Here is a 72,089-nt window from a genome sequence, read left to right as displayed (position 1 = left end):
TAACATCTTGTTAATCTCTTGGGTAATGACCTCGCGCCTCGCTTCGGTGACCCGGCAGGGCTTAATCTTTACCTTAACACTGGGTTCTGTGACAATATCGTGTTTTAATCAATGAGTGAGGCCTGGGAGTTCTGAGAAGAAATTATTATTTCTCATAACAAATTCCTGTTTTTGATGGGGAAACAAGAACTCAGCAATTCTAACCTCATGTATGGTGTAGCTTTGTGGTACCGAGTTTACCACCAGAGCTTCCCTATCTTTCCAGGGCTTTATCAAGTTAATATGATAGTTCAGCCAGGGAAGAGAGAACCTGAACAGATGACCTAGATAGTTCACCTCGCTTATCTTTTTAATAATTGTGAAGGGCCCTTGCCATTTTGCAAAGAATTTGCTCTCTACTGTCGGTATTAATACAAGCGCCCGGTCCCCTGGACTAAAATGACGCAGTCTCGCACCCCGGTTATATATTCTACTTTGGGCCTGTTGCATATGTTCTCGAACCAAGGGCATGACTGCCTTGATCCGGTCCTGCATCTGTGACACATACTCAATTATACTGCGGTACGGGGAAGATTCTTGCTCCCACGTTTCTTTAGCTACGTCGATTAGCCCTTGATGCTGCCTGCCATACAAAAGTTCAAAGGGTGAAAGCCACGTAGACGATTGCGGTACTTCTCGTATGGCAAACAGTAAATAGGGAAGTAGGCAATCCCATTTCCTACCATCCTTGGCAATCACCTTTATCAACATGTTTTTCAGGGTTTTATTGAATCTTTCCACCAATCCATCCGTTTGAGGATGGTAGACTGAGGTTCAGATATGCTTCACCCTGAATAGCCAACATAATTCTTTGGTCATCCTGGACATAAATGGGGTGCCCTGATCCGTTAAGATCTCTTTAGGGATCCCAACCCTACTGAACACCAGGACCAACTCCTTGGCTATGGTCTTTGCCGTCATATTTCTTAATGGAATAGCTTCTGGATATCTGCTGGTGTAGTCTAGGATCACCAGTATGTACTGATGTCTGCGAGCTGATATCGCCATAGGGCCTACCAGATCCCTAGCTATTCGTTCGAATGGCACTTCCACAATGGGTAAGGATACCAATAAGTTAGGGGACGGAGCTGTATATTGGCACTCAGGACAAGATGCACAGTAATTTCGTACCTCTGCTACTAGCCCTGGACAAAAAATGCATTCAAATTTGTTCTTTTGTCTTTTCCATCCCAAGATGTCCCCCCAACAAATGACCATGTGCTAGATCCAAGACCATCTTCCTAAATGGCTTGGAAACTATCAGTTGTTCTACGATGTCTTCACCTTACTTGTCTACCTGATACAGTAAGTTATTTTGCATCGTGATATGGGGATAAGCAAGCAAGACACCTGGGTAAACCAGTACTCCATTTATTATTTTTACATTTTCCCAGGCCAGAACCAAAGTAGGATCATTCAGCTGCGCTGTGGCAAAATTGTCGTGTGAAACCTTTATATCCGCTAAGACATTGTCAACCCTCTCCTCTGGCTCCCCACTTACATCAGTGGTTTCAGTGTCCCCTAACATTACATCAAAAGGAAAAACGGCCCTATCAGGAGATGACAGAACCTCATGAAGAAGCTCAGGTTCTGTGACTCCTGTTGCCCTTTCTCTAGAGATCGTAACCACTGTTGGATCTTTACCCCTTTTTTTCCACAATTTCCAGAAAAAAGGAAAATCCCTCCCCAGTATTACGTCATACATGAGAATGGGTATTATCGCTACCTGACAGGTTACCTGTTTGAGCACAGTTCCTATGTATTATACTCACGAGTTTCCCCATGAATACATGTGACCCCTACTGACTGGGTCTGTAAACTATCAGAGTTTACCAAACTGGCTTTGATCATACTGCCAGTATCCAGGAGAGCCTGCACCTCTCTCCCCTCTACTGACACAGATGTTTATCGACCTTTTCAGGGGTCCCAATAGAACAAACCTCTTGGGCAAACATAGACTTCATATTTGGCATAGCACTCATATCACACTGCATGGGTTCTGAGTTTAACAGACAGTTAGCAGCAATATGTCCTGGTCCCTGACACCGGAAGCATTTGATAGGTTCTGGTCTCAGAAAGTCAGACTTGGACCTTTCGGAGCATTCCGGACAGAGTTTAGCTTTGGACCTTGTGTCCCTTTTAGGGGCCCTACCCCTCGTAGGAGCACCCCCTGCCGGGCACTTTCCTGGGTTAGGCAGGGCTTTTGTAACAGGACCTCTGCCGCAGCACATCTTTCCACCAGAGAGACCAACTCATCTGCACTGTTAGGGTCACCCACTTGCGTATTTCAGGTGGAAGGGCTCTGTTACGGCATACAAGGTAATGCTCCAAACTCCAAACGGAACCTCAAGAATAGCTGCTAGCAGACGAATAGGAAACACACCCAAGTGGCTTACACTCCTAGCAATCAGTCTTTAACAGCATACAGTGAAACCCCCCCCCAAGAACGAGACGAGGCTCTGTGTTGAGGGTCAAGCAGTGGTCAGCCAGAGCTGTGTGTTTATTGATCTTATATAACATTGTTACACATAAGTACCACCCACAGCGTTTTGTAAGACAACCAGTAACCACGTACAATACAGCAAAACACTCCCACACAAAATCCTCCCCTCTGCCTGTGATACAATTACCTTACACAATGGGTTGATGTAATTATCACAGGCAGGAGAATACACAATGTCTTCTGTCCTGGAGACAGAGGAGTAATTCAATTATCTCTCAGGACAAAGGGAAATCGCCAATACACACATGGAGACAATAGGACAGACATCACTACTCAAATATACAATGTCCCAACCATTACAGTAAACATAGACATTTAACATATCCCCAGATGGCTTGGATCTGAGCGCTCAATATATCCAAACAGCACTCAGATGCCACAAACAGTCAAATTGCCAAGGGGTTTAAGTTTAGTAAGGGCCCATAATCCTGGGGCAAGAGCCTGGCAACCAGGCTTCTCCAGCACCCAGTGGCGAGGTTGGTTTCACCACAGGCTCTAAGATATCTGTCCACTACCACACGTTGGACAACCTCTGGAGCCGATAGAACATCTGGCTCTAACCACTTCTTGGTTAAGTGTACCAGGTCGTTTGGGAGCAAGCTGGTTTGTCTGCCTGAAAAACCCAATGGTGCACTCTTTGGGCTCGAACCGACAAAGTAACTCCCAAATGGGCCAAAATTTCAGCTTACAGTAATCCTGAGCATCGGCAGGATCCAAATCATAATAAGACTTTTGAGCCTCTCCACTCAGAAAGGGGGCTATCAACCCCGCCCACTGATCTGGTGGCCACCTTACACACTCAGCGGTGCACTCAAAGGTCATCAAATAAGCCTCCACATTATCTGTGGCAGCCATCTTTTGTAGGTAGTTCCCAGCACATTATGTCCTTTTTACCCATGGGACCACTTTCAGTCGACCCAGGGGTCTGGTCTGCAAAGCAACACGATCTTTCTTTTGCATCTCGGTTAGAGCTGCAAGTTGCATTGCCATAGATCCTCTGTCTGCTGATTAGCTTCTTGCTGCACTTTGTTTGCATATTGCTGGGCTGCTGTGGCTTGCAGCAAAGCTTTTAACATGTCCTCCATGTCAGGAGTCTCTCTCTCTGCCGCAACGTAGCAGGTTTTACCCAGGACATAAACCTGTTACCAAGTCCAGAAACAATTCATATGCAGCTGTTACCCTTAACAACCAGCTGCTCAAGGACCAGAAAAATTTCCAGCAGCAAGCCCCTTTTAACTCCACAGTTTTTTGTTTTTTTTGCAGTATTCAGCAGCACCTGTTCCACTGAGCAAACAGGCTTCTGGCCCTTTAAGTTCCCACACAGGACTGCAGCATTCAGCTTTTCTGAGGTGTCGTTGCCCGCACTCTCCACCAGTTGCAATAGTCTGTTATTTAGCTCACCTTTCCAAAGGTGAAAAGGTAGTGGGATTAGTCAGATTATTTTGCGCAAGGAGACCTCAGGAGACAGAAGTGCATTTCAACTGGCGTCCTGCCAGCTTTATTTCACAGGTTGCATTAAAACACAAAACATAAACCGAACACTTAGCCTTGTCCAGGCTCTAACTAAACAATAGGTCCCTCTCTAGGACGTGGATGAGCTATCCCCAGTTCACCCAAAATAAGCACGCTGTCTGAACAGCAACCTGTGATACTTGCAGTTTCCAGGTTCTGGACCTTCAGGGTCTCTCAGTGAGATGTGGCTTCTCTCACTCCCAGGAAGTTCTGAGCAAGTGTGTTGTCAGCCCAGTTATCTAGCAACTCCTCAGGTGCAGCTCATCAGGACCCAGGCTTAGTTTTTTTTTTAACCCTTTCCTAAATAACTTTCTTCAGCATATGCTAAGAACCTGGGAGACACATATATACCCTCAATTACTTCACCCTGTGAGACACCACAATATGTATACATCAGCACATCTGCATATCTGTATATATGTATACATCTATATATTTGTCCATAGTGCATCTGTATATTTGCTCTCTATATAGCAATATAAACACCTGTATACTTAATTTATCTGTACATAATCTATGCATAACTATTCCTACTTTCTACGCTATCCTTATCAGTATATAACTTGTTTTTTATTGCACTTGATGCTTTTTGCACTTCTGATTGGATGCAATCTGTATTTCGTTACCCTGTACTTTACATGTGTAATGACAATAAAGTTGAATCAAATCAAATCCCAAAAGCCATAACTTAGCATTGCTGTTTCTGACGCCTATTACATATTTTTTTATATTTTATATAGGTAAACTGAGTTAGCTGCCCATGGCAACCAGATTTCACCTTTCATTTTTCAAAGGCTCTGAAAATTGAAAGGTGGAATCTAATTGGTTGCTATGGGCAAATAAGCCAGTTTTCCTTTACACCAGTATTGATAAATCTGCTGTGTAGATTGCCTATCCACATGACGTTCATTGATCTATTGCAGGCATCCTCAAACTGCGGCCCTCCAGCTGTTGCAAAACTACAACTCCCAGCATGCCTGAACAGCCTACAGGTATCAGCCTACAGCAGGGCATTGTGGGAGTTGTAGTTTTACAACAGCTGGAGGGCCGCAGTTTGAGGATGTCTGATCTATTGCTTCTCAGCATAATTAAGAAACCTGTACACAAGCCATTTTGATCAAACATATCCAAAGTGCCCTGTGTACAGATTTACAAATCATACTGAGAAGCAGATAGATCAAAGCATGACAAGTGGATGTGAGATTCAGGCCTTGTTCTCTTTACAGATTGGAAAAAAATTAACAGATAGCAGATTCGCCCTTTTTTGGGGTCACTGTGACCTCCCAAAAAACTGAACAAAAAAGTCATCAAAAAGCTGTATGTACAAAATGGTATTAATAAAAGCTACAGCTTCTCCCAATAAGGAAGAACCCTTACACAGCTCTGTAGATGGAAATATCTAAAACGTAATGGGTGTCAGAATATAGCAATGCTAAGTTACGGCTTTTGGAAGGCAGAGAGTAAAAAACATGTAACTATGAAAACAGAAAATGGCTGCATTAGGAAAGGGCTAAGAGTACTTTCACAGTAGTGTTTTTGTTTTCTGGTATTGAGGTCCGTCACAGGAACTCAATACCGGAAAAAAAAATGAGTTTTATCCTAATGCATTCTGAATGGAGAGAATTCTGTTCAGTATGCACCAGGATGCATTAGTTCAGTCCCTCTTACGTTTTTTAGATGGGGAAAATACCGCAGCATGCTGCAGTTTTCTCTCCGGCCAAAAATACTGATCATTTGTCGGAATGCTGGATTCAGCATTAATTTACATTAAAGTGTATTAGTACTGGATCCAGCATTAAGTGTTCCGGCAAAACGGATCCGGCTTTCCGGTCTGCGCATGCACAGACCTTTAAAAATGAAAAGAAAATTATTAATACTGGATCCGTTTTTCCGGATGACACCGGAGAGATGGATCCGGTATTTCAATGCATTTGTCAGACGGATCCATCTGACAAATGCCATCAGTTTGCGTCCAGATTGCCAGATCCGGCAGGCAGTTTCGGCGACGAAACTGCCTGCCTGAATCCTCTGCCACAAGTGTGAAAGTACCCTAAGGGTTCCTGTACACAACTATAATACAGCCACTTGCATGGGTCTTCAAGGGGTTGTCTCATCATAGACAATGGGGGCATATCGCTTGTAGTCTTATATAGAGAACCGAGTCCCAAATGTGAAGGAGGGTGCACTATGCATGCGCAGTCTTCCTCCATTCATTTTCTACGGGGCCGGCGAATATAGCACAGTGCTGGCTCAGCTATTTCCGTTGAGCCCATAAAAGTGAATTGGAGCGGTGGCCGGTCATGCGGGGTGCACTCCCATTCACTTCTATGGGGAGACGGCTTGGTGGTGGCCGGACGAGAGTCCTCCAGCCACCACCTTGCGGGGCTCCGTTCATATGCCTGTAAGACAATGAGGGCATATCCTAGTGATATGCCCCCATTGTCTATGATGAGACAACCCCTTTAAAAGGTATTATAAACCAAGTGCCAAGCATTGTCATATAACTATCAGTAAAGGCTTCTCTTCGGCTGTGTAGGAGTGACTCTACGAAAGTGTGAATCCTAAGGCCCCTTTCACACGGGCGACTTTTCCGTGCGGGTGCGATCCGTGCGGCGAACGTATGGCACCCGCACTGAATCCTGACCCATTCATTTCTATGGGGCTGTGCACATGAGCGATGTTTTTAACGCATCACTTGTACGTTCAGTGCAAATCGCAGCATGCTCTATAATGTCCGATTTTGACGTGACGCAGGCCCCATAGAAGTGAATGGGGTGTGTGAAAATCGGATGGCATCCGCAAGCAAGTACGGATGCCATGCGATTTGCACGCACGGTTGCTAGGAGACCATCGGGATGGAGACCCGATCATTATTATTTTCCCTTATAACATGGTTATAAGGGAAAATAATAGCATTCTGAATACAGAATGCATAGTAAACCAGCGCTAGAGGGGTTAAAATAAAATAAAAAATAATTTAACTCACCTTAGTCCACTTGTTCGCGAAGCTGGCATCTCCTTGTGTCTCCGCTGCTGATGAACAGGACCTGGGATGAGCTGCTCCATTAAATAGAGCTTAAGGACCTTCGATGACGTCACTCCGGTCATCACATGATCTTTTACCATGGTGAATCACCATGGTAAAAGATCATGTGACGTACCATGTGATGACCGGAGTGACGTCATCGAAGGTCCTTAACCGGTATTTAATGGAGCAGCTCATCCCAGGTCCTGTTCATCAGCAGCGGAGACACAAGGAGATGCCGGCTTCGCGAGCAAGTGGACTAAGGTGAGTTAAATTATTTTTTATTTTATTTTAACCCCTCTAGCGCTGGTTTACTATGCATTCTGTATTCAGAATGCTATTATTTTCCCTTATAACCATGTTATAAGGGAAAATAATACAATCTTCAGAACATCAATCCCAAGCCCGAACTTCTATGAAGAAGTTCGGGTTTGGGTATCAAACATGCGCGATTTTTCTCACGCGAGTGCAACGCATGACAATGTTTTGCACTTGCGCAGAAAAAATCGCGCATTTTCCCGCAACGCACCCGGCTCTTAGCCGGGCCAAAAAAATGACGCCCGTGTGAAAGAGGCCTAACACCTTTTGCAGCTCAACATGTAGATCGCATGAAAATAAGGAGATGGCTAGGCTTCTAATCAGAGGAGCTTACCAAAATACAAGGGGGGAAATTACATCTAAAAGCTCATTAGCAGATGATTGCTTGCTGGTAAGGGACCTGGTCCCAGGCAATAAAATGGCGGGGGATGTGACCACCCCCATGCAATATGGGTATTCTGATATGTGACGAACTTATATTCGCTACATAGGAACATAATGGATACACTGTAAATTATTATTTTATCCCAGTAGATAATTAGTAATGTTCTATATGGTCTGTAGTAACTGGAGAGTAATTTGCAGTGTACCCTACATCACTTTTTTCAACATAATGGTAATGGTAATTTGGGTTTACAAAATTCTAAGCCATTTGTTTGTTCACACATTGAAAGTTTTCAAGAGGAAGATGACACTACATTGCGTTATCTATGACATTTTATATCTAGATTCTCATCCACTTTGTGTTCCCTCACTAATAAACAAGTAGAACATTAAAAGATGTAGCAAAGTTAAACCAGAATACTTCAAAACAGTGCTAACAAACTTACTATCACCCACTTCAGAGACACCACATTGGCTTTGAAGATGAGGCAACAGGAACTTCACACAGGAAACTGTTTTAACTAGTAAACTGTGGTGATATTTACCCAATAAGGATTTTATAAGCAAATTTGGCAGATAACATCTTCTAATATCTTGTAAAATTCATGATTTATTTGCATGGGCCAACTGAACAGGCAATCATCTCCTCAGTGTGGGGGGACCTATAAAGAATCATTGTTTCTGGGATGCATAGACAATGGACGATTTGCTGCCCAGAAACAATGATTTTGGTGTCAGTGTTAACAATGCTTTCACCTGATGAATGAGTGTTTGCTTGTTCATTGGGTGTTCGGTGGCACCTTTACAGGTTCCGATACTTGGCCTGATAATCATCTTGTGTAGAAACCTCTACAATTTTTGTAAAATTAAAAAAAAAAACACATCAACAATCATTATTACTAGAGATGAGCGAATTTAAAAAAATTCGATTAGCCAAAATTTTGGGAAAAAAATCTGCTTAATCCGAATATATTTATGGCGAATTTTGTTAAAAAAAAAAGGCTATTATACAAGTATAACCCCCCGACAGAGTGGATAGGGTGTCAGCAGTAAGTCTGATCCGTAAGAACAATAACCCACAAAAACGGATCCTATCTGTGGAGCATCCGCCTTCACTCTGTCAGCATTTGGTTATTAATCCATCAGTATTTATAATGCCAAAAAAACAGGAGTGGATCCAAAACAGAGATGACACGTGAACGGAATATTTGAATGTCTTCTGTGTTTTGTACCCACTCCTGCTTTTGGTTACCAAATCATAAGCCAATTCTGATGGGATTCTGATGATCCGTTGTGTGTCTCAATTTTTCTTTATTCTGACAGATCAGAAGAAGGAGCAAATAAATGATGATGTCAGCCAAGCCAAAAAGTATATATAGTGGCCCAGTTATGAAGTGGTTAGGGTGGGAACAGCATGAGAAGTCCACAGAGTGGCCTTATAACATAGTGGTGAGGTGGAAGCAGCATGAGGAGACCACAGAGTGGCACAATGACAGAGTGTGGAGGTTGGTGAAGCATCAGGAGGCCACAGAGTGGCAAGGTGACATAGCGTGGAGATAGTGGCAGCATCTCCTGTCCGCTTGGATCATCAAGAAATCGTTGATAGCCTTTCTCTGTTTGTATAGTCGGTCCAACATATGTTGGGTGGGATTCCAACAGGTGGAAATGTCGCATGTCAGCCTATGTAGGGGGATGCCGTTCTGCTGCTGCAGCTCAAGAAGGGTGTGCTTTGCGGTGTAAAAGTGGCTGAAGTGCATGCAAAGTTTCCTGGCCATTTTTAGGATGTCTTGCAGATGGGTGGAAGAAGCAATTCCTGCCCTGTGTGACTCAGTTTGCCCATGCAAACCAGGTGCAGAACAGTATGAGAGTGATGAGAGGGGTCTCACATGACTTGCATACACTACATGCCTCCAACATAATTCTTGGATCTCTACATGAAAATAATGTATTGACTTCACAAGAGATACAGAGCAGCAGAGTACAGCCAACCTCTATTTGCTTCCTGTTGTTTACTGCTCCAGAATTAAAATTGGGGCAACCAGCTTCAGCTTCCTCTGATGTGTATGCCTACAAAGTCTTTTTGTTATGGCTTTGCACAGGGAGCAAGAATGTTATGCACAATTCAGCAAAAGGAGGTCTACAATCACCCATCAATTTTCCCCAAAATTTTTTACCATTACATACTGTAATTCGGTCCATACTGCAAAAAGGTGCAACGCTGAACGGCGAATATATTTTTCTTTTGCCACTAATACAGGGCAAAAAAGGCTTTAGAATATATACACTACGTGCAGAATTATTAGGCAAATGAGTATTTTGACCACATCATCCTCTTTATGCATGTTGTCTTACTCCAAGCTGTATAGGCTCGAAAGCCTACTACCAATTAAGCATATTAGGTGATGTGCATCTCTGTAATGATAAGGGGTGTGGTCTAATGACATCAACACCCTATATCAGGTGTGCATAATTATTAGGCAACTTCCTTTCCTTTGGCAAAATGGGTCAAAAGAAGGACTTGACAGGCTCAGAAAAGTCAAAAATTGTGAGATATCTTGCAGAGGGATGCAGCACTCTTAAAATTGCAAAGCTTCTGAAGCGTGATCATCGAACAATCAAGCGTTTCATTCAAAATAGTCAACAGGGTCGCAAGAAGCGTGTGGAAAAACCAAGGCGCAAAATAACTGCCCATGAACTGAGAAAAGTCAAGCGTGCAGCTGCCAAGATGCCACTTGCCACCAGTTTGGCCATATTTCAGAGCTGCAACATCACTGGAGTGCCCAAAAGCACAAGGTGTGCAATACTCAGAGACATGGCCAAGGTAAGAAAGGCTGAAAGACGACCACCACTGAACAAGACACACAAGCTAAAAAGTCAATACTGGGCCAAGAAATATCTCAAGACTGATTTTTCTAAGGTTTTATGGACTGATGAAATGAGAGTGAGTCTTGATGGGCCAGATGGCTGGATTGGTAAAGGGCAGAGAGCTCCAGTCCGACTCAGACGCCAGCAAGGTGGAGGTGGAGTACTGGTTTGGGCTGGTATCATCAAAGATGAGCTTGTGGGGCCTTTTTGGGTTGAGGATGGAGTCAAGCTCAACTCCCAGTCCTACTGCCAGCTTCTGGAAGACACCTTCTTCAAGCAGTGGTACAGGAAGAAGTCTGCAAGGTAAGAAAAACATGATTTTCATGCAGGACAATGCTCCATCACACGCGTCCAAGTACTCCACAACGTGGCTGGCAAGAAAGGGTATAAAAGAAGAAAATCTAATGACATGGCCTCCTTGTTCACCTGATCTGAACCCCATTGAGAACCTGTGGTCCATCATCAAATGTGAGATTTACAAGGAGGGAAAACAGTACACCTCTCTGAACAGTGTCTGGGAGGCTGTGGTTGCTGCTGCACGCAATGTTGATGGTGAACAGATCAAAACACTGACAGAATCCATGGATGGCAGGCTTTTGAGTGTCCTTGCAAAGAAAGGTGGCTATATTGGTCACTGATTTGTTTTTGTTTTGTTTTTGAATGTCAGAAATGTATATTTGTGAATGTTGAGATGTTATATTGGTTTCACTGGTAAAAATAAATAATTGAAATGGGTATATATTTGTTTTTTGTTAAGTTGCCTAATAATTATGTACAGTAATAGTCACCTGCACACACAGATATCCCCCTAAAATAGCTAAAACTAAAAACAAACTAAAAACTACTTCCAAAAATATTCAGCTTTGATATTAATGAGTTTTTTGGGTTCATTGAGAACATGGTTGTTGTTCAATAATAAAATTAATCCTCAAAAATACAACTTGCCTAATAATTCTGCACTCCCTGTAACTGCACCGCTGAACAGCAATTAGGCCCTAATTTTTTTCCACTTTTCCACTGCACAAAATGCTTTTAAACATATAAGTGCAATGCTGAATGGCAAATATATTTTTCTTTTGTCACTAATACACAGCAAACAGGGCTTTAGAATATATAACTGCACTGCTGAACGGAATTAAGCCCTATTTTTTTTCTACTTTTACACTACACAAAAGGTTTTTCAACAGATAACTGCACTGCTGAACGGCAAATATATATTTTCTTTTTCCACTAATACATGCCACAAAAGGCTTTAGAACAGATAACTTGCACTGCTGATCGGCAAATATATTTTACTTTTGCCACTAATACATGACAAAAAGAGCTGCAATTTTAGCACTTTTACGACACAACAGCTAATAAGACCTAAGAAAATGCTTTAGAACGTATAACTGCACCACACAAAGATGTAGAAATATTTCCTTGTAATAAACCCTGTTAATGCCTGTAACAGCACTTGCACCCTAATAAGAACAGTTTCCTTGAATTACAGGGCTGTATAATGGCAATTTGGATCCCCAGTCAGTGCAGCAAGGTGTAATCGGATTGTTCCTATTACCCAGGCTGTAATCTCCCCTACTGAACCCTGTTCAACATAAATGCTATGGAATGATTCCTCCCTATCCTTTCCCTACACCTTGAATAATCTTTCCCTGCACTGGTAAATAGTTTTTTTTAGCACAATGAAGTTTTTTCTAACACTGTCCCTAGCACCTGCTGACGTCTCTCCATGCACTAAGTACACTGGTAAATGGCAGAATCTAAGATTGCTGACGCTATTTATAGGGCTGTGACATCACAGAGCTGGCTGATAATTGGCTGCATGCATGGCATTATGGGTGATCCAGCCTTCCCAGAGTTCCATGTTCTCACACGTGCAGCAGCCATTTTAGGAAAAAATGTGATTCGTTACTACGAAGCGTGAGGAAATTCGTCTTCGGTGCGAATCAACTTTTTTCTGAAATTCGGATCGAATTCCACTTCGTCAGCTTTGGTTCGCTCATCTCTAATTGTTACCAATAATCGAGACTACCAAAACATACACAATTGATCAAATCCTTCACTTTTTATGCCGCTTATTATTAAATGTTGATCATTTCATGTACAGTGAGGAACAGAAGTATTTGAACACCCTGCGATTTTGCAAGTTCTCCCACTTAGAAAACATGGAGGGGTCTGAAATTCACATTGTAGGTACATTCCCACTCTGAGAGACAGATCCTCTGGATCATCCAGATGGTCATTGGCAAACTTCAGACGGGCCTGGACATGTGATGACTGGAGCAGGGGAACCTTCCGTGCAATGCATGATTTGAAATCATGATGGCGTAGTGTTCTACAGACAGTGACCTTTGAAACTGTGGTCCCAGCTCTCTTCATGTCATTGACCAGCTCCTCCCTTGTAGTTCTGGGCTGATTCCTGACCTTTCTTATCATCAATGATACCCCATGAGGTGAGATCTTGCATGGATCCCCAGTCCGAGGGAGACTGACAGTCATCTTTAGCCTCTTCCGTTTTCTAACAAATGCTCCAACAGTTGATCTATTTTCACCAAGCTGCTTGGCAATTGCCCCATAGCCCTTTCCAGCATATGCTGTGAAGATACGAGATGTGCAGCACCTGAAACTACGGATACTGGAAGCCTGCGCTAGCATTTCTCCTGCAGTGTTGCTATCAGTGTGTGAAGAGTGGGAGAAGAGGGTTGCATTGACAATCCAACACAATGGGCAGCACATTGAACACATTTTATAAGTGGTCAGAAACTTGTAAATACCTCATGAAAGAATAAAGTTACGTTAAAACCAAGCACACCATTGTTTTTCTTGTGAAATTCCCAATAAGTTTGATGTGTCACATGACCCTCTTCCTATTGAAAAAACAAAAGTTGGATTCAAAATGGCTGACTTCAAAATGGCCACCATGGTCACCACCCATCTTGAAAAGTTTCTCCCCTCACATATACTAATGTGCCACAGACAGGAAGTTAATATATCCAACCATTCCCATTTTATTAAGGTGTATCCATATAAATGGCCCACCCTGTATATCTGAGCTGGGAACACAGACATCTAAGGCCTAATAGAGAGTAGGTGGAAGTGGGCCGCCCCTTAACTACTAGCATCGGAGAAACTACACAGGTTGCATCTACGTATGATATTTCCACATTTGCCTAATGGAATTTGCAGGGGCTTCTTACATGTACAGTAAGTCTATTCTATGTTTTCACAATTTTCACCCTATTTTGGATCAGTCAGACCTGTGCACCAGTATACCCCCTTCAGTTCTCCAGTGTAAGATCATTAGGCTATTTCACCTGTAGTGCTCCAGCAATACTTTCTCCTTAGGAATTTTACCATTTTGAAATCAAACTTACACATTGTGACTTCTAGTCTTTGGGTGGCCATGCACATTAAAGTTGATCAAAATAGGTGAACTATAACAAAAAAAACTGTTATTCCATTATACCCTGGAAATAATTTGTCCATGTTTAAAGGGGTTTTCCATTTTCATTTTATTATTTGTCAAAACTGCCTGGGGCCTATAGGTCCCCATACACTGCTGCAGCCAAACATTGGTCTCAGTGGTCATATGCAGTACAGAAATGTGGCCAATTATTGGCTGCAGTGGTGTACAGGACATCACCACTGCAGCCACAACAATATGTCACTGCCTGGAACTCGAGGGAGTGGACTGAGTAGTGGCATTGGATTGGAGGGGAAGAGGGGTCTGGAACAGTGATTGTAAGTGTTTTTATTAATTCATCAGACCTCAGGCAGTTTTAATTGAAAAAGTAATATGGACAACCTATTTTTGTCTAGTATTTACTAGACCACAAACCATCTTTCCGTGATAGAACATTCCCAACAAAAAGAACATGTTTTTAATAACTGTAAAGGCCAGGGTTGACTAACTAGCTGTGTTGGTGTAGACCAGGCATCCTCAAACTGCGGCCCTCCAGCTGTTGCAAAACTACAACTCCCAGGATGCTCGAACAGCCTACAGGTATCAGCCTACAGCAGGGAATTGTGGGAGTTGTAGTTTTACAACAGCTGGAGGGCCGTAGTTTGAGGGTGCCTGGTGTAGACAGTTCTTAAATGGTTGTCCTACCATAAACTTGTCTAAGGGCTCGTTCACACGATCGTATGTCTTTTTCAGTGTTTTGCGGCCCGTTTTTTTTCAGTAGTCTTTCCGTTCCGTTTTTCCGTATGGCATATACAGTATACAGTAATTACATAGAAAAAAAGGGCAAACACGGAACAGATACGGAAGACATACGGAGTACATTCCGTATGTGTTCCATTTTTTTTTGAGGACTCATTGACTTAAATGGAGCAACAGAACGTGATTTGCGGGCAATAATAGGACATGTTCTATCTTTCAACGGAATGGAAAAACGAAATGGAATGCATATGGAGTACATTCATTTTTTTTTTGCAGAACCATTGAAATGAATGGTTCCGTATACAGACCGTATATGGAACGCAAAAAAACATTTGTGTGAATGAGCCCTAATGTGGATGTTCACTTTGTGACCTTGATTAGGCCTGTGTCTAAGTCTACTCCATTGGGGTTGATCGGAAAATCTCAACTGCAGCAAAGTTGACACCTGCACCTTAAACTAGCAGAAGGTTAGGGACAAGATTTCCAAAATGTTTCTACATTATAAATGCAATGATTGATAATGGCAGTGGATTATCTCCTGTGAGAACAAATTATTGGACATGTTTAAATCACACATGCCTAATAATTTTTTCCACTGACTTATGAGGTAAGGTTCACATCAGCGTTCAAGCTTTCCGTTCTCCTGCTCCGTTATAGGAGCAGGAGAAGGGAAAGGATGGATTTGACACATAACTGACCCAAATGGAGCTCATCGGCCCTATAGACTATAATGGGATCCGTTATTTTTCCGTTTGGAGGAATATTTTTAAAGCTGAGACAAAAGTCGTGCATGCAGGACTTTTGTCTTCGCTTCTAAAATCTTCCTCTGAGTGGAAACCTAACGAACGCCATTACAGTCTATGGGGCATGTGAGCTCCGTTCGTCTCAGTTATGTGCCGAATTCGTCCTTTCCATTCTCCTGCTCCTATAACTTATCAGAAGAACGGAAAGGCTGAATGCTGATGTGGACTCAGCCTAAGGTGTTAGGGACAAAGCCATGCACATTAAAAGAGATGGCTTTGGTCAATGCTAGTGTTGATCGAGCACAAAAGTGCTCAGGTGCTCAAATAGAACATCTCGGGATGTTCGTGTGCTCTACCGAGCACACGAGCACAATCGCAGTCAATGGGAGAGCCCGAGCATTAAACCAGGCACCCTCTGCTCTGAAGAGGGGAGGGTGTCTGGTTCACAGGAAAAGGTCAGAAATTGATGGAAACACCACTGAAATGGTTCAGCATGGGGAGGATGTCTGGATGCATCTTGGATTCCCAGGTCGCTGCTGAGAACGATGTTGTAGTAGTACGCCAATTTTACAGACTGACAATAATACGCACAAAACGAAAGATAAAATCGATTTTAGATAAAAAAAATTGTTAGAAAACATTCTTTCCTGTATATTTACACCACTCCAATACACCCTTTATTACACATAAAGAAGGGCATCATACACACCCTTGAAAAAGGGCCAGCTGCTGATCTGACCATCTTAAACATTATGGGTGAGGGCCTGCTGCCGAGCTGACCATCTAAAACATTATGGGCGAGGGCTTGCTGCTGATCTGACCATGGAAAAAATTATGGGCGAAGGCCTGCTGCTGAGCTGACCATCTAAAACATTATGGGCAAGGGCCTGCTGCCGAGCTGACTCTCTAAAACATTATGGGCGAGGGCCTGCTGCTGAGCTGACCATCTAAAAAATTATGGTTGAGGGTCTGCTGCTGAGCTGACTCTCTAAAACATTAGGGGCTAGTGCCTGCTGCTGACATGACCATGGAAAAAATTATGGGCGAGGGCCTGCTGCTGAGCTGACCCTCTAAAACATCAGGAGCAGCCTAATAAGCATGTTGATATGATTGAGGAGGAGACGAGAAAAGGAAGATTGAACCATATACCCTTTTTTGTGGTGGAAGGGGTGCATGGGAATACAGTGTATTCAATATACCATAAAAGCCACATTTAAAGTGCCTGTATGTTCAGCTGCTTTACTCGGGTCAGGGGCAATCCAGGCCTTTTTTATTTTGATAAAAGTCAACCGGTCAGCATTTTCAGTTGACAGACGGATGCGCTTATCAGTTATTATGCCCCCAGCAGCACTAAATACCCATTCTGATAAAACGCTGACGACAGGGCAGGCCAGCACCCCCAAGGCGTAGAGCACCAGTTCATGCCACGTGTCCAGCTTGGACACCCAATAGTTGTAAGGCACTGAGGGATCATTGAGGATGCAGACACGGTGTGCTACGTACTCCTTCACCATCTTCCAAAAATTTTCCCCCCTTGTGACAGTAGGCCACGCATCAGGGTGAGGATGCTGGCGGGGTGTCATGAAACTGTCCCAGGCCTTGGAGAGTGTTGTCCTGCCTCTGTTAGAACTGCTGTGTGTTCCCCTTGTCTCCCCTCCTCAGTTGCAAAAGGAACTACGTACTCTGCCGCCAGCATTGTCAGCTGGAAATTTTAGAGCAATTTTTCCACAAGGACCTTCTGGTATTGCACCATTTTGCTAGTCCTCTCCACCACAGTAATGAGAGATGAGAAGTTCTCTTTGTAGTGGGGGTCGAGAAGGGTGAACAACCAGTAATTAGTGTTGGCCAAAATGCGTATAACGCGAGGGTCGCGGGAAAGGCAGCATAACATGTGTGCCAGAGTCCCAACAGACAAGACTTTGCTGTCCTCATCAGGAGGATGACTCTCAATCTCCTCATCCTCTTCCTCCTTTTTGGCCCATCCACGCTGAACAGATGGAATAACCCGGCTATGGGTACTAACCTCTGTAGCAGAGGCAACCGTCTCCTGCTCCTCCTCATCAACATCCAATTTGCACTGAGAAGACGAACTGAGGGTGGTCTGGCTAGCACCCTGTGTACTGTCTTCCCCCATATCCACATCTTCCATGTGCAAAGAGACCGCCGTCATTGTGAGCAGCGAGCGTTTCAGTAGACACAGAAGTGGGATGGTTATGCTGATAATAGCGGCATCGCCGCTCACCATCTGTGTTGCTTCCTCAAAGTTGCATAAAACCTCACAGAGGTCAGACATCCCTGCCCACTCGTTGCTTGTGAAGAGCGGAAGCTGACTGGAAAGCCAAGGACGATGTCACAGCTGGTATTCCACTAATGCCCTCTGCTGCTCACAAAGCCTGGCCAACATGTGGAACGTGGAGTTCCAGCGCGTGTTCACGTCGCACTACAGTCGGTGAGCTGGCAATTGCAAGCACTGCTGCAGCACTGCCAGACCGGCGGCAGCTGTAGATGACTTTCAAAGGGGCACACACGCGGCGCACCTTTACCAGTAGCTCAGGCAAATTGGTGGTAGGTTTTGAGAAACCGCTAAACCACTAAGTTGAACATGTGGGCTAGGCATTGTATGTGTGTGAGCTTGCCGAGCTCCAAAGCCGCCACTAAGTTATGGCCATTATCAGACACAACCATTCCTGGTTGTAGGTTGAGTGGTGAGAGCCACAGCTCAGTCTGATCCCTTATACCCTGCCACAGCTCTGCGCTGGGCTGTTTATTACCTAAACAAATAAGTTTCAGCTTGGCCTGTTGCCGCTTCCCCACTGCAGTGCTACACTGCTTCCAGCTACTGACTGATGCTGCAAGATGACAATTAAATGGTGGAAGTGGAGGAGGAGAAGGGGGGGGGGGGTTGCAGTCACTAATGTAGGCGGTGGCGGAAATCCTGATGGAAGTAGGGCCCGCAATCCTTGGCGTCAGTAGCATCTGTGCCATCCCAGGGTACAACTCGCTTCCAGCCTCCACAACGTTCACCCAGTGTGCTGTCAGGAAAATGTAGCGTCCCTGGCCACAAGTACTTGTGCATGTTTCAGTTGTTAAGTGGACCTTCCTAATAACTGCGTTGGTCAGGGCACAGGTGATGTTATGGGACACATACTGGTGTAAGGCGGGGACGGCACACCGGGCAAAACAGTGGCGGCTGGGGACTGAGTAACGAGGGACAGCTGCCGCCATCAGGATGCAGAAAGCCTTGGTTTCCACAAGCCTAAATGGCAACATTTCCAGGGCCAGCAATTTGGAAAGGCGCTCATTTAGTGCTATGGCCTGTGGGTGGGTGGCTGGGTATTTGTGCTGTCGTTCAAAGGCCTGGTGTATGAACATCTGTACGCTGCACTGGGACACAGAAGTGGATGTGCTAGCTGATGGTGCTGTCACAGATGTAGTAGGGGAGAACACCTAAAGACAACAAGAAGGAAGAGGAAAGAAGGAAAAGGGTCACCATCTATAAAACCCTGTTCCTGGCCCTAACTCCTATCCATATGGGCACCTCTTGATGGTAGAGATGTCCATGCACAGGAACCTGGAAAACCCTGGTAACAGGGAAGAGACAACCTGTACCTTCCCAGGTGAACGAACAAGCATCTCGCTGAGGCCTAGTAAACAACCGGGGGGGAATACTAAACACAACAAGCGGAACACTTCGAGGATGATGGATGAACAGGACTTCAACAAGAACCACACTCCAGCTCTTTCAAAACAAAATGAAGCTATCCAGAGCAAGGAGTGATGGGTAAAGTCAGACAAAATAGGGAGAGGTAAAGGTCACATGAGCCACACCTATACAGGAGGTGTGGACATACCAGCAACACACAGACAAAGTGAAACCAAAAGAGGCTGTGCAGTCAGTCTTTCAGAACTTCTAACACCTGTCACAGGTGTGACACGTGCTTGCGAAAGTCCAGGTGCAGGGCGGGAGGCATACGGGCCTGCATCTTGGACAGGAAATTGGCCAGCACGTAACACAGGGGAAGAGGAGGCAGTGGTGTGACCCGCAGACACTGATTGTGGACCCAGGCGTTCGGCCCACCTATTAGGTTGCTGGTGGTGGTGAGGTTGCTAGTGTTCACGCCCCTGCTCATTTTGGTACGGCACAGGTTGCAAATGACAATTCTTTTATCGTCTGCACTTTCATCAAAAGGAGCACCAGACTGCGAAACACATACCCCTTGGCAAGGAAGATTTCCACAAGTGGGTGCTTCGGGGAACAGTTGCAGGCCTGTTAGGTGTGGCCCGCCTTCTCCCTTTTTACACCCCACAGCCTCTTACAGTCTGTTGCAGTGCTGCAGATCCCTTCCCCTCTGTACTGCTGTCCTCACTAGGCTTGCCACCTTCCCAGGTTGGGTCAGTGATTTCATCGTCCACCACCTCCTTTTCTACTTCCTCACTCTGGTCATCCTCCTGACTTGTTGACCTAACAACAACCTCGCTTATTGACAACTGTGTCTCATCCTGATCATCAACCTCCTGAGACACTAATTGCCATTGACTTTTTGGCAACGGTGTCTCATCATCATCATCATCCTGCACCTCGTGAAACACTAATTGCCGTTCCCCATCGCCATCTTTTTCTGACTGTGGATGCTCAAGAGTTTGGAAATCAGGGCACAAGATCTTCTCATGTCCCTCTTCAAGCGGGCTTGGCGAGAGGCCCAAATTAAGGAATGGTGCTGAAAAGAGCTCCTCTGAATATCCGAGTGTGGGATCACTTGTTTGCAAAGACTCTCCATGGTGGGAGGAAGGAGGATCAGGGCGAGGATTCTGTTGACCAGACTGTTGGCTACTGAGACTGGACATTGTGAAAGACAGGGTGGTGCTTAACCGACTGGAAACATTATCTGCTGCAATCAAACCGACCACCTGGTCGCACTGGTCTGACTTCGAGAGTGGTGTCCTGCGCCGCCCTGCAAACTGGGACATGAAGCTAGGTTTTGTAGATGAGTGTTCACCGCGCCTAGGGCCACTGACTTTTTGTGCTCCATCAGCAGCACGTCACTTCCCCATCCCTTACTGCTCACCTTCATCATATTAAATGGTATATATGCTTGCAAGTATGTCACGCATACAGTAGCGCAGTTTTTTAAACTGTTAAATAAATTAAAGTCAATGTCACAGATATTTGGGATGCGGAAACATTATACAGGAGAGGTACCACACGTAATGGCTCTGCTGTCACCAGCGGCTAAGAAAAAATTACAGTCAATGTCACAGATATTTGGGATGCGGAAACGTTATACAGCAGATGTAGGGCAGATAATGTCACTGTCCGCAGCGTCTACGGAAAAAGTATACTGTATGTCACAGATATTTTTAGTATGCGCACATGTTAAACAGCTGATGTAGCGCAGATAATGTTGCTGTCCACAGCGTCTATGGAAAAAGTACACTGGATGTCAGATATTTTTAGGATGCGCAAACATTATACAGGAGATGTAGCGCAGATAATGTTGCTGTCCGCAGCGTCTACAGAAAAAATTAACTGGATGTCACAGATATTTTCAGGCTGCGCAAACGTTATGCAGGACATGTAGCGCAGGTAATGTCACTGTCCGCAGCGGACACCGTCTACAGAAAAAGTACACTGGATGTCACAGATATTTTTAATGCGCGCACACGTTAAACAGGAGATGTAGCGCAGATAATGGCGCTGTCCGCAGAGTCTACGGAAAAAGTACATTGGATGTCACAGATATTTTTAGTATGTGCACACGTTAAACAGGAGATGTAGCGCAGATAATGTCGCTGTCCGCAGCGTCTACGGAAAAAGTACACTAGATGTCACAGATATTTTTAGTATGCGCACACGTTAAACAGGAGATGTAGCGCAGATAATGTCGCTCTCCGCAGCGTCTTCTGACAAAGTACACTGGATGTCACAGATATTTTTAGTAAGCACACACGTTAAACAGGAGATGTAGCGCCGATAATGTCGCTGTCCGCAGTGTCTACGGAAAAAGTACACTGGATGTCACAGATCTTTTTAGTATGCACACACGTTAAACAGGAGATGTAGCGCAGATAATGTCGCTGTCCGCAGCGTCTACGGAAAAAGTGCACTGGATGTCACAGATCTTTTTAGTATGCACACACATTAAACAGGAGATGTAGCGCAGATAATGTCGCTGTCTGCCGCGCCTACGGAAAAAGTACACTGGATGTCACAGATATTTTTAAGATGCGCAAACGTTATACAGGAGATGTAGAGCAGGTAATTTCGCTGTCCGCAGCGTCTATGGAAAAAGTATACTGGATGTCACAGATATTTTTAGGATGCACAAACGTTATACAGGAGATGTAGCGCAGATAATGTCACTTTCCGCAGCGTGTACGGAAAAAGTACACTGGATGTCTTAGATATTTAGGATGCACAAATGTTATACAGGAGATGTAGCACAGGTAATGTCACTGTCCACAGCGGACACCGTCTACAGAAGAAGTACACTGGATGTCACAGATATTTTTAGGCTGCTCACACGTTACACAGGAGATGTAGCGTAGATAATGTTGCGGTCTGCAGCGGCAATACAATTGCAAGTTATTTAGCGCGGGTTGCGCTAAAAATATATATTGCTGCCAGATACAACAATAGTCCTTAAAAAGACTTTTGGGTCTCTACAATTGCACACAATTTAGCGCAGGTTGCACTAAAAATATATATTGCTGCCAGACACAACAATAGTCCTTAAAAGGACTTTTGGGTCTCTAACACCAACCCTGCCTAACAAAAAAATGAAATTAAATTCCCTACACTATCCTAAGATAAAAAATAAATAATATAAGGGCATACTAGATGGACCAGCTGGTGTTTTTCTGCCATCAGTCTTCTATGTTTCTATGAAATCTGGCAGGCTGTTTTGGAACAGAGCAGCCTGCCGAATCCTCTACTTCACCGCTGGATCACTATTGACTGCAATGAGATCCGGCTGTGATCCAGACGGTTTATATCATTTATGCCGGATCAGGCAGCAGGATCTCCTAAACGGAAATGTGAACAAGGCCTAAGACACAACTTGCTATCACTGTGCAGTTTTACAACAAAATGAATTGTCAACTTTTATTGTGCATTATACAGATTCTAAGTACTTGAGGCTAAAAACAATATGGTATTAGAGTATTGAAGGGTTGCTTTTTTTTATTTTTGAATGCTTCCTTTTGTCTTCTATGAACGTGGAGCTAAATGGTGGTTACAGTAACAGCAAGCTATGTTTTTCCTGCAACTTGTGAGATGTGGAAACCACATAGCTTGCTGAGATACTCTGTTTCCAGAATTCCTATGGACTGCTATCAGATATATAGACACATCATAGCACATTGAAATAGGCTTTTTCCATAAACTCGCCCACCTAAGTAGTGGCCAGTGGAATGGAGTAGGTAGAACAAGGTCAGGGGACAGAGGGGAGGTCAAATTGCTCTAATTTCTTAATTTGAATTTCTTTATACGCTAGCACAGGGATCAGCAACCTTCGGCACTCCAGCTGCTATGAAACTACAACTCCCAGTATGCACACTTACTCGGCTTTTCTTGTAACTCCCATAGAAGTCAAAGGAGGATTCTGGGAGTTGTAGACAGCTGGGGTGACTGAGGTTTCTTGTCCTTGTGCTAGAATATAAAAACTGATTCCAGTTACCTAAAGTTTTCTTTAAAAAAAGACAGATGTTGAAATGTTGAATTTCACTTTGTCCTTAGGTAGAAAAGTATTACACAAACACCAGATATTTAGTGTTGGGCGAGCATGCTCCTACCCGCATGTTTGTTGGCTGCTATGCAGCCAATAAACGTGCGGGGAAGTACTGGCACTCACTGTAATGCCGTAGCCATGTTGGTTACAGGCATTACAGTGATTGGCTGCCCGGAACGCGTCATCGATTGCTATATAGCAACCGATGACACGTGGTTCGGCTCAGTCTTAGTCAGGGAGAGCTGCAGCAGAAGGAATAGATAGGGACAGGATATTTTTTTTTTTAAGGCAGGGTTTACTGTTGAAAGGTGTTAGAGACCCAAAAGTCCTTTTAAGGACTATTGTTTTATCTGGATGCAATATATATTATTAGTGTAACCTGCGCTGAATTGCGTGCAATTGTTTGGCCGCTGCTGACAGTGACACAACCTCTGCTACATCTGTTGTATTACATTTGCGCACCCTAAATATCTGTGACAATCAGCGCAATTTTTGGGCTGCTGGTGACAGCGACATTACCTGCGCTACATCTCCTGTATAATGTTTGCGCATCCTAAATATCTGTGACATTCAGTGTAATTTCTTTGCGCATACCAGGGGCATTGCTAGAGTCTGAAGAGATCCGGGGCATGAGCCCATGTGAAGCCACGCCCCCACCCTGTGAAGCCACACCCTCATCACCACCGGGGGGGGGGCCTTCACAGTGAATGGGGGACTGCTGAATGGGGTTAATAACTACAGTGAAGAGCCTAGCCGTCTGGGCAACCCCACAGATCATCCATAAGTGTCATCCAAAGATTTTCCATAAGTGTCATCCACAGATTTTCCATAAGTGTCATCCACAGATCCCCATCGGTGTCATCGACAGAACCCCCATAAATGTCATCCACAGATCCCCCTAAGTGTCATCGACAGATCCCCCTAAGTGTCATCCACAGATCCCCCATAAATGTCATCCACAGATCCCCCATAAATGTCATCCACAGCTCCCCATAAGTGTCATCCACAGATCCCTATAAATGTCACCCACAAATCCCCCATAAATGTCATCCACAAATCCCCCATAAATGTCATCCACAGATTCCCCATAAATGTCATCCACAGATCCCCCATAAATGTCATCCACAGATCCCCATCAGTGTCATCCACAGATCCCCATCAGTGTCATCCACAGATCTCCATCAGTGTCATCCACAGATCCCCCATAAATGTCATCCACAGATCCCCCATAAATGTCATCCACAGATCCCCCATAAATGTCATCCACAGATCCACCATAAATGTCATCCACAGATCCCCATCAGTGTCATCCACAGATCCCCATCAGTGTCATCCACAGATCTCCATCAGTGTCATCCACAGATCCCCATCAGTGTCATCCACAGATCCCCATCAGTGTCATCCACAGATCCCCATCAGTGTCATCCACAGATCTCCATCAGTGTCATCCACAGATCCCCCATAAATGTCATCCACAGATCCCCCATAAATAAGTGTCATCCACAGATCCCCCATAAGTGTCATCACAGATCCCCCATAAGTGTCATCCATAGAGCCCCCATAAGTCTCATCCATAGATCCCCCATAAGTCTCATCCACAGAACCCCTATAAATGTCATCCACAGATCCCCATAAATGTCATCACAGATCCCCCATAAGTGTCATCAACAGATCCCCCATAAGTGTCATCCACAGATCCCCATCAGTGTCATCCACAGATCCCCATCAGTGTCATCCACAGATCCCTATCAGTGTCATCCACAGATCCCCATCAGTGTCATCCACAGATCTCCATCAGTGTCATCCACAGATCCCCCATAAATGTCATCCACAGATCCCCCATAAATAAGTGTCATCCACAGATCCCCCATAAGTGTCATCACAGATCCCCCATAAGTGTCATCCATTGGGGCTCCAGCCCCAAATGTTTTGACCTAACAACGTCCCTGGCGCATATGCAGTACGCCGCCCTGAAGGGTAATGCGATTGTAGGGTCACGGTTAATAGGCAAACGAGGGGTTGCTCTTGGTTACTCACAGTTTATGGGAGACCCTGGGCAGGCGTAGAGCAGTGATGAAGAGGCTGGCACAGGGGACCTCTGGGGCACTCTCGGTGTATAGGGACCAGGCCTGATATTGGGTGAGGTGCCCTGGATGTTGCAGATGTTTAATGTGCCGGGGCAAGGTCCCTTTAAGATTCGTGACCCCAGTGCCTGTAATGGTGGCACACCGACATATAGAAGTAATAAGTGAGGAACACGATGTTGAGGTGAACCAAACTTCCTTTACTGAAAAGAGTTAACTTTATACAGTCTGAGTTCAGTTCTACATGGCAGCAGCAATTATAAGCAGGCTTTAACATCAATGGCAGGTACAATGTTCTTTGCAAGATACTCAGAGGGTAAAAACACTTACAGACCAGGCTGCACCTTTTCCTCAGAAATCCTGTGCACTTTTCCTCAGAACTCCTGGCTGTCTCAATCCCAAGGCCCGTATGCCCTAATGCTGGCTTTATCCTTGGTAGAAAACTTCCTCAGGTGTATATCCCTTGCTTTAGATAAATAATCCTTCTGCCCTTCAGCTCCTCTCAGGTTGGATGGAATACTCTTCTGCTCTGCTCTGCTCTCTGGTTATGGGAACTGCAGGTTTCTCTCAGGAGGCAAACTCTTCCCCTGGTAACCAGGGCTGTCTTTAATATTGATTGGACCCTGGGCAAAAATTTACTTGGGCCCCCTGGATCCCACCTTCCCACACCTTAGCAGGCAATCACGCCCTCCACCACAACACACACACAAAAAATCCACACATCTGGTAGAGTACAGTGAATGACTGTAAATACTTCCAGTTCTGAAGACTCCAGCGGCTCAGGATCAGTGCTCTGGGCAGCTGGGCTCAGGCTGGAAGTGGGCACCACTCTGCAGGAAGGAGACCAGGGCTCGGCTCACCCTAGTGTTACAGTGCACCCCAGCACCCCACAGTATGCAGTATAGCACCCTATAGTATACAGCACCACACAGTATGCAGTATAGCACCCTATAGTATACAGCACCACACAGTATGCAGTATAGCACCCCACACTATACAGTACCCCACAGTATATAGTAGAGCAGTATAGCAGCCCACAGTATACAGCAGCCCACAGTATACAACACCTCACAGTATACAACACCTCACTGTATACAGCACCCCAAACTATACACGATACAGCCCCCCACACTATACAGTACAGCAGTATAGCACTCCACAATATACAGCCCCCCACAATATACAGGCCCCCCACACTATACAGGCCCACCCCCCACACTATACAGGCCCACCCCCCACAGTATACAGGCCCCCACACAGTATACAGCCCCCCCCACACAGTATACAGCCCACCCCACAGTATACAGCCCACCACACAGTATACAGCCCACCACAGTATACAGGCCCCCACACAGTATACAGCCCCCCACACAGTATACAGCCCCACCACACAGTATACAGCCCACCACACAGTATAAGGCCCCCACACAGTATACAGCCCCCCCACACAGTATACAGCCCACCACACAGTATAAGGCCCCCCCCACAGTATACAGGCCCCCACACAGTATACAGCCCACCACACAGTATACAGCCCACCACACAGTATACAGGCCCCCACACAGTATACAGCCCCCCCACACAGTATACAGCCCACCACACAGTATACCTGCCCCCACACAGTATATAGCCCACCACACAGTATACAGCCCCCACAGTATACAGGCCCCCAACAGTATACAGCCCCACACAGTATACAGCCCACCACACAGTATACAGTCCCACACAATATACAGCCCCCCACAGTATACAGGCCCCCACACAATATACAGCACCCCACTATACAGTAGTTTACAGTATATTAACATAACAGCCCCTGTCACCTTTTTCTGATGTAATCTTCACACAAAAAAGCTCCACAGTTAACTTCTGCAACACTCCTGATAGGACCTGTGATGACCTCATAGCCATGTGACCAGTAATTGCTAGGTTACTGGTCACATGGTGATGATGTCATTAAGGTCCTAGATGACAACGTTAAAGTACACAGACAGCTTGGCACCCAGGGCAGTAGCTAGCAGGGCTCAAGAGGCAGCTGCCTTGGGCACCCCAGGAGAAACTGGGCCCGGGGCAGCTGCCCCTTTTGCCCCTTGGTAAAGACGGCCCTGCTGATAACAATCTTCTGAGCTAACTCTGGCTCAATATCCTCAGGCAGGCTGGACTGCATTCACTAGCCTCCTGGTGGCAACTAGAAGCCTGGGCTGTCTAGCTGCATGTCAGGAGGAGGCCCTCAGCTTCTCTCTGGCTAAGGTGCCCTCTCACTTTTGTCTCTCCACAGACTCCTGACTACACAGACTCCCTCCTCCCTGTCTGGGCCTAAATATATATACTAGGGGTTCCCTGGCTCTCTCTAGTGTCTAGGATGACGAACTACACCCTAATATGCCTGCTTAACACATCAACAGGGAAAATACACATAAATAACATAGCAATATATTTAAAATGGACTGTAAAAAACACTGCCATTGTCCCTCAGGAGTAGGAGAACCACGTGGCCCAATTGACCCTTGTGTAGTGCCCACATTTACCTAGTGGGACACTACACATACACTTACAAAACCTGCGCTACAGTGCGTGTGACATACTTGCAAGCATATATACCATTTAATCTGCACGGGAAAGTGGCCCTGCTGCTGATGGTGCACACAGAGGCCGTGGACCTGGGCGCGTTGAAACTGTGCCTGCTGGCAGAGCACAAGAGACACACTCATCCACAATACCTAGCTTCATGTCCCAGTGCAGGGCGGCGCAGGACACCACTCTCGAAGTGAGACCAGGTGATCCCTAACCTGAGTAAAGTGCGGAGGGACAAACAACACAGACAAACAAAGAGAGGTCGGACTAGTAAGGTCAAAACCAGGAGTTCAAGGTGGTACCAGGGAACAAGCAGAAGTAGCGTCAATGTACAAACTGAGAGTCAATACCAGGAGAAGTAAATAGACACAGGGATAAGGCGAAGAATAGTCTAAGTCAAGCAAAAGTCAAAAACCAGGAGAAGCAGCAGTACAAAAGGAGAAGGCAAGAGACATTGTCAAATAGCAAGCTGAAGTACAAACACCAAGTCTAAAGCCAACGGGAATATACACAAAGTATAGGACCTTAATCACAGGCAACCTGTGGCCAGAAGGTTGCCTGTTTAAATAGGGAAGAGAAGAGTCATGTGACGTGGCCAGCGTCACATGACTCATCCCCCTGCAAACTGCTGAGCGCCAAGTGCCTTTTCGGTGCTCAGACTTTTCACAGAAACTACAGGAGTGGAGGACGCTGACCATGCTAGAGAGGCGTGTGCAGCCGGGTCCTCCCCCCCCTACCCCGTTGCCTTGGAGATGAGGACGCAGCGCACATCCTTACTCTGAGGTTATCGCAGGGCACCGGCAGCACCGAAGGGAAGGAGCAGTGACAGCAGGCCCGGATGCCTCCCGCCCTGCACCTGGACCGCCTCAACTTCCACCTCTTTCTTATCTTGCAGCACCAGTCAGCCATCAGTCAGTAGCTGGAAGCAGTGTAGCACTGCAGTGGGAAATTGGCAACAGGCCGTGTTGAAACTAATTTGCTTAGGTGACAAGCAGCACACCGCCGCAGAGCTGTGGCAGGGTATAAGGGACCAGACTCAGCTGTGGCTCTCGCCACTCAACCTACAACCAGGCATGGTTGTGTCTAATAATGGCCGTCACTTGGTTGCGGCTTTGGAGCTTGGCAAGCTCACATACATACCATGCCTAGCCACGTGTTCAACTTAGTGGTTTAGCGGTTTCTCAAAACCTACCGCCAATTTGCCTGAGCTACTGACGAATGATGTGTGCCCATTTCTGAAAGTCATCTATAGCTGCCGCTGGTCTGGCAGTGCTGCAACAGTGCTTGCAATTGCCAGCTCACCGACTGTTGTGCGATGTGAGCAGGCGCTGGAACTCCACGTTCTACATGCTGGCCAGGCTTTGTGAGCAGCAGAAGGCAGTAGTGGAATAACAGCTGCAACATAGTCGTCTCCTTTCCAGTCAGCCTTTGCTCTTCACAAGCGATGAGTGGGCATGGATGTCTGACCTCTGTGAGGTTTTATGCAACTTTGAGGAAGCAACACAGATGGTGAGCGGCGATGCCGCTATTATCAGCGTAACCATCCCACTTCTGTATCTACTGAAATGCTTGACGCTCACAATGAAGGCAGACGCTTTGCATGTGGAAGAGGTGGAAATAAGGGAAGACAGACCACCCTCAGTTCGTCTTCTCAGCGCAAATTGGATGTTGATGAGGAGGAGGAGGAGCAGGAGATGGTTGCCTCCGCTACAGAAGGTAGTACCCAGAGCCGGTTTATTCCATCTGTTCAGCATGGATGGGCTAAAGAGGAAGAAGAGGATGAGGAGATTGAGAAGTCTTGTCTGTTGGGACTCTGGCACACATGGCTGAGTTTGCTATACTGCCTTTCGCGCGACCCTCGTATTATTCGCATTTTGGCCAACACGATCACTGGTTGTTCACCCTTCTCGATCCCCAGTACAAAGAGAACTTCTCATCTCTCATTACTTTGGTGGAGAAGACTAGGAAAATGGTGCAATACCAGAAAGTCCTTGTAGAAAAATTGCTCCAAAAATTTCCATCTGACAACGCTCCCGGCAGAGTATGTAGTTCCTTGGGCAACCGAGGAGGGGAGACGAGGGGAACACACAGCAGTTCAAACAGAGGCAGGGCAACACTCTCCAAGGCCTGGGACAGTTTCATGACACCCCGCCATCACCCTCACCCTGATGCGTGGCCTAGTGCACAAGGAGGGAAAAGTTTTGGAAAGTGGTGAAGGAGTACGTAGCAGACCATGTGAGCATCCTCAGTGATCCCTCTGTGCCTTACAACTATTGGGTGTCCAAGCTGGACACGTGGCACTAACTGGCGCTCTATGCCTTGGAGGTGCTGGCCTGCTCTGCCGCCAGCGTTTTGTCAGAGCGGGTATTTAGTGCTGCTGGGGGCATAATAACTTGTAAGTGCATCCGCTTGTCAACTGAAAATGCTGACAGGTTAACTCTTATCAAAATGAACAAGGCCTGGATTGCCCCTGACTTCTCTACACCACCAGAGGAAAGCAGCTGAACATACAGGCACTTTAAATGTGGCTTTTATGGTGTATTGAGTACACTGTATTCCCATGCACCCCTTCCACCACAAAAAAGAGTATATGGTTCAATCTTCCATTTCTCGTACTCCTCCTCCTCCATCATATCAACATGCTTATTAGGCTGCCCTCGCTCCTAATGTTTTAGAGGGTCAGCTCAGCAGCAGACCCTCACCCTTTATGTTTTAGATGGTCACCAGCAGGCCCTCGCCCATAATGTTTTAGATAGTCAGATTAGCAGCAGGCCCTCTCCCCTAATGTTTTAGATGGTCAGCACAGCAGCTCAGCACCCTAATGTTTTAGATGGTCAGATCAGGAGTCCCACCACCTGAACAATTGTACCACAATGTGAATGAGGCCCTCCTTTATGTGATATGCAGGTTGTATTGGAGTGCCCCTTCTTTGTAATTTTTGGCAGCACTTGCACTTTATATTCATGTAAATATATAGGAAAGAATGTTCCCCAACCATTTTTCATCTAAAATCAATTGTATCTACGGTTTTGTGTGTATTATTGTAAGTCTGTAAAAGTGGCGTAATACTGGGACAACATTGTTCCCAGCAGCGACCTGGGAGTCCAAGATGCATCCAGACATCCTCCCCATGCTGTTCCCGAACTATTTCAGTGGTGTTTCCATCAATTTCTGACCTTTTCCTGTGAACCAGACACCCTCCCCTTTCTACTCGAGCACCAGAGCACTTTGGTGCTCGATCAACACTACCGATATTCAATTGTTGAAGAAAGTTAATCGGCTGGCTTTTTCAGCATCTTTGGAAGGCAGACACTTTTGTACTTCTGTGAATGGACACATTAATTGTTACTACTTTGTCAGCATGCAATACCTTGACAGCATTTCATCCAGACAACTAAATAAAGGATTTAACATGCCGAACTGGATGGACAAATGTCTTTTTTCGGCCTTATGTACTATGTTACTATGTTACTATGATTGGGGTATAAATTACATTAACATAAAATAGTACTAGTTGCAATATTAGTGTTAATCATAATTCTGATATCTATTATTAGAGTATAACGCAGTGATCAGCAACCTTCGGCATTCCAGCTGCTGTGAAACTACAACTCTCGGCATGCACACAGCTATTCTTGTAACACCACTAGAAGTAAAAGCAGCATATTGAGAGTTGTAGTTCCAGAAAAGTTGAAGTGCCGGAGGTTGCTTATCCCTGGTATAATATATTATACCTCATACATAGGACTCATGAACACGACCGTGGTTTTTGTCTGCATCCAATCCAGTAGAGATGGCCTTGCGGTTCGCCCTGCAGTCATTTTGCTGTGAACTTTGCACGTTCGCGATCCGCCAAATATATGGCGCCATATTATTTGCATTGCTCCCAACTTTGACCATGACACACACATCAGGTGGGACAGGACAGCCAATTGAGACGTTTCAGTACATGGACACCCCCCCCCCCCCCCCACTCTATAACAGAACCCGATCTGGCAGCCATTTTACATTCTGTGTTTTGCCAGTGTAGGGAGTGGTTGCTTTATGGAGCAGGGACAGACTGTTAGGGACACCAAATGCTAGCTAATAGGACCATAAAAGTCCTTTTAAGGACTGGTATAGGTGTGCTAGCTATCGATAGGTGTGATATACTGAGGGGTGTGATATACTTATAATATACTTTCTAACACAACATATATTATAGAGCATTTGTATTGTGCAGCAGTTGTGTGCGGTTCTGCGGCGATACCGCAGGTATAGAGAGGGAAAAGCGCTATTGGAACAACTATTTGCAACGGGTGTGATATACCTGTTGCCCCCCAAAAAACTGAGGGGTGTAATATACCTGTTTCCACACAATACTGATTAAGGGGATTGATATACCTGTTTCCACCAAATACTGATTGAGGCCTGTGATATACCTGCTTCCACAAATACTTCTCTTCTCTAGGGACTTTGGCACAGGGTCACTTTGAAAATGACAGGCAGAGGAAGAGGCAGGCCGTTCCGCAGGGGTGGTAAGGGTCGGGCAGGTAAACCAGGCCGGAGCCTAAGTGGGAAGTTGGAGAAGGTGCGTGCGATTACGTCAAAGGACGCACCATAGTTGGTTGAGTGGCTTCTGCACGCTGCTCATCCTCTGTATCTGCACCCTCCTCACTCGCTGTTGTATGCACCCCCAAAAACACCACCACTAATTTAGGTCTCCACTCATTATTATCCTATCCATTCCCAGACCATACCGATGCGTAGACATTCTTGGCATCGGATGAGGAAGAGGAGGTAGCAACGGCCGCCACCCAGCGGTCTGATGAAAGTACCCAGATCAGCCCAAGGAGGGTGGTCCTCGCTGTTGCTGCCTACTCTGAGATCTCTAATCTCAGTGGTGGTGAAGGTGACGATGATGACGTTTCGATGGATCACAAAGAGAAGAAGAGGAGGGGAGTTCAGAGGGAGAGACGGAGCAGCAGATAGGGAGGAGAAGGAGGAGAAGCAGGTAGAACTCGCAGTGCACAGGAGGCAAAAAGCAGACTGCAAATGTATCTGGAGCGAGCTATTCACCATGAACTGCACTGGCTCCGCAGTGTGGGCTTTTTTAACGCGTCAGCTGCTGACAATAGTGTTGCCATCTGCAGCCTGTGCTGTCAACACATAAGTCGCGGTAAGCCCAACACTTAGCTAGGGACGACCGCCTTAACAAGGCACCTGGCCTTCCATCACCGAGCCCAGTGGGAGCAACGCCATCAGAACACACAAAGCCACACTCCCGGCACTCCATGTCCTGCCTCTTCTCCTTCTCCTCTCATTTGTCCTCCACCTTCCACCGTGGCGCAGTCGCATTCATCTGGCAGAAGGCAGAAATTTGTGGCCATTGGCACACCGCAATGGAAAGTCCCCGGAAGAGAGCTTATATGGCCACGTTTAGTGGCAAGTGAATATATCTCTGGCACACAGTGTCGGTGCCAATATACATCTGACCACAGACACGTGATCTAGGAAACACGGGCAAGGAAGGTACATAACTTTCACTGCCCACTGGGTGAACCTTCTGACGGCCGTCAAGCATGTAACTCGTGGCACCTGTGTGGATTTGGATGTTACCGCCACGGATTGCATGCAGGCCTGCCTCTTCTTCTCCCACTGCTACCGCCTTTTCCGCTGCACCCCCCAAGCTCCCCAGAACCTATTCAATGTGCCAGGTTAGACGTTGCCATGCTGTGCTGCGGCTGTTGTGCCTGGAAGCCAAGAGCCACACCGGTCCTGCACTGCTTTCAGCTCTGCGGTCATAGGCCGATCAGTGGCTAACCCTGCTCAATTTGACAGTTGGTAAAGTGGTGTGCGACAACGGTGCCAATCTGCTGAGAGCGTTGAAACAGGGCACACGTCCTGAACTTAGTCGTGCAGCGATTCCTTGCCAAATGCCCCAAGGCCCAGGACATCTTGCGGCAGGCCAGGAAAATATCTGGCCATTTTACAAGATCTTACACGGCTATGGCTCGCCTTGCTGACGTTCAGCGGCGACACCAACTGCCTGTTAGACGTCTGATTTGTGACAGCCTGATGTGCTGGAACTCCACCTTGTATATGCTTGATAGGCTGCTCCAGCAGCAACATGCCGTTAACAACTACCTGTATGAACTCTGCAGCAGGACAGGTTCTGGGGAGCTTGGTTTCTTTTCATGGCGCCAGTGGCTGCTCATGCACGACGCATGCAGACTTCTGCGGCCATTGGATGAGATCACCAAACTGGTCAGTCACAGCCAGGGCACCATCAGTGACATCGTACCTTACACCTTCTTTCTGGAGCGTGCATTGCTTTGTGTCATTGATCAAGCCGTCGAGGAGCAGGAGCTGGAAGATGAGGAAGTCGCAATGCTGAATGAATTCCCAGGGGGACTACTGCATCTGAGACAAGTCAGCAGGAGTCTGAAGAGGAGTCAGAGGAGGATGGTGGCCTGGGGGAGGAGGAGGAGGAGCAAGAAGAGCAGGCTTTGAGGGGGACTATAAACTTTTTGGGGATCCCTGGTGTTGTCCGTGTCTGGGGGAGGAGACCGAGGATGATATTCTCCTGGGCAATGAGCAGGAGCCAGGGCGCTCCACCGCTTCCACTTTAGTGCAAATGGGGGCCTTCATGCTCCAGTGTTTGAAGAGAGACCCCGTAAAAAAAGCATAAAGGGCAAGGACCAGTACTGGGTGCCAACATACTTAGACCCCCGGTACAAAAACAAAATGGCGGACATGTTGCCAACATCACAGAGGGCTGTCAGAATGCAGCATTTCCAGGCCTTTCTGCGAGAGATGCTGCATTCTGCTGTTTTTTTTTCACCCCCACGAAACAGGTGCGGGTACCAATCCTACCGCGCCTGCAAGAAGAGGGCGGTTTGAAGATATGTTGGTCACTTCGGATATGAGATTATTCTTGCATGCAACCCATCGACAGCCGTCCTCTGGATCCAGCCTCAGGCAACACCTAGACTGACAGGTGTCCGACTACATCGGGTTAACGGCTGATGTGGACGCTCCAAGGAACCCCTGGACTACTGGGTGTGCAGGCTTGACCTGTGGTCAGAGCTGTCACAATTTGCAATGGAACTATTGGCTTGCCCCTCGTTTAGTGTCCTGTCCGAATGGACGTTCAGTGCAGAAGGGGGAATCGTGACCGATAAGCGCACTCGCCTAGCTCACGACAGTGTGAACTACCTCATATTTTTTTAAATGAATGAGGCATGGATCTTGGAGGAATTCAACACCTGTAACGACCACGTGTAATTGAATTTCCTCATGCTAGCCCACACATATTCACCACCACCCAGAACAAAGAATGGTCCTTGTCTTATGTATATACAGCTGTATAAAAGGCCTTTTCTGTCAGGTGAATGCCTAATTTTTGGGGCCTCTACTCCAGTGGCCCACAGTAAAATTGTTGTTCAGTGACTGCCTAATATACCTCCATCCACATAATCACTTGTTCTTTCTGTCAGGTGAGTGCCTAATTTTGGGGGCCTGTACTCCCGTGGCCTAAAATAAAAATTTTCTAGGCTCCAGCAGCGCACATTTTTGAGAGTTTCCCTTTAAGATGCATAAAAATGGCCCCTGATTAAAATACATATTTTTTGTAGGAATTTTTGCCATTGATCCCCCTCTGGTATGTCACTGTCTGTGGGACTATTTGTGCACCTCTAGTAAGTATTTGGTGGCTGCAAATATGACCCGAAGGTTTTTCAGGTCCGCCGCAAATGCACGGTTGGCGAATATTTGATCACGAACGCATGTTCGCGTATCGTCCTGCCCGATGTTCGTCCATCACTACTGGTCAGATGAAGACTCACTTACTTCACATTGTAGGTGCATTCCCACTCTAAGAGACAGACAGGGGTCTCAAAAGATCCGGGGCCCAAGCCCCAATCAATATGGCCCAGTTCTCTAAGTCGTCTCCCCTCCCCCCACACACTGTATTTTGCTGTACTTACCATACAGCAGCACATACCTCTCACATCCAGGGCCTCCCAGGTGACGTCTCCTCCTCACATTTCTATCATCCTCCCCCAACTTGGAGTCCCAACAGTGTTATCCTGCTGCTCGCTGTGCCCCCCAATACCCCCAGATACTATCCTAAATAAAAATGAGTGCCCCCATAGTAATACTGCCCCCTGCAGTGCCCCCAACTGTGATAATGCTCCACAAGAGTGCCCCTATTAGTAGAAGAGCGCTCCAGTATGAATAATACCCTCACAGAACCCCCAGTACAAATAAGGCCCCCTATTGTTCCCCCAGTGGTAATAAAGCTCTCTAAAGACCCCTCAGTAGTAATAAGGCCCCCCATAGTACTCTTAGTAGAAATAAGGCGGATCTGTAAGTCCCTCCTATAGAGCCCTCAGTAGTAATAAGAACGTTTGTAATGTCCCCTGGATTTGCAATGCCCCCTGTTGTTATATTCCCGCCTACACCATAGAGTCCCATGTAAATATCACACCATCTCTCCTGCCCCCTCCAAAATACAGTCCTATGTAAATAACATCATTCCCCTCCCTTCACCCACTTCAACATACAGTTCTTTGAAAATAACACTATTTCCCTACCTCCGCCATACAGTCCCATGTAAATAACATCACACCATCTCTCCAGCACCCTCCAATATACAGTCCCATGTAAATAACCACACCTCCTCCCCAGCCATCTTCAACATACAGTCCCAAGTAAATAATATCACCCCCTCCCCAGATGCCTCCAACATGCATTCCCATGTAAACTTTACTCCCTTAATATTCAGTTCCATGTAAATAACATCATTCCCTCCCACCAGCCACCTTCAACATACAGTCCCACGTAAATAACATCACCCCTGAACATTAAGTCCCATGTAAATACCATCACTCCCTCCCTCAGACCCCTGTAACATTCAGTCCCATGTAAATAACATCACTCCCTCCCACAGCCGCCATCAACATACAGTCCCAGGTAAATAACATCACTGCCTCCTCCAGCCGCCTCCAACATACAGTCCCATGTAAATAACATCCCCGTGCCCCAGCCCCCTCCAACATATAGTCCCACGTAAATAACAATCCCCTACCATAGCCGCCATCAACATACAGTCCCATATAAATAACATCACCCGGCCCCAGCCCCCTCCAACATGCAGTCCTATGTAAATAACATCACTCCTTCCTACAGACACTATCAACATAGTCCCATGTAAATAACATGACCCCCTCCCCAGCCACCTCCAACACACAGTTCCATGTAAATAACCTACATCCCTTCAGCCCTAACATACAGTCCCAGTTAAATAACCACAACTCCCAGCATTGCTCTGACTCTCCCTTCACTTACCTCTCTTGATGTAGCAGACATCACCTCAGCTTCTTCCCCTCTTCACTGCCGCCCTCTCCTGCACTGGTAACATGATGGTGACATCATCGCAAGTCCTTCTCAACCACTGACTGTTTTACTGGTCACATGACCTGTGATGTCACCACAAGTCCTTCAGCTCTTCCACCGCATTAGATTAAATTGTATTGCCGACCTATGGATGTCAATACAGTTGTATCTAGCAGGCAGGCAGGACATTCGGGGCCTGGGACAAAACATTAGGGGCCCAGCACCCCCTCTGATCAGCTGTTTGAAGAGAAGACGTGCGCGGTGTCAGTGCTGCCTCCTCTTCACTGTTTACCTTCTAGCCGTTGCATCTGCAGTGGTGAGCAGATGTAATTACACCCAAGCCTTCCCATTCATTTCAATAGGAAGGCTTGGGTGTAATTACACCTGCTCACCACTGCAGATGCAACGGCTAGAAGGTAAACACAGTGACGAGGAGGCAGCGCTGACACTGTGCACGCCTTCTCTTCAAACAGCTGATCGGAGGGGGTGCTGGCTGTCGGACCCCAGCCGATCTGATATTGATGACCTATCCTGAGGATAGGCCATCAATAAATATAACTTGGACAACCCCTTTAATGTAAAAATAAATTCCCCATTAAAAGTATCCCGTCTGACCCAGGAAGAAGTACAACAGCGACTTAAAAAGATTAAAATAGACAAATCGCCAGGACCGGATGGCATACACCCCATATCCTAAGGGAATTAAAGGGGTTATCCCATCTCAGACAATGGGGGCATATTGCTAGGATATACCCCCATTGTCTGATAGGTGCGGGTCCCCACCTACAAGGAGAACGGAGCGCAGAAAGTTGAGGAGGGTGCACTGCGCATGCGCAGCCGCTGGCTCAGCTATTTCCGTCGGCCCATTCACTTTAATGGGAGATACGGGGAGCTGCCTTTGGTGGTGGGCGGACTCCGAGAAACCCGGGGTCCTCCAGCCACAATTCTGCCCGGCTCTGTTCTCCTTGTAGATGCGGGTCCCAAAGGTGGGACCCGCACCTATCAGACAATGGGGGCTTATCCTAGCGATATACCCGCATTGTCTAAGATGGATAGCCCTTTTAAATAATGTCATAGCCAGACCCTTATTTCTGATATTTGCGGTGTTAGGCCAGCAGTCCGTGCGAGCACCGGTGCCCCTAACCGCAGGCACGGGTGGCGGGCTCCCTCTTTTTCCTCCTGTTGTCCTGCTGACAAACACGGGCAGCAACTTTCTTAACTCTGCTACATATGTTCCATGCCAGAGTTTCCTTCCTGCTGGAGACTTGCATTAGTGTTGAAGCGTGCATGGGTGTGTCTCTCTTCACCTAAGAGGCAACACACACACGCCCTCTGTTTCAGCAGCCTATGGCTTATTGCAGCAGGTATTTAAAGGCACTACTACAGGAAGTTGCCTGAGCAACCTCAGTGTCTAGCCTCTGTGCAAAGGTGTTTATCTTGTCTGCCTTCCTGTGTACCGAATCCTGCTATTGTACTCCTGGACTTTGTTTTCTGCCACCTGCCTCTGACTTGGACTTTGTTTATGGACTTTGCCTGTTTGTTGCCTGCCCCTGACCTCAGATCTTTTTTTGCTGACTTCGCTTGATTGCCGCCTGTCCTGACCTGTACCTCCAGGCCTCGTACGTCCCCTTGGTGCTTGCACCGAGCACTCTGACGCCCTGGTCAGCTACCACTGACTTGGGGACTACTCTGGAGTGGCACCTGGCAGCTACCCTACGGCACAAGCCTATCCCCACCATCAGGGGCTCTAGTGAATACCAGGTAGTTGCTTAGTTATGCCCCTCTGGAGTATACCCAGTCAGTGGCGCAGTAGGTCCACACCCGCTTGTATAACATGCGGACTCTATACTGACAGGGAATGTCCCACAGGATAGGCGCATAGCAAATGTGGTGCCAATATTCAAAAAGGGTCCAAAAACAGAACCCAAAAACTATAGGCCGGTAAGTTTAACATCTGTTGTGGGTAAACTGTTTGAAGGTTTTGTGAGAGATGCTATCTTAGAGCAGATCAACGGAAATAGCAAATAACGTCATATCAGCATGGCTGCATGAGGGATCGGTCATGCCAAATTAACTTAATCAGTTTCTATGAGGAGGTAAGTTCTAGACTTGACAGCGGCGAATCAATGAATGTCGTGTATCTGGACTTCTCCAAAGCATTTGACACTGTACCACATTAAAGGTTGGCATATAAAATGAGAATGCTCGGACTGGGAGAAAATGTATGTATGTGGATAAGTAACGGGCTCAATGATAGAAAACAGAGGGTGGTTATTAATGGTACACACTCAGAATGGGTCACTGTCACTAGTGGGGTACCTCAGGGGTCAGTATTGGGCCCTATTCTCTTCAATATATGTATTAATGATCTTGTAGAAGGCTTGCACAGTAAAATATCACATTTTGCAGATTACACTAAACTGTGTAAAGTAATTAACACTGAAGAGGACAGTATACTACTACAGAGCGATCTGGATAGATTGGAGGCTTGGGTAGATAAGTGGCAGATGAGGTTTAACACTGACAAATGTAATGTTATGCATATGGGAAGGAATAATGCAAGTCACCCGTACATACTAAATGGTAAAACACTCGGTAACACTGACATGGAAAAGGATCTAAGAATTTTAATAAACAGCAAACTAAGCTACAAAAACCAGTGTCAGGCAGCTGCTGCCAATGCCAATAAGATAATGGGTTGCATGAAAAGGGGCATAGATGCCCGTGATAAGAACATAGTCGTACCACTTTACAAATCACATATGGGGCAATCTGTCACCAAGTGAATTTAACCCTCAATAGTGTGGTTATTTTTGGGCTATATCCTACATCAGGGTCAAGCAGTCACCAAGTGCATTTAACCATCAATAGTGTGGTTATTTTTTGGCTATATCCTACATATGGGGCAAGCTGTCACCAAGTGCATTTAACCATCAATAGTGTGGTTATTTTTTGGCTATATCCTACATCAGGGTCAAGCTGTCACCAAGTGCATTTAACCATCAATAGTGTGGTTATTTTTTGGCTATATCCTTCATATGGGGCAAGCTGTCACCAAGTGCATTTAACCATCAATAGTGTGGTTATTTTTTGGCTATATCCTACATCAGGGTCAAGCTGTCACCAAGTGCATTTAACCATCAATAGTGTGGTTATTTTCCTACATCAGGATCAAGCTGTCACCAAGTGCATTTAACCATCAATAGTGTGGTTATTTTTTGGCTATATCCTACATCAGGGTCAAGCAGTCACCAAGTGCATTTAACCATCAATAGTGTGGTTATTTTTTGGCTATATCCTACATATGGGGCAAGCTGTCACCAAGTGCATTTAACCATCAATAGTGTGGTTATTTTTTGGCTATATCCTACATCAGGGTCAAGCTGTCACCAAGTGCATTTAACCATCAATAGTGTGGTTATTTTTTGGCTATATCCTTCATATGGGGCAATCTGTCACCAAGTGAATTTAGCCATCAATAGTGTGGTTATTTTTTTGGCTATATCCTACATCAGGTTCAAGCTGTCACCAAGTGCATTTAACCATCAATAGTGTGTTTATTTTTTGGCTATATCCTACATCAGGGTCAAGCTGTCACCAAGTGCATTTAACCATTAATAGTGTGGTTATTTTTTGGCTATATCCTACATCAGAGTCAAGCTGTCACCAAGTGCATTTAACCATCAATAGTGTGGTTATTTTCCTACATCAGGGTCAAGCTGTCACCAAGTGCATTTAACCATCAATAGGGTGGTTATTTTTTGGCTATATCCTACATATGGGGCAAGCTGTCACCAAGTGCATTTAACCATCAATAGTGTGGTTATTTTTTGGCTATATCCTACATCAGGGGCTTGGCTGTGCTTGCTATTTTATTGAGGGGTGAAATACAATTGCCAAAATAGCAGTACCCTAAATCTGGTGTTTCAGCTGTGGCCAGCCAATTGTAATACTGTCTGCTGTCTGGCAAAGGATATATTTTTGTTCAGGGTTGAAATACAATTCCCAACTTAGCAATTTCCTAAATTAGTGGTTTCTGCTGTATCAGGGCTATCCCTAAAAGGGTATATTAGTTTCAAGGTGCAGATAGGGTTATTCTCAATAACTTCACACACATGCTACTGTGCAATTCCAAGTCTAATTCTGTGTGTAAACGTATACCTGTCACCCAGCGCCTAAAAAATAGGCCTCAAATTTATATCCAGCTAAATCTGTCGTTACTGCTGTGCCTTTATTAGTGTAATACGGTACCTAAATAGATAGCCAGATAGTGTTAGGTGTCTGTAAAAAAAGGCCTGAATTTGAATTCAATACATTGGGCCAAATAATATTTTTCTTACTGTGGTGAACGGTAACAATGAGGAAAACGTCTAGTAAGGGACGCGGACATGGTCGTGGTGGTGTTAGTGGACCCTCTGGTGCTGGGAGAGGACGTGGCCGTTCTGCCACAGCCACACGTCCTAGTGTACCAACTACCTCAGGTCCCAGTAGCCGCCATAATTTACAGCGATATTTGGTGGGGCCCAATGCCGTTCTAAGGATGGTAAGGCCTGAGCAGGTACAGGCATTAGTCAATTGGGTGGCCGACAGTGGATCCAGCACGTTCACATTATCTCCCACCCAGTTTTCTGCAGAAAGCGCACAGATGGCGCCTGAAAACCAAGCCCATCAGTCTGTCACATCACCCCCATGCATACCAGGGAAACTGTCTGAGCCTCAAGTTATGCAGCAGTCTCTTATGCTGTTTGAAGACTCCGCTGGCAGGGTTTCCCAAGGGCATCCACCTAGCCCTTCCCCAGTGGTGGAAGACATAGAATGCACTGACGCACAACCACTTATGTTTCCTGATGATGAGGACATGGGAATACCACCTCAGCACGTCTCTGATAATGACGAAACACAGGTGCCAACTGCTGCGTCTTTCTGCAGTGTGCAGACTGAACAGAAGGTCAGGGATCAAGACTGGGTGGAAGATGATGCAGGGGACGATGAGGTCCTAGACCCCACATGGAATGAAGGTCGCGCCACTGACTTTCACAGTTCGGAGGAAGAGGCAGTGGTGAGACCGAGCCAACAGCGTAGCAAAAGAGGGAGCAGTGGGCAAAAGCAGAACACCCGCCGCCAAGAGACTCCGCCTGCTACTGACCGCCGCCATCTGGGACCGAGCACCCCAAAGGCAGCGTCAAGGAGTTCCCTGACATGGCACTTCTTCAAACAACGTGCTGACGACAAGACCCGAGTGGTTTGCATGCTGTGCCATCAGAGCCTGAAGCGAGGCATTAACATTCTGAACCTTAGCACAACCTGCATGACCAGGCACCTGCATGCAAAGCATGAACTGCAGTGGAGTAAACACCTTAAAAACAAGGAAGTCACTCAGGCTCCCCCTGCTACCTCTTCTGCTGCTGCCACCTTGGCCTCTTCTGCTACTGCTGCCTCGGCCTCTTCCTCCGCCTCTGGAGGAACGTTGGCACCTGCCGCCCAGCAAACAGAGGATGTACCACCAACACCACCACCACCTCCGTCACCAAGCATCTCAACCATGTCACACGCCAGCGTTCAGCTCTCCATCTCACAAACATTTGAGAGAAAGCGTAAATTCCCACCTAGCCATGATCCCTGGCCCTGAATGCCAGCATTTCTAAACTACTGGCCTATGAAATGCTGTCATTTAGGCTGGTGGACACAGACAGCTTCAAACAGCTCATGTCGCTTGCTGTCCCACAGTATGTTGTTCCCAGCCGGCACTACTTCTCCAAGAGAGCCGTGCCTTCCCTGCACAGCCAAGTAACCGATAAAATCAAGTGTGCACTGCGCAACGCTATCTGTGGCAAGGTCCACCTAACCACAGATACGTGGACCAGTAAGCACGGCCAGGGACGCTATATCTCCGTAACTGCACACTGGGTAAATGTAGTGGTGGCTGGGCCCCAGGCGGAGAGCTGTTTGGCGCACGTCCTTCCGCCGCCAAGGATCGCAGGGCAACATTCTTTGCCTCCTGTTGCCTCCTCCTCCTACTCGGCTTCCTCCTCCTCTTCTTCCACCTGCTCATCCAGTCAGCCACACACCTTCACCACCAACTTCAGCACAGCCTGGGGTAAACGTCAGCAGGCCATTCTGAAACTCATATGTTTGGGGGACAGGCCCCACACCGCACAGGAGTTTTGGCGGGGTATAGAACAACAGACCGACGAGTGGTTGCTGCCGGTGAGCCTCAAGCCCGGCCTGGTGGTGTGCGATAATGGGCGAAATCTCGTTGCAGCTCTGGGACTAGCCGGTTTGACGCACATCCCTTGCCTGGCGCATGTGCTGTATTTGGTGGTGCAGAAGTTCATTCACAACTACCCCGACATGTCAGAGCTGCTGCATAAAGTGCGGGCCATCTGTTCACGCTTCCAGCGTTCACATCCTGCCGCTGCTCGCCTGTCTGCGCTACAGCGTAACTTCGGCCTTCCCGCTCACCGCCTCATATGCGACGTGCCCACCAGGTGGAACTCCACCTTGCACATGCTGGACAGACTGTGCGAGCAGCAGCAGGCCATAGTGAAGTTTCAGCTGCAGCACGCACGGGTCAGTCGCACTGTGGAACAGCACCACTTCACCACCAATGACTGGGCCTCCATGCGAGACCTGTGTGCCCTGTTGCGCTGTTTCGAGTACTCCACCAACATGGCCAGTGGCGATGACGCCGTTATCAGCGTTACAATACCACTTCTATGTCTCCTTGAGAAAACACTTAGGGCGATGATGGAAGAGGAGGTGGCCCAGAAGGAGGAGGAGGAGGAAGAGGGGTCATTTTTAGCACTTTCAGGCCAGTCTCTTCGAAGTGACTCAGAGGGAGGTTTTTTGCAACAGCAGAGGCCAGGTACAAATGTGGCCAGCCAGGGCCCACTACTGGAGGACGAGGAGGACGAGGATGAGGAGGAGGTGGAGGAGGATGAGAATGAAGCATGGTCACAGCGGGGTGGCACCCAATGCAGCTCGGGCCCATCACTGGTGCGTGGCTGGGGGGAAACGCAGGACGATGACGATACGCCTCCCACAGAGGACAGCTTGTCCTTACCTCTGGGCAGCCTGGCACACATGAGCGACTACATGCTGCAGTGCCTGCGCAACGACACCAGAGTTGCCCACATTTTAACGTGTGCGGACTACTGGGTTGCCACCCTGCTGGATCCACGGTACAAAGACAATGTGCCCACCTTATTTCCTGCACTGGAGCGTGATAGGAAGATGCGCGAGTACAAGCGCACGTTGGTAGACGCGCTACTGAGAGCATTCCCAAATGTCACAGGGGAACAAGTGGAAGCCCAAGGCCAAGGCAGAGGAGGAGCAAGAGGTCGCCAAGGCAGCTGTGTCATGGCCAGCTCCTCTGAGGGCAGGGTTAGCATGGCAGAGATGTGGAAAAGTTTTGTCAACACGCCACAGCTAACTGCACCACCACCTGATACGCAACGTGTTAGCAGGAGGCAACATTTCACTAACATGGTGGAACAGTACGTGTGCACACCCCTCCACGTACTGACTGATGGTTCGGCCCCATTCAACTTCTGGGTCTCTAAATTGTCCACGTGGCCAGAGCTAGCCTTTTATGCCTTGGAGGTGCTGGCCTGCCCGGCGGCCAGCGTTTTGTCTGAACGTGTATTCAGCACGGCAGGGGGGCGTCATTACAGACAAACGCAGCCGCCTGTCTACAGCCAATGTGGACAAGCTGACGTTCATAAAAATTAACCAGGCATGGATCCCACAGGACTTGTCCATCCCTTGTGCAGATTAGACATTAACTACCTCCCCTTAACCATATATTATTGTACTCCAGGGCACTTCCTCATTCAATCCTATTTTTATTTTCATTTTACCATTATATTGTGGGGCAACCCAAAGTTGAATGAACCTCTCCTCTGTCTGGGTGCCGGGGCCTAAATATATGACAATGGACTGTTCCAATGTTGGGTGACGTGAAGCATGATTCTCTGCTATGACATGAAGACTGACTCTGTTACGGGACCTCTCTCCTCTGCCTGGGTGCCTGGGCCTAAATATCTGACAATGGACTGTTCCAGTGTTGGGTGACGTAAAGCATGATTATCTGCTGACATGAAGCCAGATTCTCTGTTACGGGACCTCTCTCCTCTGCCTGGATGCCGGGGCCTAAATATCTGACAATGGACTGTTCCAGTGTTGGGTGACGTGAAGCATAATTCTCTGCTATGACATGAAGACTGATTCTCTGCTGACATGAAGCCAGATTCTCTGTTACGGGACCTCTCTCCTCTGCCTGGGTGCCTGGGCCTAAATATCTGACAATGGACTGTTCCAGTGTTGGGTGACGTAAAGCATGATTCTCTGCTGACATGAAGCCAGATTCTCTGTTACGGGACCTCTCTCCTCTGCCTGGATGCCGGGGCCTAGATATCTGACAATGGACTGTTCCAGTGTTGGGTGACGTGAAGCATGATTCTCTGCTATGACATGAAGACTGATTCTCTGCTGACATGAAGCCAGATTCTCTATTACAGGACCTCTCTCCTCTGCCTGGGTGCCTGGGCCTAAATATCTGACAATGGACTGTTCCAGTGTTGGGTGATGTGAAGCATGATTCTCTGCTATGACATGAAGACTGATTCTCTGCTGACATGAAGCCAGATTCTCTGTTATGGGACCTCTCTCCTCTGCCTGGGTGCCGGGGCCTAAATATATGACAATGGACTGTTACAGTGGTGGGTGACATGAAGCCAGATTCTCTGCTATGGGACCTCTCTCCAATTGATATTGGTTAATTTTTATTTATTTTATTTTTATTTTTATTAATTTCCCTATCCACATTTGTTTGCAGAGGATTTACCTACATGTTGCTGCCTTTTGCAGCCCTCTAGCCCTTTCCTGGGCTGTTTTACAGCCTTTTTAGTGCTGAAAAGTTCGGGTCCCCATTGACTTAAATGGGGTTCGGGTTCGGGACGAAGTTCGGGTCGGGTTCGGATCCCGAACCCGAACATTTCCGGGAAGTTCGGCCGAACTTCTTGAACCCGAACATGTTTGCTCAACTCTATTCTTTACGGTAAGAGCAGTGAGACCATGGAACTCTCTGCCTGAGGAGGTGGTGATGGTGAGTACAATAAAGGAATTCAAGAGGGGCCTGGATGTATTTCTGGAGTGTAATAATATTACAGGCTATAGCTACTAGAGAGGGGTTGTTGATCCAGGGAGTTATTCTGATTGCCTGATTGGAGTCGGGAAGGAATTTTTTATTCCCCTAAAGTGGGGAAAATTGGCTTCTACCTCACAGTTTTTTATTTTTTTTCCTTCCTCTGGATCAACTTGAAGGATAACAGGCCGAACTAGACGGACAAATGTCTTTTTTCGGCCTTATGTACTATGTTACTATTTTAATATGTCTCTCAGAGTGGGAATGCATCTACAATGTGAATTTCAGACCCCATCATGATTTCTAAGTGGGAGAACTTGCAAAATCGCAGGGTGTTCAAATACTTCTGTTCTTCACTGTATATTGTGCTGGCATATTCCGCAATGCTTTACAGATAATATCGTCACTTGCTCTCCCCAGTGGAGCTCACAATCTAAATTCCCTATCAGTGTGTCTTTGGAGTGTGGGAGGAAACCAGAGTACCCAGAGGAAATGCATGCAAGCATGGGGAGAACATACACACTTCATGCAGATGTTGTTCTTGGTCATATTCAAAGCTAGGACCCCAGCACTGTGAACCATATTGCTTTGTCTGCTGGCTTGATTCAGCTTTAAATCACATTATACACTGCTCATATCCAGGGGTTATGACCACCCTGCAATCCAACAGTGGTGGCCGTGCTTGCACACTATAGGAAAAGGCACTTCTGGTAGCCAGATAGTCTGTAAAAATAGGTGACTCTTTTTCCCGTGTCCTTTATTGGCTGGTTGTACTTTAAAAAAAATTTTTTTATAATTGTATTTTTATTAAAGTATTATTGAAAAGCATAATACAATAATATCATTATACTGAGTATTTTCAGTTGCAAATATCTATACATTAAGGAAAAATAAAAAAGATATGAACAACAAGTTACTGGTAGCAATGTCATCTAAACAGTAACAATGGATCTAATCGATAGATCCACAGCTTTCTGGCACATTAAAATATTACATCATATCTCTTGACCAGTATATAAATGGCATTGCCATGTTTTATCCAAATGATAACGAAAAACACATACTAGTGAAAAAACAATCAGCCTTAAAGGGAGTCTGTCACCTCCATATGGCCATATACAGCACTTACATTGCCCTATAACACACCTATACATGAATGTAATGGTACCTTTTGTCTTTTTCTTTATACTTGCAGAAGCTGGAAAAACAAACTTTGATTGCTATGCAAATGAGCACTCGCAAGTGCCCAGGGGCAGCGTTCAATGTGTTGGTGCCCAGGCTGCCCTGCCTTTTTTCATTGTTCCCCAGCCCCAGCCTCTGCATGTGTCCGCCGTCCTATTCCCTTGCGTCATCCTAAGGTCCGGCCGAGATCCCGCGATGTGCACTGCCTCGCCGGGCCGGAGCATGCGCACTGCGATACCCATTGTTGGCATGGCATCGCTTTAACTACTGGGCATGCTCCGGCGAATGGCGCAAAACCAGGCGAACAGTAGTTTTTCAAATGCCGTCGGTGTGGAGACATGTGATGAGCCAAATAGGCTAGTAAGCAAATGTAATATTTGCAGGTACTGATAGTTGGCAAAATCTGGCAACTGAAATGAGGACCTAAGTGTTTCAAATGGCAGCATTTGCAGGTTTCTATAGTCTACCACATCTGCAAATCTGAACAACTTATTAGAGAACCAAGGTTTAAAAAAAGATGCACGCATACCCATCGGAAATAAGGGGTTAAACAAAAAAGAGGTCATGGAGGAGTTATCCGAGGTCAAGTGAAACCGTGTTTTGCTCCTGCGCCATAAATCATATGTAAAAGACATTGGTCCCAACAACTGGGGTATTAACATAGATGGGATAGGTGACCACAAAAGAGAGTTGGGATGTACAGGTCCTTCTAAAAAAATTAGCATATTGTGATAAAGTTCATTATTTTCTGTAATGTACTGATAAACATTAGACTTTCATATATTTTAGATTCATTACACACAACTGAAGTAGTTCAAGCCTTTTATTGTTTTAATATTGATGATTTTGGCATACAGCTCATGAAAACCCAAAATTCCTATCTAAAAAAATTAGCATACTTCATCCAACCAATAAAAGAAAAGTGCTTTTAATACAAAAAAAGTCAACCTTCAAATAATTATGTTCAGTTATGCACTCAATACTTGGTCGGGAATCCTTTTGAAGAAATGACTGCTTCAATGCGGCGTGGCATGGAGGCAATCAGCCTGTGGCACTGCTGAGGTTTTATGGAGGCCCAGGATGCTTCGATAGCGGCCTTAAGCTCATCCAGAGTGTTGGGTCTTGCGTCTCTCAACTTTCTCTTCCCAATATCCCACAGATTCTCTATGGGGTTCAGGTCAGGAGAGTTGGCAGGCCAATTGAGCACAGTAATACCATGGTCAGTAAACCATTTACTAGTGGTTTTGGCACTGTGAGCAGGTGCCAGGTCGTGCTGAAAAATGAAATCTTCATCTCCATAAAGCTTTTCAGCAGATGGAAGCATGAAGTGCTCCAAAATCTCCTGATAGCTAGCTGCATTGACCCTGCCCTTGATAAAACACAGTGGACCAACACCAGCAGCTGACATGGCACCCCAGACCATCACTGACTGTGGGTACTTAACACTGGACTTCAGGCATTTTGGCATTTCCCTCTCCCCAGTCTTCCTCCAGACTCTGGCACCTTGATTTCCGAATGACATGCAAAATTTGCTTTCATCCGAAAAAAGTACTTTGGACCACTGAGGAACAGTCCAGTGCTGCTTCTCTGTAGCCCAGGTCAGGCGCTTCTGCCGCTGTTTCTGGTTCAAAAGTGGCTTGACCTGGGGAATGCGGCACCTGTAGCCCATTTCCTGCACACGCCTGTACACGGTGGCTCTGGATGTTTCTACTCCAGACTCAGTCCACTGCTTCCGCAGGTCCCCCAAGGTCTGGAATCGGTCCTTCTCCACAATCTTCCTCAGGGTCCGGTCACCTCTTCTCTTTGTGCAGCGTTTTCTGCCACACTTTTTCCTTCCCACAGACTCCCCACTGAGGTGCCTTGATACAGCACTCTGGGAACAGCCAATTCGTTCAGAAATTTCTTTCTGTGTCTTACCCTCTTGCTTGAGGGTGTCAATGATGGCCTTCTGGACAGCAGTCAGGTCGGCAGTCTTACCCATGATTGCGGTTTTGAGTAATGAACCAGGCTGGGAGTTTTTAAAAGCCTCAGGAATTTTTGCAGGTGTTTAGAGTTAATTAGTTGATTCAGATGATTAGGTTAATAGCTCGTTTAGAGAACCTTTTCATGATATGTTAATTTTTTTAGATAGGAATTTTGGGTTTTCATGAGCTGTATGCCAACATCATCAATACATAGATCCGATAAAAAACAACACACATGTACGTACATAACAAAATATTTTATTAATTCATCATAAAAAGACAAAACTTTGGACATAATAAATGTATATAAAATTAGCAGCAATAAAGTGGCGGCACTGCGAATCAGCGCCCCACCAAGGTACCAATCTGGAACTATCCCCCCAAGCACCCCTCACCACTTAGCCTGAGTAAGCCGAATGGCTAAAGTGAGAAAATTTCTCATACACAGGCCGGGTGAAGGCATAAACTTTCAGATGATAGTACAATTGTTGCCATGTTAGCCATATTGTAGATGTGGATGAATACCATATGTGGGTATTACACCCCAACCGCCGCTGAATAGCCTGCAGTATACATCCAACACCTAAGAAATTACAACAAGCATAGACAACACATATAGAAATAAGTAAAGGGGAACCAACCTTGGGACCCTGGTGAGCGCACCCCTGACGCGCGTTTCGCACAGCTTCTTCAGAACCTCCAGAAACCTCCTGAAGAAGCTGTGCGAAACGCGCATTGTGTCTTAAGAGCTGTAAGAGTACTACATGCTATTCTATGTCTTTTCCTATTCCATATAAATTTCAATATTGCTGACTGAAATCCTCTCAATTCCTTCCCAGGTACTGGGACTGGAAGGGTTTCAAATAAATATAGTAGCTTGGGCAGAATAGACATTTTGACGGTGGCTATACGACCTAAAAGGGAGATAGGCAAAGACATCCATTTACTTAAGAGGGCGTAAAACCTTATCATTCCATCTGAAGTGAAAGTTAATCTGACAGCCTTTCCGGGGGGGGGGGGGGGGGGGATATGCTTACTCCATGTATGGGATCTAATGGCAGCTGCCAGAGGTTCAATGCACAACACGAAAAGAAGAGGTGAAAGCTGGCATCCCTGACGTGTACCATTGTAGATGGAAAACGGCTGAGATTGGATATGGGGCATTTTAATGGTAGCCGTTGGTTGCGTATACAGTGCATGTAGAGCAGTAATAAAGGGTCCTGAGGTACTATAAGCTCCTAATGCAGAGAACAAAAAAGGCCAGCTCAGGGGATCAAACGCCTTCTCAGCATCGAGGCTCAACAAAAGAGCCTGGTGGTTGTGTTTGTTAATAATATCTATAAGGTTTATAGTTCTCCTCGTGTTATCCCTACCCTGACGACCTATCACAAACCACACCTGATCTTTATGTACTAGTTGCAGTAACCAATACGCTAGCCTAATGGCCAGGATCTTAGTGAAGATTTTTAAATCTGAGTTGAGAAGGGTTATAGGCCTATAATTTGAACAGTCTAATGGGTCTTTACCAGGTTTTTGGATAAGGGTAATATATGAATGTAAAATAGAAATGGGAATTGGCGAACCCTGTAGAAAAGAATTAAAAAGCGATAGCATATGTAGAAAAAGGGTAGAGGAAAAGCTCTTATAATATAGGTAGGGCAGACCATCTGGACCAGGGGATTTATTGTTGGGCAATTGGTTCACTACCTGCTGGATTTCTTCTGCCGTTATCTGAGCATTAAGTGACAATAGTGCTTACCTTTGGGAGATTGCATTTATAAAAAAATGAGGTAAGGGGGCTATTTCTTCCCACCTCGTCAAATGACACTTGTTGTGGAAGGAAATATAAAGAGGCATACAAATCCTGGAAGATCCTCGATAATTCTACAGGATCATAAACCTTAGTCCCATCAGGATGTCTCAGGACTGTAGGAGATCCCAAAATGTTAGAATCCTGGAATTGTCTTGCTAACATAGTGTGAGTTTTATTGCCCCAAGCATAAAAACGTTGTCTCGAGTATAATAAGAGTTTTTCTGTTTTTGCAAAGGCTATGTCACGTAATCCAGCTCGAAGGAGCACTATGCGGCGTAACAAGTTATAAGAACGTCGTGTCTCTAACTGGGACTCTAGATCTTTCAACTGAGTTTTGATAGTTTTGTGGAGTAAAGCACGATCTTTCTTCAGCCTCGAACCCAACGCAATACAGATAACCCTAAACACTGCCTTATGCACCCTCCACAACACAGAAACAGAGGAGACAGAAGGCTGAATAATAAAAAAGTATTCAGAAAGAGTAGTTTGAAGTTCTTGTCTAAGTATTGGCCTAGTGAGTAAAGTCTCATTTAACCTCCAGCGACACACCCTAGTACACATTTCAGATGTTAATCTGGTTATTTAAGTTGTAATTATTATTTCACAGTTACCAGTTAAGGCTACTTTCACACTAGCGTTCGGAGCGGGTCCGTCTGATGTTTCATCAGACGGATCCACTCCTATAATGCAGACGTTTGCATCCGTTCAGAACGGATCCGTCTGCATTATAACTTAGAAAAATTTCTAAGTGTGAAAGTAGCCTGAGCGGATCCGTTCAGACTTTACATTGAAAGTCAATGGGGGACGGATCCGCTTCAAGATTGAGCCATATGGTGTCATCTTCAAGCGGATCCGTCCCCATTGACTTCCATTATAAGTCGGAACGGATCCGCTCGCCTCCGCACAGCCAGGCGGACACCCGAACGCTGCTTGCAGCGTTCAGGTGTCCGCTCACTGAGCGGAGCGGAGGCTAAGCGCTGGCAGACGGATGCATTCTCAGTGGATCCGCCTCCACTGAGAATGCATTAGGGCCAGACGGCTGCGTTCAGGGCCGCTTGTGAGCCCCTTCAAATGGAGCTCACGAGCGGACACCTGAACGCAGGTGTGAAAGGAGCCTAATGCTGGTAATGAGTTCCTAACGGTACATTGAGCAATATAAATGTAGTACTTAGAATCTTTATTATTTATTATGGTTTTCCAATAAAAAAAAAAATATATATGTTGTCTGTCCGTGATTGTTGGATAACTTGCCCAGGAAAAAAGGAACGTGGGAGTGCGCATGTGAACGCATGCACAGTAGCTCCCGACCACCTTGCATCTGCACTGCAGCTGTGGTCGTAACACCTGGAAACGAGCAGTGTATAATGTGATGGAAAAAATGAATCAAGCCAGCAAAGGAAACAATATGAACAATCACAAAACATTAGTAAGTGCCTTGTATTATTTACATGATAAAGGCTATTTGCTGAAGTGAGACAATCCGCTAAATATATGTTTGACAATTTCATATTTAAATTATATTTCAGTGTATGAAGCACATGTATTGTATGTGCTATTTAATGTGGAATATCCTGTAGTACCATCTACTGGCAACATGAGGTACAAAAGGTATTGTACTCTTCTAGTTGTAAAGGAGGACAGCTAGTTCTGAAAGATCCAGACTTTGTATTAGGTAAATATTAGGTTAAAGAAAACAGTTGGACATTCTGGCTGTAAATGTAACAAATATTAATGCCTTAGCCAAAGTGGCATAACTTATAAAAATTGTACATTTCCAATTCCTAACCTATTTGTGCTGGTGAAAACTTTACATTCATTGGCTTACGTGTCTCTCTCACAGATGCATCAAACAGAGCATCACATAAATTTCCTACCATATAGTGAGTGTGCACATGGCTATGCGGAGATGAGCAATTATTGCTTATATTTTGTCCAGTTCAAAAAAATCTGTGGAACACTTAGGGTCCATTCACACGTCCGTTGTTTCTTTCCTGATCTGTCCCGTTTTTTGCTGAACAGATCTGGACCAGATCTGGACCCATTCATTTTCAATGGGTCCTTAAAAAAAATCTGACATTGTGCTGTCCGATTTTTTTCAGGACCCATTGAAAATGAATAGGTCCATATCTGGTCCAGATCTGTTCCGCAAAAAACGGAACAGATCAGGAAAGAAACAACGGACGTGTGAATGGACCCTTACTGTACTTAAAAACATATACAAAAGAAGATAATAGGGGTCATATACTAACAGGTATTTGCCTATTTTTGGCATATTTCTGGAGCAGATAGCGGCACAAAGGTTATTTGAGCCGCAATCTGTGACTTTTCCCTTCTCACGCCAGTTCTTAAAAAGGGGGCGTAGAGCAGGCGGGAAAAAAAGGCCAACTGGCCTGTCTTATTCATCTATTTCTCTACTTTTTTTGGGGTAGAAAATAGTCTAAATTTAAGCCAGCACAGAAGTGTAGACGTAAATTTAGACTGGCGGTGGATATGCTGAAGTTATGTAGAGGTCGGCGCCTCTTCATAACTCTGAGGATCCACTGACAGCACACAGGGTTATTAAGACCAGCATCTAAAACACCAGTCTAAATAAATGACCTCCAATGTTCTCATGTTTCTGCAACAACAAGAATAACTTTATTTATAGACATTGTACTTTTTGATGATTTAAAGGGGGTTTCCACCTTTTAGATGTTGACTTGCTATCGTATCCAAGTTAATGGGAGTTGAGCTGCAGTAAGCCTGCGTGGCAAGTACACAGTGACTTGGGCTTTCTGCTTCAACCACCATATACTGTATACAGTGGTGACTCTGTAGTGGTGTGAAACCCCTACCGGTCTGATACTGATGATCTATCCAGAGGATACGTCATCAACATTTAAAAGATGGAAAACCTCTAAGGGACTTTTAAAAGGGTTGTGCAGTGGGGTAATATTGAACTATTCCTTTAAGTGATGTACTGATTTATAGATACTTAAAAACCAGTATATATTCTGTACATATTATTATTTTTAAAGTATATGTACTTGAAGGGAGAGAGAGCCTGTATAAAACAATGATGCTATAAGATCCTCACCTGTCCCACACTTCGGTGTGACCAAAAAGGGTCCTCGTGGAGCTGCGGGACAGGTTACGCGTGTCTCCAATGATAAACCAGCTCTGATCCCATTGTGAACCGACGCAGGGATGCATTTGCTTGTGCGCCGGAAGGGAAGACCGCATGGCTTTCGGGGACAGCTTGGCCACGCTTGATAGTAATATGCTTAGGCTGGTTTCACATCACCATTTCTTTTTCCGTTGTTCTATCCATCAGCAGAACAGAAAAAAAAACTGGATCCTATAGAAAACCTACGCCTAACCTATATGCCTACCCCTTACTATATAAGAACCTCCCCAGCAACCATTTTCTACAGTTTTTTAAAGTTCTGAGAGAGACAGCAGTGTCATTGCTGTGCTCTGTGCTTTCCACTCATTACATAGATAGTTAGTTAGTTATCTTATATATATAATACAGATAGTTAGTGGGAGATAGTCAGTGTAGGTTATATCCTGATATAGTGTAGCTTATAGGTTCCAGTGCAGGGGGTTAGGGATTGCTGTTTCTCTGCTGTCCATGCATACATGCTACAGACATAGTGCTGTGATGTCACAGGTTCACAACAATACTTAGTGCACCAATCAGTAACATGTAGTCAGACCTGCTAAAATGTGAAGTTTCACGTATTGCGCCAAAATATGCACATCATTAATTGCCGATTATATTGGAGCACCGTATCTGCATATAAAGCCATTTTTTATGTTCTGCCATGCCAACCATTTTCTCCAGTCTCAGGAAACTTCTAGCAACTTGGAAAATGTAGCAAAAGTGACCCAGGCCTGTTTTGTGCGCTCTTTATGCGAATATTACATTGAAGATTTTCGCAATCAAGAATGAGGAATATTCTACAAAATATTCGCGAGATATCACAAATTCGAATATTGCCCCTGCAGATCATCACTAGTTTTGTGTGTCACTAAATCTTCATTTGCATATGTTATGTAATGTTTGTGCTTAAGGATTTTTTTGCAGGATGGTTACCTTTAATCCTCTAATCTCAATCTGACCTCTAGGAAATCTGTATTCCATTAGAATTTCTGATTAATTGTTTCTTGACCTGCAAGACCCTTTAGAGACAAGCTTACTTTGTAGTTACCTATGGAGTCGCCACCCTACTGAGAAGCTTAATGGTCTACATGGGAGGTACAATACTGGGAAACCAGGGGCAGAAATTACCTGAAAAATTTCTGATCTACAATTAATGTTATCTAATTGCATTTCTGATATTAAAGGAGTTCTCAAAGACAATGCAAAAATGTATCTAAAGACAGAAAGAGCTTAAAAAGAAAACAAAAGAAACAGTACCTGTGCGACCCCCCACCATTTCTCTGCTGCTCCCAGCTGGTCTTTGTTTCCAGGACTGTGTGATTAAATACACAATTATTCCATGTGACTGCTGAGGCCACTAACTGGCTGCGGCATTCACGTGGAAGAGTTGAGGAGTTTGACAGGACCAACCATCTGATGTTTATGGTGGGCTCCTGATTTCAATATATTCAATCTTTTTGTTCTCAGCGGACTGCCAGAGGTGTCAGTTAATGGCTTACTCCCCTTTTTCCATTAAGAAAACATGCATGCTCAAGCCAGTCTGAGAGTGCAAGTGTATAGGGAGGGAGAGATGGCTGTTCATTCTGCCAACAGCTATCTAAATTTGTATGGGCAGGCCAAAACTGTACAAATATATATATATTTTTAGACCTTAGATATTTGTCCATGCGTTCATTTGACAGGAGTTAAAAGGCTCTGGACTAGCAGGAGCGCACGGCATTATCATGATTTATAATGCTATGTGTCCGTGCATAGCCTTTTTTTCACAGAATCATAGTGACATAAAGCTGTCAGTATGATTCAGTAGAAATAAGGTTAAGCAGAGGCACATAGCATTATAAATCATGATAATGCCGTGCGCTCCTGCAAGTCCAGAGTGAAGGATCACACTCACACACGGAGCGTAATTCCCGCAATGGACTCGCTCGTGTGAAACAGCCCTTGGAGTCAAGCATATTGTAAATAGGTCTCAAGCTGCTCGGTGAGGGGCTTTCGGTATTCCAAAGTTTTAGAACCTCTTTGCATGCAGGTACTTTAAAGGAGTCACTACTTTGAAAGAAATGTCTCATTCTAAGGTACTTATAGAAATCTTTGTGGGGTATTAGGTATTGTTCGTGTAGAGAAGAGAAATGTTTGAGCTGGGAGGATTCAAAGAGTTGTGATACCTGAGTTAGACCCCTAGTTACCCAGTTTGTTACCTCTAGGCCAGGGATAAAAAAAGAGTCAGTATCTCCAGTGGACCATATGGATAGAGAGAAAGCTTGGTTTTGGAATGGAAGGACCTCCACAATGATGTCGAGGTGCGGAGAAAGCTTGGGAGGGTTTCAAGTGGGAGTGTGGGATCTAGAGCGGTAATAAACAGAGCTTTTAAATTATGGCCTGGAGAGACGGCTGAGTCTATGTGTAGCCAGTGTTGTTGCCAATCTCCTCTCCACCATTCTCTCATAAAGCTCATGACGGTGGCAAGGTAGTAGTCATATATGTTGGGGACCCCTAGACCATCCGCTTTCTTATGTTTCGTCAATAGTTTATGTGCAATCTGAGGTCTCTTGGGAGTCCAAATAAATCTGTTTAATAATCTGTTAATGCGTTTAAAAAAGGTCTGTTGTATCAAGATAGGGACTGTTCTGAACTTATATAGTATCTTGGGAAGAGTTAACATATGGAATATCCCTATGTGGCCCACCCAAGATATTTCCTGTTTGCTATTTGGACAAGACCTGTTTCCTCTTCAAGTAAGGGAAGGTAATTGGTACAGTGCAGTTGTTTGGTTGTTTTGGTGACCTTTGTACCCAGATATTAGATAATTTCAGTTTGCCAATCCTGGTTGAAACTGGATTGCAATTTTAGCTAGGAAGAGGTCTTTATATTGATGGGAAGGGCTTGAGATTTCTGTTTGTTGACTTTGTAGTAGGAAAAATTGGCGAATAATCTCAATTACTGCTGGTAATGAGTGATCAGGGGACCCGAGAGTCAGTATGACATCATCTGCATATAGTAAGAGTTTGTGTGTTCTTCCACCTATGTCTATCCCTTTTATTTTGTTGGCAAGGTGGATAGCTTGTGCTAGGTGTTTGATGGATATGATAAATATCAGAGGGGAGAGGGGGCAACCCTGTCGGGTGCCATTAGTAATTGTAAATGAGGAGGATAAAGTATCATTAATCTATACACGAGCAGAGGGGTTGCTATATAAAGCTTTCACTTCCCCCAGGAAAGGGCCGCAGATTCCTATTATCTGGAGCACAGAGAATGCGAAAGACCAGTTAATGCAGTCAAATGTCTTTTTCGGGATCTAGGGTTGCCAGAACTGCTTCCAGACCCGACCTTTCAATGTAGTCTACAATATTCATGACTCTTCTAGTGTTCCCTATAATTTGTCTACCCTGAATGAAGCCTGATTGGTCACAGTTAATCAAGAACGGTAGTATGGGTGCTACATGGTTAGCCAGAGCTTTAGCATAAATTTTTAAATCCGTATTTAGCAAACAAATAGGCCTAAAGTTCTACGGGGAGTCAGGAGGCATTCCTTGTTTCGGGATGGTTACTATGACTGCGGAGAGCATCTCTGCTGGGAAACTACCTACCTCGAATCCCATCTGAAGGGCATCACATAGGTAAGGAAGAAGATTCTATGGAAGGATTTGTAGTAGCAATTTGATAGACCGATGGGGCCAGGGACTTTCTGCATGGGAAGGGAGTCAATAACCTTTTGAAGTTCAGTTTCAGTAAGTGGAGCCCCCAATAATTTGGCTTGTTCTGCGGTTACTGTCGGGAGGTGAAGACTTTTTAGAAAGGTGTTAACATCTACCAAAAGGCTTTGAGTGGGATTCGCGGGTGGGTTCAGATTGTAGAGGGAGGAGTAATATTCCATGAAACTATCTGCTATGTCTTGTGGGTCCATGACTTTAGAGCAATATAAGGGTGACTTTATATATGGGATCCTAGATTTAGTTCTTTGGGATTTTACACGTTGAGCCAACAGCTTGCCAGTGTTGTTATTTTGCAAGTAATATCTAGCTTTGACTTTTTGTAAGTTCCGTTCATATATATATATATATAGAAGGCAGTCTTTGAGTTGGAGCCTGAGATCTCTCAGATTGTCTGAGTATAGGGGTGATCTTATTTCTCCTCTCCAGGTCCATTATATTGGTCAACAACTCAGAGATCTGTTTATCACTGGATTTTTTAGCCACAGAGCCTAGTTTAATGAAAATCCCTCTAATAAACACCTTATGAGCAGATCATAGCGAAAAGGGGTAATGACACTGACCCAACATTGTGTGGGAAGTATTCCAGCAGACCAGTTTCCATATCTACTCTGTATGATGAGTGTGCAATTAGAAAGGTGTTGTTGCACCAGAGAGTGTGGTGGGTATGGGAATAAGTCTCTTGCAGTTGATTCAGCAACTTTGATGAACTTCACCCAAAATTCCATTTGTTCCAAATTAGTCACTAATTGCTATAAATCAGGTATACCCAGGCCACTCTGCCTTAGGCCTCATGCACACGACCATATGTATTTTGCGGTCCACAAAAAACAAATCCGCCAAAAATACGGATGACGTCCGTGTGCATTCCGTATTTGGTGGAACTACAGCTAGCCCCTAATAGAACAGTACTATCCTTTTCCATAATGCGGACAATAATAGGACATGTTCTATTTTTTTGCAGAACGGAAATACGGACATACGGAAACGGAATGCACACGGAGTAACTTACTTTTTTTTTTTTTTTTTTGCAGACCCATTGAAATTAATGGTTCCATGTACGGTCCGCGAAAAAAAATTGATAGGACACGAAAAGAAAATACATTTGTGTGCATGAGGCCTTAGAACCATGCGGACAATTAGCCTGCAGCTACATTAGTTCCCTTGATAACACGTGCAGCTGCCATTTTAGGAAAACTTGATTCGTTACCATGAAGCATGAGAAAATTCAGATTCATTTAGAATCTACGTTTTCTTAAACTTTGGACCAAATTCCACTTCCACTGAGCTGTAATGAAGTAATCTTTGTGTTTGTTATATGTTCCATTCACCTGCAAATGTTCATGTAGCAATTACTACAATATAACATTTTTGTATTTAATTTTACAAAAAGTGTCAGTTTATTATTAAATAGTGCTCATTATAGGAAGTACAAATAACAGAAGGTGATTTAAGGTAAATTAGAGGAAATGACAAGAGCTTGGCAATTGCATTTGAATGTGAAAAGGTGTAAAACCGAACACCATAGTGTCAATGTTGACAGAGGAAAGGGACTTGCTACCAGAAACGATGAAGTATTGACTACAAGGGTGTACACATTGTATGACAGAATGATGCCGTCTATGCATTATGACTTGCTAATAACATGCTTTTCAGTACTACACGTTCCATTCCCTCCAGTTTGTGTATTTGCTTGTATAGCCTACTTTTAGTGCTGTGAAAAACATTTGTCACTTTCCAAATATCCGCAGGATATGCCATAAATGTCTGATAAATGCAGGTTCCACCACATCTATTAAAAGCTTTTGGCATATCCTGTGGATTTACCTACATTTCTAAGGTGGGAATATACGGATTTCGTGCACAAAACCCGCAGAGTAGTACAGTACCAGCAAAGTGTATTAGAAGAGGCAAATCTCATGTACACTTGGATGTACAGTGTAGATGTATGTTTGTTAGTTTTTTGTGCAATTTTGGTTTGTATTTCTTGCATAATTTCTGCACATAAATTTGCACTGTGTGCAGCCACCCTTAGTTTCATATACCTGTAACTTTTTGCTATACCATCCACTCCCTGTTTCACCGTTCAGCTCAGCTCTCCCCATTAGGCCATACATCGTGATGCTAGACTGCTGGTTTTTGTTGGTTGGCTGAATGGGGCAAAACGTGGGCATTACTACTGTGAGGGGCCACAATGACAGCATTACTACTGTGAAGGGGGCACAATGTGGACATACCTACTGTGAGGGAGGCACAATGTGGGCATTACTACTGTAACATGGCACAATGTGGACATAACTACTGTGAGGGGGCACAATGTGGGCATAACTACTGTAACATGGCACAATGTGGACATAACTACTGTGAGGGAGGCACAATGTGGGCATTACTACTGTAACATGGCACAATGTGGACATAACTACTGTGAGGAGGGCACAATGTGGACATTACTACTGTAACATGGCACAGTGTAGACATAACTACTGCCAGCTATGGGGCTCTGTTAAGACTGGCTTCTAGTCATCCATTGTATATGACATAAAATGTGTCTCGGGCGGCAATGTAACAAAATTTGGAAATTGTAATTTGTGCTGTATTTTAAATGATACTGTACTGTTTTCACGATCATGACACAATACTAATAAAAACATTTGTTAAAAAAAAAAAAAGACTGGCTTCTAAAACACCGGTCTTAATAAATGTGCCCAATAATTTCTCAATTTATAAAATGGCATTTTCTCTAATACAGGCAGTGATATAATTCATTTCAGTTGGCTGTGTAAAGCTGTCAGAATAAGCCTCATTCACACTTCCGTGTTTGGGAGCCAAAACCAGGACTGGAGCCTCCACAGACATCACGTATAAGGGCAGGCATCGCAAACTGCAGAACTCCAGCTGTTGCAAAACTACAACTCCCAGCAGGCCTGAACAGCCTGCAGGTATCAGCCTACAGCAGGGCATTGTGGGAGTTGTAGTTTTACAATAGCTGGAGGGCCGCAGGTTGAGGATGCCTGTATAAGGGAAAGAGCAGCACCTGTTCTGTGTTTAGAGCCACATCTGGTTTTGGGTCAAAATCACTGATGGAAATCACTGACAACACTGACGTCTGAATAAGGCATAACTGGTACTTTCATGGTATGTAATTCCGATGGCCGATCCTTACCCTTATTAAGGTAACTTGATAGACTCTGATCTCCTTAATACGTTTATCCCTGAACACTAATCTGTAAACTAACCCTAAAATACTAGAGAGCTATCACTAAACATATCACTAACCTATGCTGCCAGATCAGCTGTTCTGTTAATCTTTATCCCAAATACACAGTTCATAGGAGGCGATTGCTAGTGGTGAAAGGGTTTCATTCTATAAGCTAAGGGGTCATTCCCATTTACATTTCAATTTTGATTTACATTTTTCATTCCTTGTTAACCATTTTATGTTATGATTTGAATTGCCTAAACATATCATTGCTCACAGGGTGGAACCTGTGCAGAGGCGTTCTTTAGATGTGGACGTTTGTAATGTCACTAAGGGTCCAACATGGGTTTCCTAACATCAGGATCCCTAAAACACAGTTGTACTTTTGGCAGCCCAAAGGACTACAGATAAACCCTCTAGATTATATAAATGTGTTAAATAAATTGTTTAATTGCAAATTTAGTTGTGCTATATGTTGACATCCTCTGTAACGCCAGCAGTACACATAAGATTTTGATCAGTCAGAATGTGGGCAATCGACCATGGGGTCATTTATGGAATCCCACCAGCAACATCCCAGATTAAACTGGCTGATCAGGGAGCCAGTTTGAGGAAAAAAGAAAAACACAGTTGACGTGAGCAAAATAGAAGGTGGTTGGCCAAATTTGGGCAATCATGCCATACATGTATAAATACAAGAAACAGAACTGGATCGCACATCCTCAAAACTATGCTTTTATCTAACTGCTTCTCAGCATAATAAACATTGCATCTCAGCGTAATTTATCGTATACCTACCCCTATGCTGCATGCTAGACATGAGGCATTAGTATACAATTTGATCAAAAAGCATAGGCCCACTCACCACAACAAGGTTGACTCTTTGAATAGGACACTATTCTAGATTTGGCGCAGCACTGCACAGCGATCGCTGACGCCGCAGCACCACTACAGGAGGCAGCAGGACCCAGCAGTCAAACACCGCCCCCGCTGCATGACAAAGCCCCCCACACCCCCCCATTTTTTTGTATACGCTGACTGTGGCCGGCACTCTTAGTGTCCGGCCACTGTTAGTGCATCGCACACCCCACCGCTGATCAACTTTGGACGGTTGATCAGCGGTTTTGAAATTTTCTTTCCAAATTTTTTGCCCTTTTTTTTAGTTATTATTATTATTTTTTTTGTTAGATTTAGGGTTAAGTCCGCGAACACCCGTGCCCCCACACACACGCACACCAAATAAAGATTTCCACACACGCACATATACACGCAGACACACACTCCCCTCTGGCCCGCTGGATGTTCTCGACCGAGGAGGCATACGCCCAGCTTGCCTCCGACTCCGAGAGTCCCAGTGAGGACGAGGATGACCCCACATTCCTGTTGTCATCCGCATCCTCCTCATCATCTAGCGATGATGATGAGCCCCCAAGGCTGCGGAGACGCCGCCAGGTGGAGCAAGGAGATCGCCATGTTAGGGACCCTGTGGCCCACACTAGTACAAGCAGCTCTGGGGCTCATACTGGTTTCCCGGCCCACCAGTTAAATCCACTGGAGCACCCTGCCGGTGAACTTGTCTGGTGTAGCCCAGAGCAATACGAGCCTGTGATTCCTGATTTTGTAGGCCAATCAGGAATCCAGATTTCCACAGTGGGCTACACTGAATATGACTTTTTTTGTCATTTTTTCAGTGACACACTGGTAAATCTGATGGTGGAGCAGACGAATCTGTACGCCCAACAGTTTGTCGCTCAACACCCGGGCTCCTTTTTGGCCAGGCCCGGTGGCTGGACGCCGGTCAGTGCAGCCGAAATGAGGACATTTTGGGGCCTCGTGCTGCATATGGGCCTGGTCAAGAAACCCAGTGTCAGGCTGTACTGGAGTGGGGACGTCCTATATCAGACCCCACTTTACAGTACAGCCATGACACGCTCCCGGTTTGAGGCCATCCGGAAATGTCTGCATTTTTCCGATAATGCAGCATGTCCCCCCCGAGGTGATCCTGCCCATGACCGTCTGTATAAGATACGGCTAGTCATCGATCACTTTGGGGCCAAATTCATGGAGGCCTATGTACCTGGAAGGGATGTCGTGGTTGATGAGTCTCTCATTGCGTTCAAGGGGAGACTCATTTTCTGCCAGTATGTGCCCTCCAAGCGGGCGAGGTATGGCGTGAAGCTATACAAAATTTGTGAGAGTACCTCAGGGTACTACGAGGGGCGAGATTCCCGGATTCAACCCCCAGAATGTCCCCCCATTCTGGGTGTTACCGGGAAACTTGTGTGGGACCTTATGTACCCACTGCTGGATAAGGTTTACCACCTGTACGTGGATAACTTTTATACCAGTATCCCCTTGTTCCAGTCTCTTGCCGCCAGATCCACGTCCGCTTGCGGGACCGTGCGGAAAAATCAACGCGGCCTCCCTGCCCACCCCCTCCAGGTACCTATCCCCAGGGGTGAGACCCGTGCCCTTACCACTGGAAACCTGTTGCTGGTCAGGTATAAGGACAAGAGGTATGTCCCTTTGCTGTCCACAATTCATGGTAACGGCATCACCCCTGTCCCTATGCGAGGTACTGCGGCAACGGTCCTCAAGCCCGATTGTATCATCGACTACAATCGGTATATGGGAGGAGTTGATCTCTCAGATCAAGTCCTCAAGCCATATAAAACCATGCGCAAAACCCGGGCATGGTACAAAAAAGTTGCGATCTACTTGGTACAGGTTGCCATGTACAACTCTTTTGTACTATCCCGAAGCGCTGGCAGCACAGGGACATTCCTTCAGTTCTGTGAGGCAGTCCTCAAGGCCCTGATCTTTTCGGACCGGGAAAGAGCAGGCCGGAGTACCTCGGGAACTGTAGGCGCCCGGATCATCCCTGGCCAACACTTTCCAGGTGTGCAGAGTGTGTCGCAGGAGGCGGATACGGAAGGACACCACTACTCAGTGCGACACTTGCCCCGATCACCCGGGCCTCTGCATTGACGGTTGCTTCAGGGAGTATCACACTTCCATGGAGTACTAAATTTGTATCCCAATTTAGCACTGACATCAGATTAAAAAAAACTGGTTCTCAGACTTGAGACACCCCAAAAAACAAAAATAATTTATTAAAAGTAGACATATTAGGTATCGCCGCATCGGTACCCCATGACCTAACCCCCCAGATTAACACTGTCCAGAAAAAAAAATATAAAGGTGCAAAAAAAGTTTTTTTTTGTCACCTTACATAATAAAAAGTTTAATAGCAAGCAATCGAAAAGTCATATAGCCCCCAAAATAGTGCCAATAAAACCGTCATCTCATCCTGCAAAAAATTTGCCCCCACATAAGATAATCGGATAAAAAATAAAATAAAAAATTACATTTAGACTTTAGAGATACAATTATATTTTTTTGTATCAAAAAGGATAATATAGTCAAAAACCTAAATAATTGTTAAAAAAAAGTAGACTTATTAGGTATCGCCACGTCCATAAGAATCTCCTCTATAAAAATACCCCATGACTCAACCTTCCAGATTAACACGGTCAAAAAATAAAATAAAAATAGGTACAAAAAATAAAAAAATTTTGTCGCCTTACATAACAAAAAGTTTAATAGCAAGCGATAAAAAAGTCATATAGCCCCCAAAATAGTGCCAATAAAACCGTCATCTCATCCCGCAAAAAATGAGCCCCCACATAAGATAATCGGATAAAAAAAAAGACATTTAGTCTTTAGAGATACCAAAATTTTTTTTTTTATCAAAAACGATAATATAGTCAAAAACCTAAATAATTGTAAAAAAAAGTAGACTTATTAGGTATCGCGGCGTCCGTAAGAATCTCCTCTATAAAAATATCCCATGACCTAACCCCCCAGATTAACACGGTTAAAAAAAAAAACTGTGCCAAACCGCTATTTTTGGCACTTTTCCATTTCAATCCATTTTTCCCGGTAACAAAACAAGGGTTAACAACCAAACAAAAGTATACATTTATTACCCTGATACTGCAGTTTACAGAAATGCCACATTTGTGGTCGTAAACTGCTGTATCAGTAAATGGCAGGCCGCAAAAGGAAAAGGACCGACATGGTTTCTGGAAGGGCCGACTTTGATGGCCTTTTTTATTGACACCATGTCTCTTTTAAAGTCCCCCTGATGCCCCCCTAGAGTAAGAACTCCCTAAAAGTGACCCCACCTAAGAAACTACACCCCTCAAGGTATTCAAAACTGATTATGCAAACTTTATTAACCCTTTAGGTGTTCCTCAACAGTTTATGGCAAATGGAGATGTAATTTCAGAATTTAAATTTTTGGTAACCATGCCTCACAAAAATGTAATATGGAGCAACCAAAAATCATATTTACCCTAAAAATTGTCCCCCCGAAAAATGCCACCTTATCCCGTAGTTTCCAAAATGGGGTCACTTTTAGGGAGTTTCTACTCCAGGGGTGCATCAGGGGGGTTGAAACAGGACACAGTGTAAATAAACCGGTCCATAAAAATCAGCCCTCCAAAAACCAAACGGCGCACCTTTCACTCTATGCCCCGCTGTGTGGCCGTACAGTAGTTTACGGCCACACATTGGGTGTTTCTGTAAACGCCAGAGTCAGGGCAATAAAGATACAGTCTTGTTTGGCTGTTAACCCTTGCTTTGTTTGTGGAAAAAATGGGTTAAAATGGAAAAATAGGCAAAAAAATGAAATTTTCAAATTTCATCCCCATTTGCCAATAACTCTTGTGCAACACCTAATACACCTGCCATGTGCCCATACAGAAGTTTGTGACCACATGTGGGGTGTTTCTGTAAACCGCAGAATCAGGGTAATAAATATTGAGTTTTGTTTGGCTATTAACCCTCAATGTGTTAAAAAAAAAATGTAATTCTTGTTGAATGCCTAAAGGGTTAACGAAGTTTGTAAAATCAGTTTTAAGTAACTTGAGGGGTGTAGTTTCTACAATGGGGTCATTTATGGGGGGCTTCTACTATGTAAGTCACACAAAGTGACTTCAGACCTAAACTGGTCCTTAAAAAGCGGGTTTTGGCAATTTTCAAAAAAAATTTAAGAATTGCTTCTAAAATTCTAAGCCTTCTAACGTTCTAAAAAAATAAAATGACATTTCCAAAATGATTCCAACATAAAGTAGACATATGGGGAATGTTAAGTAATAAATATTTTATGAGGTATCACTTTCTGTTTTAAAAGCAGAGAAATTAAAATTTTGAAAATTGCAATTTTTTTAAAAAAATTGTAAATTTGGGATTTTTTTCATAAATAAAGGTGAAATATATTGACTCAAATTTATGACTGTCATGAAGTACAATGTGTCACGAGAAAACAATCTCTGAATGGCTTGGATAAGTAAAAGTGTTCCAAAGTTATTACCACATAAAGTGAGATATGTCAGATTTGCAAAATTAAGCCATGGCCCGGATGTGAAGTGGTTAAACATATAAAATAATGAAACTGTGCAACAAGTTTATTGAACAGAAAAATTTGCTATTGGACACAATTGACAAAAATATACACTGCATGGTATGTCCGATCAGGTTTGGTTAAAGTGCTTCTGTCACCCCCCCAAAAGTCATTTTTCATTTTTGGGTTAATTAAAATCCTTACGGTGCGATTATTCAATATATAGTGCTCTTACATTTTTCTGTGGTTTAGTTTCTTTAAAAACGGCACTTTTATGATATGTTAATTACCTGGCTACCAGCAAGTAGGGCGGTTGCTTGCTGGTAGCCGCCGCATCCTCCTTTCAAGTAAACGCCCCCTCCTCCTGTTGATTGACAGGGCCAGCCAGCGCTCTCCTCCTAAGGCTGGCCCTGTCTGCGTTCCAAATCTCGCGCCTGCGCTCAGTCGGCGCAGGCGCAATGAGAGGAGGACGCTCGCTCGGCCGCTCCCTCCTCAGTGCGCCTGCGCTGGGTGTTGATGTGACGTCATCGGCGCAGGCTGAAGACCAGTACGGTGCAAAAAACGCTAGTGTGAAAGTAGCCTTAGGCCCCTTTCACACAGGCGAGTCTTCCGTGCGGGTGCAATGCGCGACATGAACACATTGCACCCGCAATGAATCCTGACCCATTCATTTCAATAGGTCTGTGTACATGAGCGAAGTTTTTCACTTAGCATTCTTTAATACAGAATGCTAAGTAAAATGTCCATTGAGGGTTAAAAATTTTAATAAATTACTTCATCCACTTGATCGCGCAGCCGTTATTGTCCTCTTTATTCTTCTTGTAGGACCTGTGCTGACGTGGTGAGCGTGGTGACGTCAGCGCAGGTCCTGCTGAATGAAGATAGAAGGTTCTGGGTCCAACATTCCGTTTTTTATCATACGCATTCAAAAAGCATTAAAACGCTTTGCACTCGCGCGGAAAAAAACTGAACAGATAAATTGCGTGCGAACTTGCGCGGGTTTCCCTGAACCCACCCCCAATGCATCTAGACTGAATCCGGCACGCTCGTCTGCAAGGGGCTTAGGTTGCTAGCTGGCTCCTGCACAAAAGGAGTACTGTAGCTTTAAGCAGCAATGCAGGCAAATGAGTGTCAATGGCTGGCTGCAGCATAGTAACACACAGTACACTAAGTGACTCTTGTCCTCTCTCTAGCTAAAAACTTCTCTTTCTCAATATAAATAAATCCTTAAAGGGTTTCTGTCATGAGAAATAGCGTTATGTAGCTGACTGACATTAGCGATGTGCTAATGTCAGCAGTACATAACAGTGTGCTTTATAACTCCCTGCCTGCGCAGTTCTCTTAACATACTTAAAAAATATGCTAATGAGCCTCTAGCCTCTTCAGCACCTAGAGGCTCGGTCTACGCACCCTTTGGCACGCTCAGGTCCAGTTGATTGACTTTCGAGTTCTCCTCAGTGTCCTGTAAATCCTGCGCCGTCCAGTTTAGTATTCCGCGCAGGCGCAGTGAGTGAAGGACACGCTCCTGCTGCCGGCTTCCTTCCTTCGAGGCAGGCGCAGTGAGGAAGCTGGCAGCAGGAGCGCGTCCTTCACTCACTGCCCCGAATATTAAACGGGATGGCGCGAGATTTACAGGACGATGAGGAGAACCCGAAAGTCAATCAACTGGACGTGGGAGTGCCAAAGGGTGCGTAGACCGAGCCTCTAGGTGCTGAAGCAACGCCCTAATAGCACCTAGAGGCTCATTAGCATATTTTAAAAGTCTTTATTTTAACGGCAGCATGCAGGGAGTTATAAAGCACACTGTTATGTACTGCTGACATTAGCACATCGCTAATGTCAGTCAACTACATAACGTTATTTCTCATGACAGAAACCCTTTAATATTTCCCTATAATAGCCTTATCTCACTGTAGTGGTTGTATATCAAAAGTGTCCAGGCTCATAATGTCACGATTTCCTTGTTTGGGATCATAGGGGGTCACTTACCAGTTTTCTGGTGTATATCTGTAACAGATGGTGGTACAAGGGCTATTTGCTCTGCAATCTATGACTTTTCCCCCCTCACCCTAGGTTAAAAAAAGGGGCATGGCGATAGGGGTGTCTGATTTATCATTTTCTATACCTGTTTTAGGCATAGAAGATATTGTAAATCTACACCAGCCATGAAGCTGGCATAGATATAGACTGGTGATGGATGCGCCAAAGTTATATAGAGGCAGGCGACTCTACATAACTTCGGCGGAACGTCTGCCAGTGCAGGGATTATTAGAATCAGCATCTAAAATGCCGGTCTTAATAAATGATAGTGTCTATGACACATGTCTATATTATCCCTGTTAACTGGCTTAGGCTGACTGCAAGACATGATGGGTGAGTCCGCTGGCCACGGTCCTACCCGGGATCATGGGATACTTTTTCTTCATCTTCCCTGCCCCGCTGGTGGACACCATTTTAAGCAATTTATATGAATCAAATCTCAAAAACATTTTCGTTGGGAAGACAAATTTTGGGGAATTTTAAGCAAATTCGATTTGCTCTTTCCTGTAAATAACCATAATTTTGAGAGCTGTCAAAAGACACCAGAGACAAAATTGTGGACCTCCACAAGGCTGGAAAGGGCAATGGGGCAATTGCCAAGCAGCTTGGTGAAAATAGATCAAGTGTTGGAGCAATTGTTAGAAAACGGAAGAGGCTTAAGACGTCAGTCTCCCTTGGACTGGGGCTCCATGCAAGATCTCACCTCATGGGGTATAATTGATGAAAAAATAGGTGAGGAATCAGCCCAGAACTACAAGGGAGGAGCTGGTCAATGACATGAAGAGAGCTGGGACCACAGTTTCAAAGGTCACTGTCAGTATAACACTACGCCATCATGGTTTCAAATCATGTATTGCACGGAAGGTTCCCCTGCTAAAGTCATCACATGTCTAGGTCCGTCTAAAGTTTGCCAATGACCATCTGCATGATCCAGAGGAGGCATGGGAAAAAGTCATGTGGTCAGATAAGACCAAAGTAGAACTTTTTGGTCTAAACTTCACTCGTGTTTGGAGGAAAAAGAAGGATGCATCCCAAGAACACTATCCCTACTTGTGAAGCATGGGGGTGGTAACATAATGCTTTGTCAGTGCTTTTCTGCGAAGGGGACAGGGCGACTGCATTGTATTAAGTAGAGGATGAATGGGGCCATTTATTATGAGATTTTGAGCAACAACTTCCAGATCATTGAAGCTGGGTCATGGCTGGGTCTTCCAACATGACAACGACCCGAAGCACACAGCCAGGATAACCAACGAGGGGCTCCGTAAGAACCATATCAAGGGGGTGGGGGGACGACGACTCCACACTTAACACAGGAGGGAAGGGGAAAAGTAACTGGGCCTGGAAACTAGGGAAGAAACAGGTGACCTTCTAGACAACCCTAATCCGGGCCCTGACTACCTATCAATATGAATAGACCTTGAAGGTAGGAATATTCATAAGCAGGATACCTGGGCCCTGATTTCCTTATAAGGCCCTGGAATAAGTATAGGACCAGAGACAACCCATTCCTCCCCAGATGGACGAATGGAAGTCTCTGTCTCAGGCCCAGATACAACAACAGGGAATATAACAAATACAAACAAACGTAACACTTAACTTCTGTAGAGATGGAAGAACAGGAACACCAGAGAGGATCTCACACCAGCTCAACCAAACCCAAATGAAGCTATCGACCGCATAGTCAGAAGGGTGGGGTGAGACTATAAAGGGTAGAAGTGATGACCACTGAGCAACAGCTGAGAAAAGGGAAGTGGATATTAACCCTATCAACATTGAATCAAGAGAAATCAAGGCGGTTGTTAGATTCCTCCACGCTCAGCCAATCTCCTTGATTTCCTGACAGTCACCTGAGGGGCCATGACACAGTTACAGTATGAAGCTGAACAGGAAGACTAAGGAACACACCTGGTTAGGACATAAGCAGAAGAGCCTGCATCCAGTATGGAAATTGCATCCAGTCCCAGTGATCACATGAGCACAGCGGAGATTGCTGAATCAGCAGTGCAACAGAGAGGTAAGTACTGAATGGACTTCTTCCACAGGTCAGCACAGGAGGATTTTGACCACAGCACGAAGAACCCCTTTAATACTTCCTTTCCTGCTCCAGTTGATCTGTGCTGTATTGTATTTTGAATATTATGTTTCTTTATATTACAACAAATATTAATAACTTGTGGGTAAGGAATTCAATTGGAACATGTTGTCATGTAGGCATGCCATGTGGCACATAATATATTGACATATTTACAATTGCAGGCCTCATATTTAAGAAGCTTAATGGGTTAAATTCCATCATCCCTTATTGTAATTCAGGGATTGCTAGTAAAGCAAAGCAGCAGGACCGACAGATTTAGCGTTAATACATAATCACAAAATTACTAAAATTGGCTACATGAGATAGTGGTTGGAATTGTACAACCAGATTGGTTTGGAGAAGGTGACAGACTGAACAGCATTATATATATTGTTGTATTTATGGCTCTAACTCGGACACCATATGGCAATTAAGCAACTGGGTCTGGTAGCTTTCTCAGTCCTTTCTTGGCTGCATGATGATAGTTCAGTGCAGATCAACCTCCAAAAGGGGTTAAATACATTTAAAAATGTATATAACTCGGTAGAAGGTGACCAAAATCTAAAGTGTAATTCAGTGAAAGGGATTCTGTCATGAGATTTTACCCCTATAACCTAAACATATGCTCATGTCCGGAGTAATAATAAGATTCCTAAGCTGGCATTATTAAACTTCACTCTGGCTCTATTTGCACAAAAACAGGTTTTTATAACCTGTCAATCACTCACTTAAGGTGCCCAAGGGGAGGTCCGTTAATACAGGGTGCCCGACCGCACCCCTTGCTGTCCGGTGCCCAGAGCTGCCTTCCTAGCTCAACACCGCGTTTGCAATCCTACCAGTCCCTCTGCCAGATCCCACGCCTGCGCACTAGGCTCAGCATCAGGCCGGCGCATGCGCACTTCGCTCAATGAAGCCGCTGCCAGGCGCATCAGGCTGAGCAGTGGGACGGGTAGGATTGCGGAGGCGGCACTATGCTAGGAAGGCAGCACTGGGTGACCTGTTTTTTGTGCAAATAGAGCCACAGTGAAGTTTAATAATGCCAGCTTAGGATTATTCTTTTTACTCCGGACATGAGCATATGTTTAGGTTATAG

Source organism: Bufo gargarizans, chromosome 4, assembly GCF_014858855.1.
Source record: "Bufo gargarizans isolate SCDJY-AF-19 chromosome 4, ASM1485885v1, whole genome shotgun sequence".
NCBI classification, from domain to species: Eukaryota; Metazoa; Chordata; class Amphibia; order Anura; family Bufonidae; genus Bufo; species Bufo gargarizans.
Note: the sequence above shows the minus strand (reverse complement) of the source record.